Source organism: Catharus ustulatus, chromosome 2 (assembly GCF_009819885.2).
Source record: "Catharus ustulatus isolate bCatUst1 chromosome 2, bCatUst1.pri.v2, whole genome shotgun sequence".
NCBI lineage: Eukaryota > Metazoa > Chordata > Aves > Passeriformes > Turdidae > Catharus > Catharus ustulatus.
Window position 1 is genome coordinate 61,261,379 of NC_046222.1, and position 72,089 is coordinate 61,333,467.

At 41.5% G+C, this 72,089-nt stretch overlaps 1 protein-coding gene across 1 annotated transcript; it reads right to left on the bottom strand.

Annotated features, from left to right (window-relative positions):
• Nucleotides 1–28,110: 28,110 nt before the first annotated feature.
• Nucleotides 28,111–49,388, bottom strand: TNFSF11 (TNF superfamily member 11). The gene is made up of 5 exons (XM_033052434.1): nt 49,170–49,388; nt 40,953–41,120; nt 34,430–34,475; nt 34,249–34,347; nt 28,111–29,293 (listed from the first exon to the last, which is right to left on the bottom strand). Exons 1-5 carry the CDS (start codon nt 49,386–49,388, stop codon nt 28,872–28,874), a joined length of 954 nt encoding a protein of 317 aa, XP_032908325.1. The 3' UTR covers nt 28,111–28,871.
• Between the last annotated feature and the right edge of the window lie 22,701 nt (nt 49,389–72,089).

Consider the following 72,089-nt stretch of genomic DNA (forward strand, 5'->3'; position numbering starts at 1 on the left):
CTCCACAGCTGAGTCATTACAAGGCTACAAGGAGATCCTCTGCAGGTCCCTTCAGGTAGTTTTGTGGCACACAGTCTTTGAGAGAGTTCTTCCATGACAAGGAAAATATTGTCTCTTTGGAACCAACTGTGATCAGCTGCACGACAGAGTTTAGACACTCAGTCACTGATCTGTATTTTGACACTTCGGAGAAATATGACAAGGTGTTTTGCCTTTCATCTGAAGCATCTCATTTCTCATCTAACAAGCAATTTACTGCCAAGTTTTTAATTAGGGATCTATCAGAAAACATTCTTTTTTTGTCAGCAAATCATGCAACATCTGCCTGGTAATCTATCTTCCCCTGTTTCCTCACCCAGACCAACAACTGAAAAAAATCTTTAAAAAATCGTAAATTTCCTGCCTACTCAGAAGAGAGTACAATCCATCCTCAGACCTGTATTGTCTGACTCTCAGATGCATCAATTGTTCCACTGTCCTCTCCCTCTTGTGTTATGCTCCTTCTGGTGAGCAGTGGGTGGCATGGGAGGGAACTTTGTCTTCTTAGGAAAGTAAAGAGAATTCCAGCCACCTCTGGCTGCCAGGTGGAGCAGCCAAACCTGGATGGTGAGCCAGCCCCATAGAGTACAGGGAGTGCAAAGAGGGCAGCATTGCTGCCTCAGTGAGGACACCCACCACCCTCAGTGCAAAGAGCCAATCCGAACGTATTGCTCTCCCCTGCGACCCTAAGAGCCAGACACATCCCGGATCTGTGAGATTTATACGGGCCCCATCATGGGCAAAGAAGATGCCAAAACCGCAGCTGCCCTCTGGTGCGTGCTTGAGGCAGCTGTACTAGCAGGGGGATTCAGGGATTCTGCAATAATCTCATTTTCTCTTCCTAAAAACAGGCTGTTGGGAACATGACTACGGAAATTCCCACACATGAGCCCTTGTTGGCATGTATGGAGATTACAGCATACCCACAGACGGATTTATGCACATTAGGAAGACTTGTAGCAGCTTCTGAAACTGTAATTATTTCCCATCTGTGAGTGTGAGACCTCAGAGAGGAGCAGACTGTTGAGGCAGGCCACCCTGCAGAAGAGGCAGCTCTGCTTTCACACTGTGCTGTGAGGCAGAAGCCTTATCAAAAGGATTTATCAGGAACCTTGCTTCCTAAGCTCTGTTGATTTATTTTGCATGAGAAGTGTGGGTGCTGGGAGGAATTCTTTGGTCCTTCCTTGTTGCTGCCTGCAGAAACAGAGGGCTGCTGTGCATCCATCTTAATTACAGCGTTTGCCTTGAAGTGGTTTGCCTTTCCAAAGCTGTCTTCCTGTGACAAAGGTGACAATCTACACTATTTTCTTCTGATGGAGAGCTGAGTCACTCCATTACAAAGCCCATAGGCCAGATGTGTTACTAATTCAGTTGCCCAAGTCCCTACAGGTTCATGGAAACAGTGAAGATCCAGTTCTGAAAAATAGCTCATTGTTGCATGCTACTAATTAAATTAACTACAAAATCTTAATGATAGCATTGAAAAAATCCAAACTGTTTTCCATCTTTGCTTTCTTTTTGTTGCATTAATGTTGAGCATTTTCTCCCTGTGATTTCAGTGGTCTTCAAATGGCCTGAGGAATTGGGCTACTGAAGCCGTATTCAGACAGTTTCCTTATATCTACCAACTTTAGAAATTGCTACGTCTTTTCTCCCCTTGGAACGATCCTTAAAAACAGGTAGACATTGCTTCCTTGTTTCAGGTGGCATAATATTTGTAGTTAACAATTTACATGTACAGGTCTAGTCCAGAAAAATGAAGGTGATTAGAGTGAATTATGTTCCTACACACATTCAGAAAACTGGATTTCCATCCCTGAAAAGCAGTATTTGTGAAGGAATTTAACATCACAAATGTGTTACCCTTAAGTCAATGGCTTTCAGGCATTAACTTTAGTGGGAATGGGTAGACACAGAAAATGCCTATTTGAAAACTGAATCCCAAATATATAGTTAGTGTTCACTTGTCCAGAGAATTTTGTCTTCTAACTTTGCCTGAAAAATAGCTTGAGATAGAAAATAATGCATGAATTTCTTTTCATTGCATCAATAATTTTCATTTGAGTATTTCTTTTCCCTGGCATCAATCCCAAACACAGTTTAAAAGCAATCTACTCCTTGTTCTGATTTCAGAAAAAAACTGGTTTACTACTGTTTATATAGCACTGAAATCAAGTTTATATCCCAATGCTATCAGTGTTTCTTTTATATAACACACGTACATAGTACAAACTTCCTGGTGAACTATCATTTCTAAAAATTTCATTACTGAAATTTCATTCTCAAACATTACTTCTCTTCACAATCTCCAAGTCCATTCCACTTGGGTAGCATTAATCTGCAAGACAGATGGAGGCAAGACATTCTCTTTATTTGCTAAGATAACTAGTTCCTCCTCAATTTCTGCTGACAAGATTGGTTTTGAGCTATTCTGACACAAAAAGCTGACCAGAGTGTATTAGGAACTCAAAGACACAGCCCTCAGGATTAGTCACTCCATCTATGCAAAAAGTTAAGTCTTTTTATTTTTGTCCTTGTAGACCTGGGAATATGGTAGATGGTAAAACTGCAGTTCCTATATTTTATACTTAATATAAAAAAGCAGTAAGGTCTTACATTGTGTAAGATCAGCTTTCTCCTGCAGGTTGAATGCTCAAAACTCACAGAGCCCAGTGAGTTCTTTGCCTGGGGAAAATGTGCCTTTTACCAAATTTTAAGATAGTCTCTATAATTAGTGGTCTAATTTTGTTGTGCACAAATGACCTGACCCACCCAAGTGGGAACACAAAACTCTTATTTGTGAGCTCAAATTGGTTGAATGTGTGTCCTCAAACAGGTGTACTCTGAGTCTGCTGCATGCATAATATTAACTATGACAGGCTCTGAAACTACAGTCAACAAATGAATATGAAACACTGCAGAACTATTTTTGGTGTAACATAGGTGGGGTTAGGAAAAGGCCAGAATGAAAACTTAGACTTTTCTAAATTGGCTCCAGTTCAGATCCCTAAACATGAGCAAATTCCCCCCAGAGACTTGGAGCACTCAGAAGAATTTGTAGTGTCAATGGACTGCCCTAAATAAGAATATTAATATTTGATATCACAATCTCATCACTGCTTTAATGTATCAGGATCTAGAACTTCACTGCTGGAGTGCCTTGAGGCTCTGCATGAAGGAGGTCTACAAATCCCCATGAACCAGCTACTCTATACCAGACAGAACAGACTACTGAAAAATTCACAGTCCCAAAAATATACTTGCCTCTGCACTGGAATTTATAGCCTTGATTTTCATACTGTGCCTGATTCTGTGTTTATAAGCTGCCTACCAGAACAGCCCAGACACTCTTAGCCTGATCATCCCTTAACAATTGGCAGTTCCTGTTTCAAAACTTCTGTCTCCTGCTCAATTATCCAAACAAGACTAATGGAATGAGGAGTGGCAAAGGTACTAATTAGTTCAGACAGTGATCCAAATCTCCAGGAAAAGCTATGAGAGACATCATGGCAAGTAATGTGTGAACCATCATGGCTTGATTCCTTCTGTGTTTCCTGCAATATTCCAGAGGGAAGCTTAGGGCAATAGGAACAATTTATCTTATTCACCTACCAAATGTGGAGGGGTTATACACCCTTGTGAGTAAATACCCCAATTTCATTCTTGTTTGCACCCTTTAGTCCTATCTTCTCTACATAAGCAGAACTTGTATTAACATCAATTATTGTTATTGCTATAACTAATAGCACATTTCTGAAATTGAGGCTATTTTTCGTTACACAACACAAAACGCTTGCAACAGGTGGAATTATTTACTTTCAAAAGTCACAAAACACAAACTGAATTACTTTTTGTTAAAGTTTTTTGAGCTAAAAACGGAGTTAAGTTTCACCCTAGGGCAAATTTCTAGAAATGAGTTATAAATCTCTAAATAATGAGGTTTTTAATGAAAACAAGGCTAACTCAGTGTGAACTGCAGCAAAACAAATTGTGTCACTATAACTGTAGCTTAATGGAAATCTACAGAATATTGAAATTTTTTTCTGATTATTACTTAATTTATCAAAACTGTATCATTTACAGCACATTCTAAATGAAGCAAAAGCTTAGTCAAGGATGTGGCAGAGATAATGACAAAAAGCACCAAGGAGACACATAATGAGTAGGTAGAGGGATAAGTCATGTGAGAGAAGAAAATATTATTATTACTGCTATTGCTAGTACTATTATTATTATCTAAGTCTGTGATACCAATGACTATATCAGCTGTGGGAGATGGTGGGAAGAACTGAGGACAGGGGCTGAAATGGAGGGAGGGATAGAGAACATGAGTGAAGGCATTGTGGCTGGTGAGTCAGTAACATCATCTCTAATGTTTTCTTCCCAGGGCATGGTATAACTGCTGTATGTGTAGCATTTTTAACTGGAAGGTTGAGATGCAATTAAGCAAATTAACAAATAAAACCAAAGCCTCCCAAAAAAAGAGAAAAGGTGGGCAAATTAGCTTTGAAGTAAATAGCACTCATCATTTGTGCAGCGTTTTATATTTTCAAGGCATTGTACAAACATTGACTAATGACTTTTTTCTCCCTGGAGTTCACATGAATTAAGGACTCTACAAATGAACAGGCCAAGAATGTAGTGCGTTAATGAAAGATAACAGAAGAGGGGATATCAAACAATACTGGCTACTAGGTAAACTCATGGAAGATAAAATCCTAAACCAGCCATGAATGGTGCAGGGCAGATCTGGTGCATTAACATCATGCATTTGTAGCTGCTGGTCCTGAGCAGAGAAGTCATCCCTCCCAACCAGGCACAGCACTGTGCTGGGACCAGCTATTGCTCCATCAGCCTCTGTGCCACACTTCATTGCATGTGAAAGGCATGCCTGAAACATCACAGAGTTCACCAAGGGGATCACAGACCAGGGAATTGCATCCAGCAGCAGCTCACACCAGCTGCAGGGGGAGGCCATAACCACCACACTGACAACATTGATCTTTCTTTTCTGGAAACTTGACCATCATCCAGAAAAGAGTAGGAGATTCATAGAATGGAAAAAAACTTTAAAGCCTAATGTCCACGGACTTCACTTGCTGAGAGAATAGCCATGTTCCTGAGCATTAATTTCATGTCCCACACTCTCACACTAAAAATACATTAACTATTTTGGAAATGAGGGAAGAAGCACCTGCCAGTGAATGCCATTATTATAGGGTGATTTTGCAAGGGATCCCTCCAGCCTCACAATTCTTTTAGTTTCAGTTTTAAAATTATCCAGTTTTCATCTTTCTCCTGTTTTGCTACAAACATTCTCATAGTACCCTGGATTGTGGGAGAAAAATGTACAACCCCTTTTTAGAGGAAGACACCAGAAACATGATTTTACCACTTTGGTCAGCTACAGAAGGTGGATGTCACTTTCCCTTTCTTCTGAACAAAAGCTTTTGATGGCTCACCATCCTACGAGCTCGATAATCAAAGATGCAGCAGTGGTTTCTCTGCTTTAAACAGAAACCAGTCTCCCCAGTGTGAGTTAAGTGTGATAATAACAAATACACCAAACCCAACTGCTTGGGAGTTTAAGCCTAGAAAACCTTTGTGAATCCCACAGGAACTTCAGACTAATGCCACATGCATCTGAAAATGTAGTCACTCTGAAAATGGGTACAAGCAGGACTGCCAAATCCAGGCAAAAGTGCAAGCACTTGATTCTTCCCTTCTGAGGAGAGATTAGGCACATTGCTCATGCCTCAGTTAGACTGTGTGCCATTTGAAGTACCTGAGTGCCTTTTTGGATGTGGGCATGGGTGTTAGAGATAGCATTAAGAACACATCAACAGAAGCCCTACAAATGTCCTGGACTGTCAAACATTGAGTCCTTAGCAGCAAATAGCTTCTGAGCAGTGAAGGCTAGATCACAGAAAGAGATGCTGAGAGTGTACAAGTCATTTTGTGACTGTGTAGTGGCTGCTCATGCAAAGGATACATTTTCAAGTGTTTGCAGTACCTCAGAAGCCTTGCAGCTGGGTCTGAGTCATTCTGAGCACCAGAAAAGGTGATGAACATTATAGGAAATGATCTCCAGTTACTTCAAAATATTATTCTGGAATGGAAATTTCTGTGAATATTTGCTCTAGGAGGTATCTTGTGGTTATTAGGCTCATTTCTGTTGTTTTTGCAAAAAAGCAGTGCCTACTTCTACCCACGACTCTGCAATGATAGGCACAGCTGTATCCATGAAGAATATCCAAAGCATCATTTAAAGAAAGCCAATAAACAAAACAACAAAAAATGGCTTGCTTAGCAGATGCTGAAGATAATGTCTTATGCTGGCACATGCTGGGATCCTTCCTCCTTACATCACTGCAGTGAATATTCACCAAAGCTCTCACAAATCAGAGATTTTATCACCTAAGAGGACCAGACCCAATTATTACAATCTGAGCCAGAGGACCCACTTAGCAGCCTCACTGCCATTCTGCTGACTGCTCTCAGTTCTCCTCTCTATCTCCAGGCTTCCAGGACAATGGTCTGGTCTGTTCCTTCCTGGATAAATTTATCTCAGCTGTTCAGTTAGGAGATGATACAAGATCACATAAGTGCTACTGGAGATGAGGATTGCTTCCAGGTCTAGGAGCAGAACCACACGGGCCAAGCAGCTGGGACTACTTACTGATTGTAAATGCACTGGAGATACAAAACACCAATCTTGCAAATTTTCAGAGAAAATTTTCCTGACAGTGAGCTCCATTCTATTACAGCCCAGTATCTGAAAGGATATTGTAGAAGTTTCTTGACTTAGGCAATTAAGTCTCCCCTGCTGAATAAAGCTTTAAAAAACAGACTGTTGTGAGTAGCTTTGCTTGACAAGTAGACAGCCTCATCATAAGGGCTTGCTCTCTCACATGTCTGTGGTTCCTGACAGATTATAGTTAACCAGGTAATTAAGGCAAAAAAAAAGTAGCTTAAACGGTAACCTAAAACTGTGAGAAAAGGAGAATTATTATAAACAGTGCAGACCATATTAAGGTATTATGGTAAAAAGAAAAAAAAAAGCCTCAGGAGGATTAAAGTGTTAAATAGTAGTAAAATAGTAAAGAGAGAGAGAAAGTGTAATGCCTCTTCTTTTTTCTTCTTCTTTTACTTTATCTTTGTAATCCAGATTTAGCAGCAATTTTTGGATGCCTGATGCCCTGGTGTGTGAAAATTGGATGTATTTTCATGAGATTAATTTCTCAACAGGACTGAGGTCAGGCGAGGGAGTTTTGTAATGTCCTACTGCCAGACAGCCACTAGGATATTGCTGGAGGTCTCAGCCAGGCCTTACACCTTGCTCTCCCCTTCACTGGGAGGCAGTGCTTGCAGGAGGGAATGGTTGCGCCATCCAGCTGGAGTTGGACAGTCCTGTGAGTACAACTGTTAATTTGGAGAGGCTAGATATGACATAAAACAATCATTTTAGTATCTGGTCTCAAAGGAGAAAGACACTGTCAAAAGGAAGAAACAGAGTAGACTTGTCTGAAAATGAAGCATGGATGGGACAGAGGGCACCTCATACACCCCTATGGCGTGGTAACCCGAAAAATGATGGATTTCATTGGGAAGCAGTTTATGACCACAGCTGATTTACAAGGTGAGTCACTGAAGCACATACTCTAAAAGAAGTCAGTGCGCAGTAAAAACTGACTACATGTGGCAAACCACACACCAGCCCTGCCTCAAATTCATCTGTGCTGGCCACATTCCTGTTTCCAGCCTATGTACCTAACACAGCCCAGAGTGAGACAACCCTCCTTTCAGGCTTGGCAATGCCTGTGACAAGATTTTAGCTTAGATTCAGCTGATGTATCAAACTATTTGCACTGTGTGCCTTTGTCACTTGAGTGAAGAAAACTGGCCAGCTGAGAATCTGTGTTTAAATATAATTTAGCATGTCAAGCAACAGTGCTCCTCAGTGGGGGGTGTTTAAACAGGAATCAAGGCCCTTGTCATGAAACAGCAAGGTCAAAGACACACCACTACTGTCCCAACCCTGCTTCCAGCTCCAGGCTCTGGGGTGACAAGAGAGGAAGCTCCAAGAGGACAAGGCAGCAGTAGGGAGAGCTGAGGAAGCCACGTTGCAGGGGCGGGAGTAGGGAGATGCCAGCTCCTGGGGCTTGCATCCTGGGCTGAGGCAAACATCCCTTCTCATTTTTCCTCGGCTGCTACCCACTGCCAGCGAGCCAGTCTGCCTGTGCATGTGTCTAGCTCCAAAATCAGACACCTCCACAAGTTTTCCTCATACTGAGCTCCCAGGTCTGCCTTGGGGAAGCTGCCTCTGGGTAGGGAAATTCAGCCCCTTGCAGGCACAGGGATGGGAGTGATGCCAGAGCCACCTTTGCACATCTTGCTCTGTACACAGTCAGCTCATAGCTGCCTAGCTACCCCAACCCTTGAAACAATCATTCCAAGAAAAACACCTCCTTTAATAACGGCAATTTGGGTGATTATAAAATGCCACCGCGCTGCTGCACAGATCTGCTGTCTGTGGCTGAAGTTTTCAGTGCTGACATTCACTTCCCGTTAGTACCGAATTCTGCAGCTCCAGCCCTTTGCACTACTTTGAAAATTTGCCCTTATGCACCTTCCAAGATCTATCAGCTCGGTTTACCGACACAATCAAATGTTTACCGGTTTCAGTTCTGCAGAGCCTGGATAGTTGAACAGCAAGCTGTATCTACCTCTTGCAGCATCATCAAAATTGCTAGCTAAATTATGAGTTCCAATGCCTTATTATTGCAGTGAAGATATAAGGAGCAAATAAGAAAAGAAAAAATTAAAAAAAAAAAAAAAAGTTTTCAGTTTTATTTGCAGTACCCATGTGGTTCTTGAAACTGTCATTGAAATAAAAAATACCCATCCCCACCACCCCCAAGAAAGGAACATATTTTTCCTGAATGGCAAATGAGCTTCTCAACTCAAGAATAAATTAGGTAAGGAAGAACCAATATATCATTTTTATTGTAACTCTATGTGGAAGTAAATTCTCCAAAACAAGGGTCATTATTTTGAGCACAAATTTTGCCACCCATGATTGCAGACATTTAGTAACTGAACATCCTGATGAAACCCAAACTCCAACTCTTTTGGCATCATCTATGTATTTAATTGAAAGCACAAATAAAAAAGCATCAACTTTGCAAAAGTTTGCATCAACAGTCTGCAAAAGCCAGGCCCCCCCTCAATGGCAGTAAGCATTGTGGGACAGACCAGGAACATCTGGTTAGAAAAACCTGCTTAAAACAAACAAGCAAAACAAAACAGATGCCCAAAAACAAACACATGCAATACAAGGACCCTTGGAACTAAAGCCTGAATAATCAGACTTGTAGCTTCTGTTTGCTGACATGGCTTCTAGAACCGAGCATTTGGTGTTTTGGGGTGCATTGAGCTTATGAGGTGCCATAGTGAGCTCACAGTTCACAGTGGATGAGAGATAAAACCCTGAGGCTTGAATATCTCTTTTTTTTTTAAAGACATTTCAGCAGGGTAGTTGCATCCAGTGCCTTTCTTGATGGATAGGACTCTTCCTGAGGAAGCACAACCTCAAACTTCTTCATGCTGAGGAGGGGCTCAAAAGCAAACTTTACTCTGGCAGCCTCCTTGTCTCAGAGCTGCTCAGAATCCCCTCAGTCAAAAGAGAGGTGGAGTTTAAGATAACCTGCCTCTGTTGCCTGCCTTTAATCTCCTACTTCCCACAGAGCCTGATGGAAAACAGAGCCCATCCAATGCAGCAATCTCCAGAGCACAAACCATCTCTCTGTTCACACACTGCTTCAGAGGAGGCTGGTTTTAAGCAGCCAAGTGTCTTAGTTCTTCACATCTGAGCCCACCACACTTCTTTAAAATCCATATACCCATAGCATTGAGCAAGTGTGGAGTCAGAAGGAAAGGAGAGCAGGAAATATCATGGACAGAAAAGTGTAGAAGAGGACACAGATGAAGAAGAAATGTATTTTGGACAGGGAGGTTGCTCCCCATCGAAACTTCATGGAGCTCTGAGAGATCAGAAAATGTTTGTGCAGCTGTAGCTATGTGAAGCCTTAAGATTTATGTCTGAGGGGTATTTGTTCAGCTGACTCCTAGACTGGTGCTTTGCAGCCTGGAGAGCAGCAGCAAGGCAGATTTTATCTGTCTTTATCTCCATTGACCAGCTACATCCACTGCAGGAGGTACCAGGCCTAAGGGAGGCTCTGGCAAGGGATGGAGCCAATGGAGTTTGTCTTCCCATTGGGCTATCACTGGTTGGCACCCTCTGGTTTCATACAGCAGTAGTTGGATTGGATTGGATTGGATTGGATTGGATTGGATTGGATTGGATTGGATTGGATTGGATTGGGGAAAAGTGGTGTCAAAAGCCATCACAGCCATGTCAGGTATTCTGACACCTGAAGTTTGTTACCTTGAAAACAGTGGGATGTCAGCCCTAGGTGAAGTGATTCCCATGCTGAGATTGCAAAGAGCTTTTAATATTTAATAAAATAAGGCATTATCATAGGTATTAGTAATACTAGTTTTGTTATTACAGCTTGTTTGGCACATCTTCTAGTTTTAAAGGCCTGGAGAAACCTGACAGCTGATATGGGGATTAATGTTGTCATTTGTTATGATTACCAGCAAACCTTTCATTAAATTCATTGCTGCAAGGTAAACTGTATTTCCACATTTACTCTTGTTCTATGGCAGCAGCAAGCTGTTAAGGTAGGACTTGGGATTTAGCTGTTTCAACAGAAATGTGGGCAACTGGTTCACTGCAATTTGGCTGTCATGCTATTTGGCATTTGTAGGTTTTTTTCAGTGCAAATAGATAACAATTACTGCACAGGCAGAGATGTTCAGGCTAACTTTCAGGTACCTTCAAGGCATCACTCTGGTTCTGATCCACCACTTATCAATAATTCTTTCTCTTTTGAAATGACTGAAGCACATTCTTCATTCACCAGGCATTAAATGAAATGTATGAGTTTGAAACATCTATGGTGAAAATGCTAGATGGAAATAAAAGGGCAACTGCTTTTTAGTTATAGTTCTACACAACATCAATGTGCCCATTTCCATTAAAATATTGCACATTAAAGGTTATAGGAAAGGCCATGCTGCAGCAATAGTTTGATTTGTACTGCTTTTCTCTATAGAGTACATAAGCCCTGTCTTAATTTTGTCAGATGATATGCCAGCCTAGAAGAGGGTATGCAATTAAGAATGAAAAAGGCACAAATAAACAGTGCCATCTTTTGGGCACTGCTTAAACTCCACATGTATTAAATTCCAGATACAAGTAGGGTACAAATTTTATACAGGAATGTGTGTGCGTACATTCATGTGGCAGGTGATTTTAGGGTGTCAGCTTTGTTGTCTCTTGAGAGGCAGTGACAGGGACTCAAAGCCTGAAATTCCCCATACAGGTTCCTGCAGCTGATCACTTCTCTGCTTTGGCACCCCAGGCTCCAGCAGCATGAGGTGCAGAACAATGCCTGTTTCTGAGGCTGCCTGTGCCATCTCCCTGCTGGATGTAAATCCTAACAAGACGGATGAATAGCTGAATATTTCTTGTGAACTTTTGTGTTTTGAAACATAAGGAAAGTGAGGAGTAAGGTAGAAATGCAATGTTTTCATTTCTGTGAGGGGGAAGAGCTTCATATTTTACCAACATGAAGTCCAAATGGATTACGTGCAATATCAGACTGCAAACTTCTGGGACAGGTTTTCTAATGGAACCTTCATATACAATCTTCTCCCTGATGGATACAGGCTTTCCCACTGTGATCCACACTTCCACCACTGCTGGGATTAATTATTACAACACATTGCTGTGAGCAGAAGGAGGCCTTAAAACAAGCTCCAGCCCCATCAGAACAAGCCTTTCCAACCATAAACACCACGACCTCTGGGGTCTTAGGCACTGCCTTAACATTTTCTGAATGCCACAACTAATTTCATAGGTTGTCAGGAGTAATTATGTACCCATTTGGGTAAGAGTCAGGTGCTCAAAACCCCTTTGATAATCTGATCCAATTTTGAAAGAAGGTTGGGTGTTCAGCCACATTTTTCAAAAAAGATACCCATAGAAAGAGATATACGAAGTTAAGGGCTAATTACGGGATGACAGAAGAGGGGTGCCCTTACCAGTGATATTTGTGCATTACAGCTATCACCATTATGGCTGCATAATGGCTGTTGTAAGCGAGCCATCAACTCCCTAGATCATAACAAGGGATTAGGCAGTTCTTGAAACATGCAGGAGCACTCTGGCCAAGAAGGGACTGCATAAGGAGATAGAGCACCAGTCAATCTGCTTCCAGGTAAATGTTAAATAATAATTTGTACCTGAATTGGTCAGTGTGATCATTGATCATGGCTGTGTTTAGTCATGATTAATATAACCTCTCCAAGCTCATTATTCAGTAATTCTGCATGACTTCAGTAGACCATGAGATCAGAAGGTCAAGCCCTGGCTCCCTCCCTGACCTCCTTGGAGACAAGGCACTAAATCCTATAGTGTTGTGCAGACACTGCAGTCCTCTCCCTGGATCCACCAGAGTGAGCAAGGACAATAAGGCAGAATATTTGGTGATAGACAAAATGCTGACACTTGAAGCCATTATTGTGGTGCTCAGGAACTGAAAAATGCAGATAGGCAGACAAGACCTGAGCTCAGGCTGAAGGGGGAAGCACAATAATTTCTTTTTTCGCACAGATTTTTAAAGATGTTTACGCTCGTAAAGCTTCACAAATTAGCAGGGGTTTGTTTGTCACTGAGGTTCAGCTCTACAACACCAAGGTTTCTTTGACAGACACATTCCTGTGCATCTCCTGTCTCTGTGCTCTCTCTTTTTCCTGCACAACTGTGTGGTGGGAAGGCAGTTTACTCTGTTACATTTTCAGATAAAGGGACTGCTCCTTAATCTCTCTCCAGGGAAGACCTACACAGCAAGTGATATTTTGGGGAAAGAGGAATTAGACTATAAAGCACAACAGATTGGACAGGGGTCCAAAACAAACCCATTTAATTTGGAGATGTCCAGATTCCCACTGTGCTTCTTTACCTTAGCTGTGTTTTGGGTGATGATTCTCTTTTCAGATTAGCTTTCTCCAGCTAGCATTGTTCTGCTCTACATTTTACTCCTTACCATCACCAGATGCTGAATTTGTTAATATTTTCCCAAGGATACAGAAAGTTTGAGGTCTGATGTGCTCTCTTTATTTCTGTAAATTGATACGCTCCCTTCTCTTACTCAGAGGAGTTTGGCAGCGGTGGCCACAGCCCAGTTGTGCATGGCACACAGCACACATTGCAGAGAGATCAGCACACAGATCTGCCTACTCTGCTTACCAAGCATATCATTTACTGCTTTGCAAACAGTAAAAGGCCTGATTAAATTCAGGGTTTGTGTGTTTGCCAACCTGACTTGAGTTCGTAGTCAATGGAATAAAATTTCATTAGAACTGGTGTACATTCAAGAATAAATCATTATCTTTCTCATCTGCAGACTCCTCAGTGGCTTGCATGTATTGTTTCTGTGTGCAAGGTCTTTTATTTGTATTGGTTCTCACTAATAAAGCTTGTACATAGTTGCTTTCTGGTTTGGCATGGATACAATTTCAAGTTGTTCTTTCCTACATTACTGTAATGTTGAAGGCCCAGGGTCAGCCAAGGTGATGCTACCTTAGGCATATGCTACAGACTGGAAATTACAAAAGAAATGTCAAGAATCAAAGAAGAGGTGATGCCTTCTTTAAACAATCATATGAATTCTCTTGTCTTAAACTCTGGTTCTCAAGGTTGGGTTGACCCACTCCAGCATCTGCTGTGGGGTTCAGGCAAGCCAGGAGATTTCTGGGATGTGTTGAGAGCAATTTTAGCAGGCAGAATGTCTAGGGAAGTGTTCAGCCAGCTCAGCTGCTTGTGGACAATGAAAGAGTAACCAATGATGTGAAAACTGAGAGCACCCTTGGCTGTTGGGGCCATGAGCTGGTAGAACCTATGACCCTTAGGGAAGTGAGGAAGACAAATGGTGCAAAAATGTATTATGAGTGGAAAGAGAGTGGGCATCAAATTTTTTTCAGAGCAGTAGGAGGCAGGATCTTGTGGGAGCTTGTTCAGTGATCTCAGGAGAGCTGGCTGTGGAAAACCACTTTGGAGCACAATAATAGTCCATCCCAGTGGGCAGGACAGGGCACATGGCATCGATACAGCAGGAGGGACCAGCCTGGTTGAACAGGGAAATGCGAAGTTCAAATGTCAAAAGGGGATACAGGAAAGGGGGGAGCAGAGACAGGCCATCAGGAAAGAAGATAAAGACACTGTGAGGACATGACAGAGGGAAATATGGCTGAAACTGGTGTGAAAGGCAAAAAGGAGCACCAGAGCTTGAATAGTCATGACTCTCTGGACTTACACTTCCTCGAGAGATTCACCCCACATAGAGCTCTTGCTTCACAGTTCATTATGTCAGCCTTGCCCCAGTGACACAGAGATGGATGGAATAGTTTCAGTGGGACAATAACATTATCCTCACGAAAAAAAAAAAAAAAAAAAAAGGCAATTTGCATAAGAAAATTTTCAATTTTGTTTACAAATGTTTTGATTTTCTGTCAAGCAAGTTGAGCAGACAGCACTCCAGATGCTGACTTGGAAATCTCTTTCAGCTCTGTTTCATGGTGGCAAAAAGTCAAGTCAAACCAAAGCCTACCAAGGCCACTTCATCTCCTTTGTTTCCAGTTGGCTCTTCTTCCTCATTTACATGGCCAGCAAGGAAAGCTAAGTTCTTCATCCTTCTGCCTTTCTGGATCCTGCTCAGCACGTCTCCAACCACAGGGCAGGAGGGTAGGGTAGGCAGCCCCTGCTACAGCTCTGGAGCAATGGGGACATCTCCTTGCTCCTCCTACCCCCAAACAGCATGGAAATTGCCAGCTGACTTCATCTGGCACCCACTAATAGGAGCCTTCAGATGAGCAGCCAGAAACCATCCCTGTGAGGTTGCTTTGATTCTTGACATTTCTTTTGTAATTTCCACCTCTACTTCATACATTTTGTTGGTTTATGGTTTGAGTTTGTTAATCCAAAGGTTTTCCATCTGAGGAACCACCAGTTTCTAGGTCAGGATGACTACAGGTTGCTTCTACTGACTCCTTCAGGCCACATTGGTAGAGGGAAGAGTTCCAGGGATGAGTGTGAGGCCAAGGCCACAGGTGGGCTCCAGGCCATCCTGCAGACAGCTCTGCCCTGTGCAGAGCAGGGCTGAGGCAGCAAAGAGCAGAGTCACAGCCAGACAGCACACAAAGCACAGGAACCTGTGCTCAAACTTTTGTCCTGCCCCTCTTTTATTTAGGAGCACAGCTGTACCCTTTGGCACAGACCAGGACCTTGCTTCAGACCACTCCAAGACATGTCTACTGACCAGGGGAATTCAGCATCTTATGAGCCCTCCTTACTCCTCCTGACACTAGAAGAGGTGATGTCTCCCTCTGGGCTCTCACCTTCTGGGAGCAGAGCAGTTGCCTGTTTTCCTCTACTCTTGACAAGCTGTGCAGCTGCTCCTGGAAGGCATCTGTGGGATGACCCCAGAAACCTGGGATTTGCCACTGATACTGGAAGATGTACCTAGCAGGAACAGGTCTACCTGGGCCACTCTGGTGGTATAAAGATTTAAAGAAGGATTTAAAAATGTCTTAGAAACCTAATCCTCACATGACTGGCACTTCAAAGGCTAAGAACCATTGTGTCCTACTAGTGGCAGTCCATTTTATCCAGGCAGTTAATAGTAATGTTTCTCTGACACCATAATGTTTAAACATTCGCAAGGGATGTGTTTTATCAGCCAGCACAAGAATTTTCTTGAAGCCATCCATGCTGCTGATGTTCCAGGGAAACAAAATTAACAGTTAGTTCAGAAATGAGAATTTTCATTTCTGAATGTATATCTAGAAAACATTTAAGAACATACATATATGTATGCATTTCTTTCATCATAACCTTGCTGCCTAATTTGCATTGACATTTTGAGAATTTCAGCTCCTAGGTGAAAGTGGCCTTTTGGAGAAATAACCCACAGATAACAAAGTAGAGCAGAGTGTGAATGTCTGTGCCTTTACTAGGAGAAATTCAGTGAATAACAGCTTGACACAATTGAACTGATTTCCAGGACTAGAAGGCAGGCGATGAATTCTAGCATGTGCTGAGGTTATACCAGATAACAGCATCATTTGAAATTTTACCAGATAACCCATTTCCTGCTTCAGATTTTTTTATGATGCATTTCATGTGAAGAGGAAATTCTAGGTATTGCAGCTGCCTTGCTGTGTTATACCACTCCAGTCTGCCAGTGGCTGGTTTCTGGTGCAGTTTCAGTGCTGTGGATGCTGGCTCAGAGTGTGATAAGCAGCATAGATCCTGGTTCATGCAGATACTTCCTTTGGCTCTGCAACTGAGGCCAAATCAGAAACTGCAAGTATCTCAGAATCTACCCCTTGCTTGCTAAGAAGCAGCTGCTAACACAATGTTTCCTAAAGGCCAGTAAATCTGGTCCCTTTATGGTACATTTCATTTGGGGAACTTGGGTGTTTTGGGGTGAGGAGAATACTGATAGGAAATACAAGTCTGCTTTGATCTTAGAGTACTTACATTTTGGACACAAAACAAGAGGAGGAGGAGGAGGAATGATCTTTCCAGAGGCAGACACTGGAGAAGTGAGGGTAACATTTCAAACACAAGAGATAGAAGGACCCTGAGAGGATACAAGTTCTTAGTCATCTTAATCAGTGCACTAATGCTAGGAAGAAAAGAGGAGGAAGAATAACCCCCACCTCGCTTAGAGGGATGTGTGCTGTCCTGTCTGTTCTGTAAAGAGGGAAAGCTTTCCAGTGTGTACAAATAAGGGTCAAAAAAACCCCACTTGTCTCCTTGATGGACCCACTGGGAGAAGTTATTTCAGCTCCATGTAAAACAGGTAGCTTTGATCACAATCATTACACCAAAGCCAACAGATTAACCAAGGAGCTCACCAGACTAGGGGTTACACAGGCACCAGAAAGCAGTCTCTGGGCATTGGTGGAGGCAGGTACAACTCACAGCAGATGCAAACCAAAAAAATAAGTCATTGTGGCAAAGACTTTCAGTGGATGCAGGGCTTCTGAAGGGTGGCAAAGGATGGTTGTGGGACAGCAAGCTAAGAAAGAGGGAGAGGAACAAACTATGAAGGTGAGAAGGGCCTTGAGCTGACCAGAGGTGGGTGGTAGAGATGCCACAAGGAGCAGGATGTGAGCAAGCACTCAACACAGGGAGATAAAATGAAGGCAGCAAAAGTCCCTGGCATGCAATCTCAAGCCTGCTGGCTGCAGGGTTTCCCCTGAGCAGAGGAGAGATGTGTGCAGCAAGGATTTGACTCAAGTGAGGTCTTTCCCCACCAGAGTGGGGCTGGACTAAGGTCCTGTTTGGGCTCTGTTTTATCTCTTCTCGGCAGCCATCCCAGCATTGCACATTCTTCCCTACAGTCCTTATAGTATGGACACTTCTCATTCCACACAGCAAACAGGAAAATTCAGAGGACTGGGTTTTTCTGGGACAGTGAAAGAATTTCAGTGCTCAGCCCTCTGGAAAATTAGTAGCTAAACCTTTGAGTTCAGCTTCAAAAATCTCAGCCAGATCAATCACTGCAGTTGTTATTCTGCATTCAGACACTTTTGGCCAAGTGCATTATTTATGATCCTAAATAATGTCCCAGTTACTGTTTGCTATGACACTGAGTTAGGAATCACTGGGAATGTTAAGAAGAACCTGCAGATATCAACCATTTCTTGCACAGAAATCAATGCTTGCAAGAATCAGCACAGATATGTCAAATTGTCAGAAAAGGTAGTCTTGGTCAATTGATTCCACAGACATGGGGAGCATCTGAGGCTACTTCTCCCACTAGTGAGTCTGAAGAATCCACTGAGTATTCTAGTTTTCATGTATAATTTCCAAGAGCTACCTATTTTGCATGGTATTGTGAGGATTATTAATGTTAAAATGTTTCATTGATGAATTTAGAAAGCTCTAAATTTCTTCTCTGACCCCTGCAAACCCAGGTGATTTTCAAACTTGCTAGAGCAAACCTTCCCCTTACTTAATGCAATTTATAGGAACCAGAAAAGTCTGTGTTGAATGTTCCTGCTCAGAAAACTTTAAATTACTCAGCTAAAACCACAAGCAGCATCAATGTTTGCACCACCAATTATTTTGAAAAGGAAATACATTTTCATTTTCATGAAGCAGAGGAAGATAAATTGATGTTTTATGAACTTCCTCTTGTGTGTCAAGCTGGCTTGGTTGATTTTTGGATAGCACTTCATCGCGTTGGGTCTTTTCCAGGAAATGATAATTTACGAGCTTTTGAAACTCATACTCCCCCTCTTCACTAGTCAGAAAGTATGACCTAGTTTAAGTTACAGCTTGAAGATGTGACCTATTTTCACAGGTACCCTGCACCAACTGAACTCAGCATTGTAAAATATGGGAATCTTTTCTTCATGAAAAGTGAGTTGGATTGTTGCCTTGAATCATTCCTCCTTTTAATCTGCCTCCTGAAAATTTAACAATATTGCCTAATTTAGAAAGCTCAAGACAAAAAAAAAAAAATTAGAGGTAGTTGATATCCTGGATTTAGCCCCAACGATAAAAAAAGGCATGAGGGATCTTGTGTAGATCCCTGCAAAGGCTGGTCAGTTAAAGACCCCTTCACCACTGAAGACACAGCTGGGTAGTCCTGTGGTTGAGAAACTTGAGCACAAAGAGTGACTGGCACTGCTGGCATGGGAACAACCCAGGAGAAGCATGGTGGGGTGTGGGGAGGCACAGATGCCAATTTTTTCCATCTCACACAAACAGTATGCAGTGAAGGAGGAAAATGTTTCCTTGGAATTCTGGTCTCTCTCCTTCATGGTTGAATATTTAAGCCCCTCTAAACAGTGAGTAAATGCACTGTTTTATACAGAGCCTGGGCTTATCTGTGGCTTGATGTTAGCACAGCAGTTGGCCTATTGCCTCTGGGGCAGAGAGCACCCACATGCTTTCTCTTTACATCTCTACCTGGATTAGGAGGAGTTTCTCAGATGGGGGCAGTTCTAACCATGTCCAAAATAGAAAAATACATGCCCTTGAAAGCAAAGACAGATGGTGAGGTTGGGTATTCTACATGGAAATGGTCTGGCAGCTTTTCTGGAAGCAGCTTTTCTCTTAAATGCTGTGATTCTAGCAGAGCACATCGCAGCTCTAGCAGAGGCATCAAAACCTGCATGAGCTTGTCCTAACTGCTGATGACCATTTGCAGAGATCTCCACATGGTTTCCCACTACTTTTCCAATTTTTTCACTGTGTTAAATAAAGATCTTAAACACTCTAAATACCTGAGAGCAGAGCTCACTGTCACATCCAAACAGATGAACCAGAGGAATAATGCTGGAGAGAAAAGTTTGTATTGTTTAACCAAGGGAGGAGCACTGTTGTAATTAAAATGGAGGTTCCTCTAAGTTGAAAGCTACACATGATCACATCCATCACATCAGTGGCTTTGGAGCGATGAGCCAGACTTCCAACAAACATCTCACTTCCTTAGCAGAAGAAACACCAAAACATGCAGCACTGAAATTTAGGAGTGATGCAGAATTTGAGCCTTCAGAGACACATAATGAGTTAATTTGCATGTTAAAAAATTAATGCCCTAAAAACAAGAGTATGAAAGAGCCATAGGGATGGTTACGTGTCATCTACTTTGCACATAAGTAGGAATGAGTTTAGGTGAAAAAGGTATTGCAAGGTTTACTTGTATCACCTAAATCTAGGTCACATCATGAAATTCAAAGAAAACTTCTGAGTTTACCAATACATTTTTAGCAAACACCACATTTCCGAGTACGCGGGAGTTGATAATATGGGAAATACCGGTGTTTCGTTTAGCCTGGTCTTTTCTCACTCTAACGTTAGTACTGTGGTGAACTTTTGATAAAGGTTATATAATGTGAAACAAACACGTAGGAAGGGCTGCCTGTTTCCATGGCTGAAGCAGCAAGACACTCCCTGTCTGTCACCTTCAGTCCTGTTTTACTCTCTGTGAGAAGCCAACCAGCGTGTGCTGGTCTTGATGTTCAACCCAAACTCCTGACTCCAAACAAAAGCCCACGATGAAAGACAGTTCATCGGTAACCATTGGGCAACATCAACTATAATTACTTTGAGAGGAGGAGCTGGTATTAAACCCATGGTACATTCTTGGTGTTGGTCCTTATTTTAGTGGCTCTTATAGTCTGTTATTTTTTCCTCCCTCTAATGGCCAAGAGGGAGAGGAGATCCTGCCCTGGCAGCGGGAACTTGCTCCAGCAGACTCTTTGGTAACCGGCCCATTCCCATTGTTGATTCAGACTGTCTCGTGTTGGGAACAAACCCACATTCGTATACTTTTTCTTTTTCTGTAAGAACTTAAATTACTTTTCATTGAATGTGTCTCCAGCCCATAATGGTCATAAAGGCCATCTGCGCTCCCGGGCATTTGGCTTGCAAGAGGAGCAGCAGATGCTGACTGGAGCCTCCTCTGCTGGCCACCTTTCAGTTTTGTAAGCATCATCAATACCTGGTAAATACAACACAAGTAGAACCAAAAAAACTTCCTTACCACTAGGGCAGAATTTCTACCTGGATCTTAGTTTACACAATGCAATCACCTTAGATATGGATGTGTGAAAATCTCCAGCAAGTCAGCTGTGTCATATTACTTCTCCCTCACTAGATTATAGCCTCAAAACTTGGCATGGAGAAACTAGAAGCCCTTGTGCCTATTCCTGGTCTGTTCCCGGCTGAGATACAGACAAAAGATGGGTCATTCTGGACATTTGGTGAGCAAAGACACTTCCATTACTATTCATTTCTTGTACCTGTTGTCAGAGATATCTGGTATCACCCTTTTAACACAGGCACAAAAATGCCCAAACATGTTAATGATCTTTATTCACGACAGACTTCACAATGGGTACAAAAATAAAGTATGTCACCAATGAGCAAATAATATTCTCAGGGCTGTATTATCTTCAGTTACATGTAGACTCTAGATGCTATGTTTGAAATAGACGTACTAGAAGAAACATTATTCACATTGTTGCTTTGTATTTAAGCAATTTTTACTGCACAGTGACAAATATTAAATACAGTAATTTCACAACTATAAGGCGCACCCTTTTGACTAAAATTTTCCCCCGAACCCGGAAGTGCGCCTTATAGTCCGGTGCGCCTTATCTGGTGGACAAAGTTGCGAAATTCGCAAACCCAGAAGTGTGAGCCGCAATGGGGGGACAGTGCCACGGGAGCGCCGAATCATGAGCGGGGGTGGGAGTGAGCAGCCACGGCCGGCAGGAGCCGCGAGGGGAGGGAGGGAGCTGCCCCGGCCCCGGTTCTGGCACAGGAGGGAACCTGGGGCTGCATTTAAAGGCTACGCCAGTCTGTGAAAAATGTTTGCAAACTGCCAGTAATTCATTACTTTGGTGCATGAGGCTCAGTTCCTCGCTGCAAAAAAAAAGTGTGAGCCGTGAGCCCAGCCATGAGGGGGGGCAGGAGCAGCCAGCCCCCAGCCAGCGGCGGCCGTGCGGGCTTAGAAGGCACCGCCCAGCCCCCCATTCCAGCCCCTGCCGGCCGTGAGGGTTGAGTGGGACCGCCCCTGGCCAGTCGCAGCTGCACAGGGAGAGAGGGAGCGGGCAGCGCCACGCCGCCCCGAGTGGCGAATGGTCCCGAGCCGCCCTGAACCGCAGCAACCCCGAGGTGTGAGCCGTGGCCGCCCTGAACCGCCTTAGCCATGAGCCCCGCCTCACCCACCAGGGGTGAGCGGGAGTGCCCAGCCCCGGGCAGGGGGAGGGTGCTTGGGGCTGCGTTTAAAGGCTACACTAATCTGTTAAAATGTTTCCAATTTGAGGACTTGCTAGTAAACTCCACAATCGCGGGATTCCATTACTAATTCGTTACTTTGTTGCACACAGCATGTGCACCTTATAGTCCAGTGCGCCTTATATGATCTACAAAGTTGCGAAATTTGCCGACTCCCAGGGGGTGTGCCTTTTATTCCGGTGAAATTACTGTATATATATGGCATATATTAAAAGAGTGACCATCTAAAAAAGGCTTAAAAAGAAACTGTCTCGTATAAAACTATTTATGATAATGTTATTGATGTCAGCATGAAAATACCCACTGATTTAAAAGTGGGAAGCTCAGCCCTTTCTTACCAATGCTATATTAACCAGGATTAATAAAACTGAATGAATTGTAACAAGCAATTTATGTATTTTGGAGAAATTTTTCACATTCAGCAAGTCTCACAGCACAGCTGGGCCCATAGAGTTCTCAATTATCTTTTTTATGTGAGCTGCTTTGTTTCACAATCTCACACATCAGCAAAATTCTGCAAGTGTGCAGATGGCATATACCAGAGGACAAGAGCAAAATTGAGAAAATTTGTTTGGATATTTTCAAATAAATCATGGGGCATTTCTATTTGGCTTGTATTTTGGGGGAAAAAATGTTTTTTAAATGTAATTTTAAGCCAAACTGAAAAAAAAATTAGATAACAAAGTAAGAATAGAATAAAGTGCTACAGGAAACAGAATGCTGTACTGCAGTCCAACACATTTGTGAGTGGAAAATAGTAATCATAATACTACTTTTTATATATACAATAAGACTAATTAGATTAAAATAAAATGATCTCTTTTTACACAGTGATATAGTAGGTCTAGTAGATATGAGAGAAAATGCAGATTCACATAAATAGTAATTCAATTACACATTTACAGGTGACTGGTGACAATAGGCAGTAAATTCAACAGTTGCTTTCAGGAAATAGTAAACAAATTAAAAATACTTTGTGCTACCAGAGTATTCTCTAATTTATTATTCTGCATTGACAGTGATAGATTAAAAAAAGAAAAAAAAGGTAGAGGCTCAGTCCTGGAGCTTTGTTGCTCACAGGGGTTTATTTTAGCTCTCACACCAGCCCTGTTTGACCTGCTTGGAGGAGCCCACTCTCTCAAGCCCTGGGCCATGCAGCACATATGCTCAGTTTCATGTGATAAAAACACAACTTAGTGGGTTGCAACTCGGTAGGATCTTCTGCTTAAGAAGGAAGCTGGCTTAAGCTGCAAGGCTGTCTGCCACTCAGTGCCTCGTAACTCCAGCCCTCTTCCAGTTAGCAGGACAGAAATAACCTAACTATCCATTTCCAGAACTGCAGATGTTTTCCCAGAGCAAAGATCTGGAGCCATGATGAGAGATAAAACATTAAACCAGATGGACCTTGTTTTGTTTTAGATGTGTCACTGCATGTGATACTGCACTGCAGAAAAAAAACAATACTTAGTGACATTAACATTGCAAAAAGCTACGGGTCAGGCAGGGAGCTGGTCAAACTTCTATGTAACACAGAAAACATTATATCTGGGAGATGTTTACACAGGGAAAGAGTAGTCAATGTGCAAATGATTGCTAACTAAAGCAGTGTCATCATTACTAGTTCCCAGAGGGCAGAATAAGCACGTGCAGGTTACATTTGCTGTACATCAGTTCCCCAGGACTCCAGCAGGGTGGAAAGCCCACGCCGGGGTCAGAGCAGGCACAGCAGTAAACTGTGGACAAGCAAGGAAGGTCTGCTCCACTCTGCATTCACAGCCAACATCTGTGGTGAACTGATTTTTTCTATGATGTCTATGGAAAGTTGTGATTGTGGCATCCGGTGCTCTTTTGTGACACAGTAAGGACCCATCGCAATTAACAGTGAAGAGTAGGTTAAAAATACGTCAGACTGGTGGGATGTGAAATAAAAATAAAATTATGTACAAGAGAGTAGCTGAAGTTCCCAAAAAGTTATCTGCCATGTGATCATGTTTCAGTGCCTCCAAAATACATCACCTGTGATGGAGAGGACGATGGGAGAAGATCCTATTTGTGAATCTTCCCCTTAAGGAGCTGGGGTCCCCAAAGCCACCCACCAGGCATCCTTGCTCACCCCGATAGTACAGACAGGGACCAAGGGAGTTTGGAACCTACAGGATGAGGAAGTAGCCACATCATGATCCCATCCAGAAGGCTGGGAAAATGAATCTATCATTTTGTGACTTGCAGCATGTAGGGAGCTGAAAGTAATTGGAGCTCCTGCTTGTCTTCTGTCACAGCCAAGCATAAATTGATTGGCATTTGGTGATGTGCAGTCTGGGGAAAAGCAGCGTGGCACAAGGGAGCAGGCGGTAAAACAGCACATGGCTCGAGCACTGAACAAATGGAAGGAAAATATACCCTCCCTAAAGTGCATAAAATGGATTGTGAACAGACAGCACTAAATCAAAGACACCCAAGCCCTCACCTCCACACCAGCACAAATATTTCCTTGGAAACACAGCTAGAAATCTCAGCACATCCAGACTTAAGACTAAAAAAAAGCAGAAAAAAAATCTGAAACTGCCAAGAAGTTTTTGAAATCTGATTCAAACAACCTCAAGCTGACACAGGTTTCTCAGCTTTCCATGACTGAGCTTTGCTTTGGAGCCTGTCACAAATGGAGACATTAGGCAAAGGTATGGGATCTACAGTGTCAGACCCCAGTGAGCTAAAAAAAAATAAACAGTTGGCAAAGGCTACAGGTTGTGATCCCAAATACAGAAAGCAGGAAATACTGGACAAGACACCAATACAGAGAGGAAGAAAGAACAAGAAACTGCCTGTGTATATATGCGAGAGCATTTTCTGGTTTAGGTGTAATTTTTTTCTCCAATCACCACAGAGAAAATGCTGCATACAGTCATCTATATTAAGTTCTTCTGCAGACTAATTTTTAACAGCAGAATACAAACATGTGGTTATTGTCTGGAGCCCTGCTGGTACATCAAACCAAAGGGCAGCACGGACTGCTTCATGTCCAACCTGCTGGTTCCTTATTCCCCAAATACTTTTCCTAATTCCTATCCAGCTCAGTCCTTGCACCAATGGTTCAAAAATCTTTTTGAAAAACAAAATTGTTCTTTTCCATGCAAAGGCACAGCAAAGGTACCTGAAAGTGGGCCAAAAAAGGGGGAGTATGCCTAGATCTGAAGCAAGGCTGTTGCTACCACCAGGAAAAGGAGCTGTAAGTCAGTAAGAGTGGGGTGGGCAGAACACAGTGGCAGCTGGAAGGAGGCAGAGAAAAGGAAGTGGGATAGACAGAAAAAGAAACAGCCACTGGCTGGAGTAAGCTTGGGAAGGAGGGGGGAGGAGTACCCAGGTGCCAAAATATGCAATCATAACCCCATGTATAAAAATTAACTTAGCAAGAACCATGTAGTACGAATATACAGATGTTTACATGCACACAAATACCCTGAATTGCAAATAAACTATTCCCAAGTAAGAGTATTTTAAACTTCAATTTTCAGCAAATAATCACCCTCTATCCACAGACCAAAATTATATTTTGAAAATTATATTTTGAAAATTATAAAATAACAAGTCACACAGATACTTTTCTTGGCCTAGAGCACATCCCCTTCTTCTCAAGGTAATTCTCCCCATTAATTGATTAGTCCACTCTTTTCATTAATTGTGTTCTGATGAAGCAATCAAATAAATGAAGCAGACACGGAGGAAGGGACATTTCTGGGAGAAGTCTTGGTTTTAGGAAGGTCAGTGGTAATGCAGGCAGGTTTCATCATCTTGGAATACGTGCCCAGGTTGCCTCAAATGACACCACTGAAGCTTTTCAATCTGAGGTTGCTCTGACATAAAAAGCAAAGTCAAACTGTACCCAGAGCTTCGCATGGAGCCTCCTGCTTTCTTTTGAATGCATAAAGGCTAAGAAGGGACCAAGGCATGACAGGTAGAATGATGAGACCTCTTACTTGATTTGATTTCTATTTTGTAGAGAGCAAAGAAAGGGCTTGACTTCTAATTGTTACTCTCACAGTAGCCTATAAAGCCCCACCAGGACTTCATCACAACTCTCCACCTAGTTCATGCCACAACTGAACAACTTGCCGCCAGAAGATGCTAAGGAAGAAAGAAAACAAAAACCACCATAGCCCTCAAACCATTTAGCCTTCAAAGTTGTCACACAAGGGAAATTTAAAGCCTCATACTGTATTGTGAAATTTAGATGCTTACACAGCCCACCTATTGAGAACATGCATGCTAAGCTGAGCCTCAGGAGCCCTTTTCTCAGCTCTGGTGGCTTAGGATGCACAGGCAACCAACAAGTCTGTGCTCAGGGGTTCAACACATGCTACAGGTCCTGTGACCTCCTCCAGAACACACTCACAGCCCACAGCCACTCTCATTGCAGTGACCTTTACTGCTGATGGCTCCCCTCCTTCATATCACACCATCTGTGGGCATTTGCTAAGGTCAGCTACTAAGTCTAACTTCACTTTCAAATCACTTGAACCCCCATGTCTACCACCTCAGAGCATGGCTTAAATCCCCAGAATAGACATTTTTCCTCCCAGCCTGCCACTGGAGATCTCTGTAGTGGAAAAAATGATTGTGACCTGTAGCTGCTGAAAATAAAAAAAAAACAAGAGCCCCAGATTCCCTGGTCATTTCTGGGTTTGAACTGACAACTGTTTGATGTGAAACATAAATGGAAAGTCCTCATTTTCAGCTGAATTTCCAACCTCTAAAGGCCTAATCTGACTTGAAAGTGGTGTATATAGATTTGAAGCTAAATCAAAACTCCATAAAATTCATTGTAATTGTCTCAAAAAAATTGATTTATGCTTCAGTTTTCTTGAGTGAGTTGTACTATACCCAGCCTGCACATTCTGAAATCTGGATAAAATTATCAAAGCTGCACAAGAAAATAAAGAAATCACAAAGTTGGTTTTTTTCTTAGAAATATATTTTGTAAGAAAACAATATTAACATTAAAAAGAAATGTTTATTATACAGTATAAAATAATTGCTTGAATTCAACTCAGTTCCTTTAACAAAAACAAAAAAAAATTAAAAGCCTGAGGATTTGTATGAAGCCCCAATTCCTACAGATTTGATTCCTACTGCAATAAATAGCGGGCTTTCCCCACATCATCTGTAGAGCACACAAACACTTCAAAAGCCTCCCTCATCCCTTACCCAACAAGCTGCTGTCCCCTGCCCAGATGTGCTCTAAATATCACCTCAACATTTGCAGCCCTCCCCCGTGTACCCACCCTCAGATTCCATCCACCCACCTCTCTTGGCCAAGCACTGTACAAGCGACAGCTCACGCTGCAGGAGTCTCCCCAGTTAATCTCTTGGCTAAAATGAACAGTGGCCAGCCACTGACAAATAATGTATAAATGGCTGAGTTGTTCTCAGCTGTCTGTCCTCATAAAACCTGCAAGAATATCTCTTAACTCTGCCATTCATCTGCCAAAGCTGGCAGAAGGGTGCAGAGCTTTAAAAGCTACAGTGGGAGACAAGAACAGGCAATGCAATGATATAAGCTTCACTTTTCAGGAAACTAAGCTAAAAATATTACTGTTCAATTGCATAATTTAACACTGGCAGATTTTGTTGTAGGAAAATATGCCTGTTCAGTAACTATAAATACCCCTAAAACATTTCTGGGGCTTATTGTGTATTAATTTTTTTTAAACTTCATTTTTACATAATGCCAGCTTAATTACCCTCCAGGTTTGAAAGGCACCCAGTGACCAGCATTCTGGTGTAATTACTCATGGCATTGGTGTGATTTTGCCTCCCCTAAAACTGACAAGTTTAAAAGAAATCTATTAAGTTAAGAAGAACAAAGATATATATTACATTTGCTAACTGCAAACAACCTCTTATAGCTGCATTTTTTCCCATTGGGATTAAAAAGTGCACCAGTTTAACATGTCTGTACATAAAAACAGTTTAAAACATTAAATATACAAACAGCAAGAGATTTTAAATATTTTGTATCAAACATTTGTATAGGACAATATAATTTACATTTTTTTACACAAAACATTACACCTGAAATATAACTTTAGATATTACAGAATATAAAAATACATACTTTTTGTTTAAAAAATGTATTTGCAGGTTCTGGCACAAAGTAATACTTTAAAGGCACGCCATATTTTGGCAATCTATATTTGCAATTAACTGTGCAACAATAATAACATGACCTGTAATTAACTTTTTAGAACTGCAAGGCCAGATGATCTCCCTTCTTCTTGGAATGGCTGTATTAATCAGGTAACAATTAGGTTGTTCAGGTGCTCCCCAACCCATTCCTGCCATGGTCTGAGCTCTCCAACTCTAACCCAGCAAAGCAAAATCAGAGTTAACTCAGCATCTAAAAAGCCACATCAAATGCAATGGGATTAGTCACACTTTCACCATCTTTGCTGTCTCAGGGTCAGAACACTCAACCCCAAGCAAAATGGAGCCCTAAATGCAAGTTGGGAGCCAGGTTCTTTCCTGCCTTATGTTTGCACCAAAACTAATACGAGTAGTCAGGGCAGAACTTGGAAACAGAAGCTCAGTAATGTTAATTTTGATTTCAACTACACCAATGCAAAAAGCACAATGACTCCAGTGAGGCCAGTGGAGACAAATGAACTGCTTTAAGAAAAATCTGCTTTAAGACTGAATCAAGAGAACTGTGTAATTTTTCCCTTCCATGTATTTGCAGGACTCCAGCTGGAGTCTGCATGGGACAAAAACGTGTCTTTAGAGATGTATGGCTTACACAGATGTAATTGGGTTGCAGAAGATTTTCTGTTCAAGTTGTTTCTGGCAACTAAAAACTCAAACAATTTCCAGCATGCTAAAGAAAGATTCAATCTAAATCTCTAACTTTAAACGCTCCAAAGTAAGTTGCTTCTTGTGAAGAATCCAGTAGCAACGGGTTTGATACCTGGATACTTATCATTTCACCAGATTTTAATTTAAAAAAACCCCCTACATTTACAGAATAAAAATGAAATTCTGAATTCCCTGACCAGTATTTGGTGCTTCCTCCCTTCATCAACACATCAAAGCGCCTTATTTTAAGGTTTGTCTTAATCACATACACCATCAGCTGAAGCCCTCTTTTAGTCAAGTTCCCTGAAGTTTCATGATGTCTAAAACAAATATTGGCATAAAGGTAGTAAAATCCATCTTGATTAACAATTAGTTTTCCATCATTGAATGTCATATTTGATAAGTTTGCCTGGCCTTTGTCATGATGCCAGGATGTGAGGTTCACTTTGCGAGTTCCTAGAGATAAAAAAAAAAAGAAGATTATAAATAAACGTTTGACAAACCTCAACATTCAGAAAGCAATCTCTATGTTTTTAGAATCAATAGCAGCTAAAGTTCTATAGGCTAAAGTGAATATGAAACAATTATGATAAAAATTCCTAACAAAACCTTCTCTTTTCATCATACACTCCCATATTTTGCTTAGAGTTTGTAATTGGCCTCCCAGCAAACACCTACTGGACTGTGGTATGAGACACTTGCTTAGCCTATAGTTTGATTATGCCAAAAAAACATGCAACAAGCTCTACATAGACATTGCATTCCACCTAAAACTTTATTCAAGTTATAAACAGTTGAGAGAAACCTGAAAAACTTGGGTTTGGTCTTTAAGTTAACAAGGAATAACCAAAATTCTGCAAAAAACCCCACTGAACTGACAGTTCCCAGCAGAGAAGGTTTATGAAATCTTCCACATTTTATATTTGCATGACTGTAATGGTAGAAAGGTAAACATATTTTCATTTGACAACACCAAAAAATGGGGAAGAGTACAATTGTGCATCTTTAGTACTACACATTAAGTTGCCTAAACTTCACACTTCAGCACTTCAAGTATTTGTTATATAAACTTCCTGATAGGCACAGCCACTAGCATTCTATTATTCAGGACAATATGCAGGGCATAACCAAACAGATGGGAGGTGGCCAACTAGTCCTTCTAACCATTAGCAATTTTCAGTACCTTATCCTCCCAACATCAAACCAGAACAGTCCATCCTCAGCAAACTTTCCATAGCACACAGCAGGGCACAGTGCCCTCTCCTCCAAGCACATACAAAGGCATGCCTTACAACCACCCCCAGGTCTGTGCAGAAAGGGAGGGGAAGAAGGAAGAGGGGAATTTGAGAGATGAGTCTTCCCTAACTGCCAAGGGCAAGCAACTTTTCCATGTCAGATGAATAATTTCACAGCAGCCCAGAACAAAAACCTTCTGGCACTCTTCCACAAAGACTTAAGCAAAAGCACTGTTAAAGGCAAATCACAATTAGCTGCTCCTCTATGGATCTAGTACAGCCAGGCAGAAATTATGAAAGCAAAACCAGGCAGAGAAGCCATCTTCTCTGCAGTGCCTCAAAAAAAAAAATCTGAAACTCATCAATTAACTAGAAGAGACACAGAGATCTTAAGTCTCTTAGCCTGCAATTATTCACCTGCAAGATTTGCTGAGCTAGGGGCACCAGAGTGCACCTCTGAAGCACCAGGAACAGCTGAAGAAATCACAGAACTTCATTTGCACAGCATTAAGTCTCAGAGAAATATTGCCCCATGGAGCATGGGCTACCTCCAAGATGAGGAGGACACGCAAGAAATCACTGCCTGGATCAGAGGACAGGCACATTAGATACAGGACAGGAATGCACACCTATGATGGAACAGAAAGGCATGCCGTGATTGCCCAGTGGCACACAGGGTAGTTGCTAGGCAAATTTTGTTTACCCGACAAGTCAACTTTTTAGTTGCCAGTCAAGCTGTAATTTTCAGCTTGAAGAAAATTGAAGAAATCCTCAGTGGGAAGATTTTCTGCTGAAGAAGGGAAAAGAGAGCAAATAGGTTCCACAGTCACTTGCAGTTGAGAGAAGGGCTCTGGGTGAATTTCATTTACACTATTTGGATGTTCAGGGGAACAGGCCAAGAGATGATGGGAGATGACCCTCCCTGTTTTGAGCAATGGATTTGCACAGATTTCTGGAGGCCTCTTCCAAGCTAGATTATAATGCTATGAATGCGTGTGCTGAGGTAGACAGGCATTTTGCCCCAATTCAGAGCTCCAGAGGAGGCGTGCCACAGCCAGCAGCACAGCCCAAAGATGTCTGGAGATATTCCAGGCAACCTGCAATGGAAGGAGTGAGCAGGTTCTCAGCACTTCTGGTGTTATCACACCCAAATTTGAGACATCAAAACAATCAGTGCCCTGAAGCACAGGAAGTGTAGGAAACTGGAGCATGTTAAGTGCTGGATCTGCTGTCCATGGATGTTATATATCAAACTCTGACACATAACCCAAGCTATGGGACAGTCAAAAGTGCTGCAATATAGTATCTTCTATGAAATAATTTACTTTGGAACCATGAAAAAAAACAGCGCGAGGTAAGTCCTGTTGATAGAGAAGGAAGTGTCTGGGGGAAAATGAGCAAAATAGCCTTCCAGACAGGACAAAAAGCATTATTTAAGAATTCAAGATAATGCATGCTCTTTCTCAAAACTGAAGATAAATAAAAAACAATGTACTGTTTTTTTGTGAGCTTGAACTAATACAAATGATTTATATAAAATTAAAGAGCAAGAAGAATGATGTGAAGGGAACAGAGGAGAAAGGAGTCCTGTTTTGATAATTTGTTTGCATCCTAGTAGCTTCCAGGTATAAATAAAGCCTGAAAAAAAGGACCAAAGTACTGTTTGCTCTGAAAAGTCTTTTGGAGGCAAAGGGCAGCTAAGTCAAACCTGCAGCTGTAAATAGCACAGAATACTGCAGCATTTCCTTAGACAGCTAAAGGTATCAATTCACACCCCAAATGATATATTTAACATTTATATTTATTTCTGTTTGCAATTTTCCCCTTTAAACTGTGACTAATTTCTGTAATCAATTTTTAAACCAAAATTCACTGTTTTTGTTTAAAACCTAGGTAGCATTTATAGTGAGCTCTGGTAAAAACCAACCAACAAGCATCCAGCTCTAACCTAAGGCAGTAAACTTAAAAAATACACACAGCAAGCCAAACCACTACAGCTTCTGTGCCAAATGGTGGGTGGGGATACCAAGATCTGGGAAGGGTTATTTTCCCCTGTCCCTTGCACTATCCCCCCAGCTGCAAAAGTCCACTTGAGGCCTGACACTATTGTGAACCAGGTCAAAGCAAAATGTTCTATCACAAGTACTGCTTAGTGCCCCTTCATGACGGGCGTTCAGTAGAAAGCTGCTTAAAATCCTGTTTCACAGTGGTGAAGACTTTTTTTTTTCTGACACTGTTTATTCTGGATGAGTGTGATGACAGCAGAGAACCTTAAAATACTAAGAACAGATCTGTCCACTCAGGGATGGCAGAAAACAATTTAGATGTATTTCAGACATGCAGGGTAAAGAATCAGAGGAAGAAAGTAGAAATTGCCATTTGCAGTCAGAGAAAACGAGATGGGAGAGGAAAACCTCCTGGTGACCCCTCAGGCAAATTTTTCTTTCCTTATGGTTGTCACTAATCTCTATGCTACCCAGCCAAGTGGGCATGCATCATGCCAGTGAGCATGACATTAAAGGGGCTCACAACCAGCAGGTTCAGGGCTCCCACTGTCCCTAAGGATGCAGCCCCTCACTGCTGCAATGCCCACAAGGGCTGCAGAAGCTGTGCTCATGGATTAACTCCTGGCAATGCTCTTCCAAGAGAGGCAGAAACGAGATCAGAAGGGAGCATATGTGCAGCTCATCACATTGGTAAGGAGTTGATCTGGAGCAAAAAAGAACACTGTCTCTCTGGTCATTACCCATAGATGTGCTGATCCACACCCTTGAAGGTTAATGCAGCAATGCACAACTGTAAAAATTGTCAGTTGCTGTAAATTACAGTTATAAAATTACAGTTCACAGCAACATCCAGATAAGCAGCAAATAAATTCCACACAGAAAATGTGGATTTCACAGACTGCAACACTGACAATCCACTACAGTTCTACAAATAAGTGATCTGTTTCTATGACTAACAAATTAATTGAAACCCTCCAAAGATAAAATGCTAAGGCAGGTTTACTGACAGCAAATCTTCTGCTATTGACCTATTGTAAAAGTAGGTCAAAGCCAAAATCTGACTAAAATAAAAGCTTGTCAGGAGGCATTTGAGCTAACAAGAAAGCTTGTGGAAATTCTGACTGCCATCTGACAAGCTGTTTAAGCTCTCTGCTATAAAGCTCTGGCTTGTGGCAATGCCAATGCACTTGAAAGAATCCTATCCCTCCAGGCAAGAAGCTGTACAGAAGTGCTTTGTCTTTAAATAGAGCAAGAGCAAGGTAGTTCTATGCAGGCTGCTAAACTCTCAGATTTCAAGTCTCAACACACCATTCCCCTTTGGTTTGGTTATATAAAACAGAAAAGCAATGTGCACAGCTCAATTAACAATGAGTTCAGCCCTGCAGAATGTACAAATCTTCAGAGAAAGAAGACAGTGGTGATCAATACACCCCTTAAGATCCTCCACCTAACAGATTCAGAAAAAACTGGTTTACTTCTACCACACCAACTGAGAATATAACACTGAGAATACAGCAAAAAAATCTCAACTGACAGTGCCCCAGGGCAAAAACTAAAACTGTTCTAACATTATCTTGAAATTTCAGGAATGAATCTTTTCCTCTGGAGAGTGTTCCAAGGCAGACTCATGTCTTCTTCCCTGATATTGTACTAGCAAGGATATTCCCAAAGCCATATGAATACTTGTGTGTAGAAAATAAGAGCTCTAGTGAGATAAAAGAATGCCATCCTCTTACCACAAGGGCAGATAAAAGCCACAAGAACAACTTTCCCCCCCTACTCAGTAGCTCAGGCAATGTTTGTGCTGGTAGATGCTTGTGTGTATGCATGCATCCTCTAGGCTGGTGTCCAGTGGGAGTAAAAAACCCCTGATGGGCCCTACAGGCCAAAGGAAAATGGGAAACTTCAGAGGAGAGCATTCAACATAGATCTTCCTTCCTCACTGAAGACAGCACAAAGGGGCAGGGCATGCCTCTCAAGAGGTTGATCATGAAATTTAGCAACACCCCTGCTGCCTCTGAAATCCTTTAATCCATCCAATTTATTCTCATTATCAAAAGCCATTTCTGAAGTCCCAGCCTGTTGCTGTTTTGCTGAACTATCTTAATATACTTCACTTTTAATACATTTATATTAGTATTGGAAGCATTCACTTAAAAATTAAACTTACCAGATGGAATATTCTTATCATCAATAATGAGATGGGCAAATGGCTGCTTCTCAGGTTTGTTCCTCTTGTACAGTTCAAGTCCTAATGCTTCCATTGCAGCTAGAGATAAAAGAACTGCATTATCTCAAACAGACAATTTTAGTGGAACTAAAATATTTCTAATTCATAAACCAATACCTACCTTTCTCTGGTCTTGGTGGCGTTCTTCCCATAGCACGTTGGACTTCCTAAAATGAGAAGGAAACATTGCTTTGATGCTTTCTTGGTTTTGTAACAATGTTTAGTTTGCACGTTTACAATACTCTATAAATGTATCTGGGGACATTTCCACCTCCAGCACATCCTGATGTCTGGGATATAAATCATGTAAATGATAATATATGTAACAGGCACACACAATCAAATTACTTCTAGCAATTTGGTAATTCTAATAAAGGTGGACAGAAATGATAGTATGTATGATCACTGCATTATTTACTGAAGTAGTGGTGATAGCACATTTAAAACCTTTTCTACTCACTGGACCTGGAGTATTTCTCTAAGTCTAATGGAACAATGATGTGATGCCTTCTTATCAATCAAACAGTGGAATTTATGAACTGATTTAATTACTTGGAGTCTAAAGGCAAAGAAAGAGATATTTCTATACAAGAAACACTGTGTAATCTAACAACTAAGGATAGCTAAACTCTAAATATCATTTGTGTTGAGGTGAATGAAAACCTCCATGCCTCACACTTGGCCACCAACAGGGAAGGCTACAAGGCTTTACAATCAAGGCTCACTCCTAACAAGGTACACACAGGAACTGAAGGATTAAGTATCATCCATACTGGATCCAAAGGGACTGGGAAGTACGGGAAGTATGTAATTCTTTAAAGCTGCGGGTAATTTTCATTCATGTTAAAATTTATGCTACCCAAACCCAAGAACAGCACAAAATGCAGGCATCAGGTACCATAAAAAGTTTTGCTTTGAATCATTCACACCTGTATGCCTCTTGAGAAAAAGATACAAATAGCCGATTTAAAAAATCTAAGCAGCCTATTCTTGTTACAAGCCTAGACTGAGTCTCAGTATTAAGCTCAGCCCTCAGTTCTGTCTCCCTTTTCCCCATGACTCTCCATCTGTTTTCTAAAAATGAGGGGTGATATGTTTGTTATTCTGAATTCCTCATACCATGGAGCTGGCAAGAAGATGTTTAGTAAAAGGGAACATCTTGCTGAAGATAGCAAGTCATGTCCTCTGAAACCTAAGAGTGGTCCTTTTGTTTCATCTTTATGCCATGCACACTGCTGTTTTCCTAATTCAATCCATGTATATGAAATACAGTTCAGATTTGGCCAGATCAGCAAAGTCCCACTGTGCTCTCAATCACTGGGGTGTTTCAGAATTTGAAATCCTGCTCTGAAAACACCTGAACTCCTGCTTTTATGTAGTTTTGCAACCACAGTGAAATATGTAGTACCTCGGTTGGTGCATTTATTACTCTCACTTTCCTCTTTCAGTAGGTGTTTAAATGCTAAACCAAAATGAAAAGCCACAGCAGTATAGAAGCTGTAGTATGACTATCAAAGCACAATACTTCAGCTGAGATATGCTGATTTCATAGATAAGAATCATGAAGATGCTTTTTACTGTAGAGACGAGAAGAAAAGCAGAAGAATCACAACTTCAAAAGCAGAAAAACTCGCATCTACTTCCCGTATTTACATTCACTGTGCCTCTCTGATCTTCCTACTTCATTGTCAGTTCTAGGAGCATGAAAATGAAGTTCAGTTCTAGGAGCTCCACGTCAGCATCAGCCACTAGCCACACTTGAGTAGGAAATAGGAAGATGGCAAGAGAATGCAAGTACTAGGTGCTGTGAAAAACAGCAAAAGCCTCTGAAGAAAACAGGATGTAAGGCAAGAATGGCTTGGGAGATGGATCACACTCTCAGAGATTATTGCAGCACACCTATCCTAACCCTTTCTCCCTTAAAGGAGAGACATGATTGTTTTCTTGCTTCCTTAGTGGAAACTTCTCAGATATGGAATTTGTTTTAATATCCTTTCTTTTGGGAGTATGTGATAATGTCCTTGCCTGGAAAGCCTACCGAGCAGACCCAAAAAGAACCATGTATATTTTCGTCTCCTACTAGCTAGATTTAGTACTTTCAAAAAAAAAAAACCAAATCCCATGGTTGATAATTAAATAGCAAGTGACCACTTTGGGGCTTCCAAGGGCTGAGCCACTTTTAACTTCCATTTTTCTTAGGAGCATTCAGTTCTGCTTCTGCACATTTCCAAAGATGCTCTAGCTTAAGCAGCTGAACACCTCACCTTCTGAGTCTCAGCAGCCTGACCCAGCTCATCTTCCACACAGAATGGCTCTAGTCCTCATGAAATCAGTCTGAGCTGCTCTCCTTCTAACTGGTGGTGGTGCTGTTCATCTGCAGCTTGACCACACAGTAAGCAGGACAGCTACCCAGGAAGACTTGGGCCCACAACTCTCCTGGTCTGGAGTTAGCCCAGCTGATTAGATGATGGCACTAATAATATCAAGGTTGACGGTTTCAGCCAATTGTTCATTGACTCTTCCGTGAGCTTATCACTGGATCAGAAGCAAACAAAATCTGTGGCCAGAAAACAAAATCCTCCAGCAGTTCTCTAAGCTCTGGGCTAGTGTCAAGTTATTTACTTGATTCTGACCTGCTTCATGAAAGTTTGATATTCTTTCTGTTATGTTTCCCCAGCTTCCCAAACGAAGACAGAACACATTGACTAGTCCCTAGAAAACAGATATGGACTTGTAGGTTTCCTCTGAAAGAATATGTAGTTAAACTTAAACGTCTTTTTTTTTTTTTACTTCATGTTCATACACTTCCAAGGTGCTGATACACAACCTACCTTAGAAAAGCATTTAACTGTGTATTTGCTTCTGACCCTGAAGGACATTTTTCAGTGGATGTTTGAAGGTAGCCTCTTAATAAGATCATAAAATCCCCTGGTATTCTTAATGCAAGGAATTAAGAGCTGTGATTTCTCAAGTCACCAAAGTATCAACTGTGGTTTTTAGCTCCTGAATGTTCTTAGGTGTCTCATACTTACTCACAGAGGCTCATTAAAGAGGCAGAAACAGCTCAACAGAACCTGTGACTAAGACACTGCTATAATGGCATGAAAACTGCTGACAAAACATTACCAGCAACTTAATCTTAAGACTGCCATCCACAGAACTGTGTGTGATACCAAGCTGTTCAGTTATTTTTAGCAGAACTGTACACAAAAGTCACCCCACTCTTAATCTTATGACAAGCTGCACTTGTACACCTTTGTCATTTGCTCACTGCCCACCAAGTCAACTCTGCTGGCCTGCTTCCCACATTCCATCCTCCTCCATGCACACACTGTTTAAACATCAGACAAGGAGTTAGTCACAAAATGAAAAACATGTCTTCCCTTCATAAAAAAAAAATAAAATTAAGAGGCCACTAAGAAGCTCCAAAACTTTCTCATTTTATAGCTAAAAATTATGTTTTAAGTACCTGGAATGTTGGGAACTACTCTTTACCTCATCCACAGCAGGCTGCAAAAATAACTGCTGCTCTTGAAGTTATGTCCAATGCTGAGGATGCAGAGACAAGGCTACACCAGAAGACATGACATTTGTGAAAGGTTTTTAGTCTCCTTTAGCTTTTATCTAAATATCTCAGTATCTACTTTGAGCAGCTCCAAGTAGTCTTTTGAGACCAATGAGAAGAGAACTCTTGGACATTCACTTATTGCTTCAGATGTGGTCTTAAACCTTCTTTATGCACTTGATTCTTTTATCACCAAGTGCTTTAAGTACAGCTGATACCAGCAAGAAGTATCTGATTATCTTGCCGGAAATTCAGCAATTTGAAGAATGCTGATCAGGAAGGAAGTGAAACAGAAAGTACATGAACCTATATTCATCAGACTATAGTTTAGACGCCAGCAATAAAGCCTCTCTCCAAATGAATAGCCTACTGCTTGCAGAAAAAAAAAAAAAAAAAAAAAGGCATGTAAGACTGTGAGATGGAAACCTACAAAATTGTAGGTGACATTTTAACAACTTACAGCAATCACTTGTGAAACCTTTACTTGGTCTAGAACTATGTGCTCTTCAAATGTCTGCTAAGTATATAGATCTCTTTATAAATGCTGCCCTAGAGGTCTAGCAAAGCACTCTGTTGCCATGTGGAAGAACAGCTTACGCCTGAACTCCACAAGCAGCTAGAAGCTGGGAGCATTGCCAAGCTAAGTTACTTATGGATTGACCTAAGATATGTTTGTAGTCCTTTCTACTTCAGGCTCATAACAGACTTCATAAGGACTGTGGTTACAGCATCTGGACTGCCAAAAGTTTTTTAGGGTTACATGGAAAAAAATTAAGCAAACAGACCAGCTAAGAAAGTATATTATTTGTCTGCTTGAAAGTTTATATGCAATATTGAAAATATGCTCTCTACTTAGTAAGCTGCTTCTTTAGCAGAATTTTTATTGTGGAATATGTTAAGGAATCAATCATTAGATTCTGATTAAAACAAAAAAAAAACTTTCTCATTTTTTCAGGAGACAAGTACCTCTAGACTGGATTTTGCAGCCCTACTACACTGGTTTTTGCAAGAGCACTTTCATTTTCAACATCAATCTCTGCTTTACATTTAAGCAGGCTGTCCACAGGTGTGCAAAGAAAAAACGATGAAAACTGGTGCAGGAAGCTTGAAGCTGTAACCAGACCATAAACCTGAGCAAAAGAAATTTGCCTATTTTCATTTCCTGAGCAGTTCAAATTGCAAAAGACTATATATTGAAAAATCAAAAAACATAAATGGTATTTTGAAGTGTTCCATTTTGGTCAGTGAGCATACTGCCAGTTCAAATAAGGATACTGGTTCTTAAAACACACAAAAGTTAGATTCTTTAGATTCTCCTTAAGGAAAGTGAAGAAAGCACAGACAACAGGAAACCTCCTTTAAGTCACATTAACTGGATCCACACACAAAGGAGTAGCACAACTGCAACTAAATTACAGCTGCGTCTCCACTCTGCTGTTGCAGGGTGAATGAAAGGCAGAATTTACAGATGATGATAAAGTATAATTCTGCCTTGACACTGTTACTTTCACTTCTGTGATCTACCGAAAAGATGTAAAAAGCCTCAGGTCACCACCTTCTTACCTATTTTTTTCCTCTGTCATTGAGGCAAGATGACAAAGCATCCAGACCGCTAGTGCAGCTGCTCAATAAACTCCATTGCATTGAGAATCCAGCTACTTTGGCAAGGGAAATTTTATTGTTCTCAAACTGATGGTCATCAGCCAAAAAAAGTTATCCCTACTCACTATTTATCCTGGCCACGGACATTGCAGCATTTAACCTCCATCCAGACTGGCAGGATATAAAGCCTCAGCTAAAGCCAGTGCCTTTGTTGAGTAACCAGCTGCAAATGACCAGAACGAAGGGCTCCCCATTGACTTACTGTAACAAGCTCCTGACTCTGTCATGAGTGAATGAGCAGCCCAGCACACAGCACATACAGCTGAGAGCTCAATAAAATGCAGGAGGAAAGAACTAATCCTACAGACGTATGCCTTTGTTTCTCCTTTAAGCTCTTGAAGGAGGTGGCTAGCAAAAGGGACAAGACATGGACTCCTGTTTCTCTCTGTATTTTGTTCACAAAAAGATCTGTCACTCAGAGTTCTCAGGTAAAAGCAAACATGACATTAGCACAATTCAAATGCTGTAAATTCAACTTAAGTACAGCTCATGCTAAAGCATATTCGAGTTCAACTCAAATCTAATGTAGGACCCTCAATGAAAAGCTGCCAATCCTATGCAGATGTAAGGCAGTAAAGTTGTAATGGGCCTGATAAGCCAAGAAAACCAAATACCATAGCAGACATCCATCTATTACACAGCCCATAATTAGCACTAAACACTACCATGAACACAAAAAGAGATCAAAGGCAGTAACTGCAGCAAAAGGGGATGGTGGCATATTTCCAGTTTGCTTAGGCTTCTTCATTAGGGCTGACTTCTTTTGTCATTTGTGTTTGAGAACAAGCAGTCATTCTCAATTCCTGGGCAAAGACCACCCAGTTATCAGGCTATGGTAAAGTAGGTCTTTTGCCAGTGTAAGAATGGTCTGCAAAGAACACAATTGGCAAAGAGAGCAAAACCAAAGCAGGAACTGATGCTCATTTCCAGACAGAGTAAAAAACAAGAGCAAATGAGAACAAATGCTATCTCCTTCAGGCAAAATTTTGCTTACTGACGACCTCGACTTAAGAGAATCTTGTCTGGAAGATTCCTTTGAAAAGAATGTGGAACTGACACTTGTTGTGAACATCCAAAGGGTGGAAAACCTATAAAATATTAGCATAAATGGCTACCATTCAGGCCCATCCAAACGTCAGAATGGTTAATCACCTAACTTCAATGAGTTTTTGTAGTACATCTTCAAGTCTTCCCTTCTTAAAAAAAATAAATAAATAAAATTTGCTTGAATACAGACTTGGTTAGCCACTACCAGATTCATCAGAAAATAGAATTCAATACCAGATAAAATGTCAGGTGTTAGTCAAGCACCAGAAAATAATTTCTAGAACTTACCTCTGAATACAGATTTGGGAAAAATTGTTTTAATTTCAACAGGACCATGGAATAAAGAAACACATTGTCTGTTGCCGCTTACCCTCTGCACAGCCCTTTGGAGAGCCTGTTTCACACTTCTACAGGATTCCGGAATTAACTTCGCTTCTTGACTTTCAAAGGAGGCATCATGCAAATCTGTACTTTCTTGGTGTCCAAAAAGTGTTCTGACACAGTGTGCATGTTCTTTTGAAATTCTAGTAGGGTCCATCTGAAACAAGAACATAAGCACAACCACAGTTCTAAGTGTAAGAGACACTTTTCAACCATCTAAAATTCAGCCCCTGGCTAAGTTTATTCTCTAAATTCTCATTATAAACAATGTAGAGAGAAGAAGTTCCCAACATCAGGGTTTATTTCATTCAAAAAAAAAAAAAGTGAGACAGGAGAATGAATTATCTTCTGGTGCTGCCTATTTCATTAGCTTAGACTAGACTTCTGACTTTCAAAAGTTAAAGATAAATCCCATTCTTATGGTAAAGTCAATAATATTGGCTTCTGTATTTCAACCACTCAGGGCAATATCAGTTATTTTAGCAGGAAACATACACAATTATCCTACCCCTAAAGCTATTGTTTGTAAGACGACATGTGAATGTCAAGCAAAGAAACTTGGGGAGAGAAGAAACAGGAGTTATCTCTGAAACTGTTTTATCACTGAAATTATATCACTGAAACTGTTTTATGGATGTGCTCATTGTGGATAGAGTATATTTTCTTTACAGCAGCTGGTATGGGGCTGTGTTTTGGACTGTGACCAAAACAGCATTGACACCACAGGGATGTGTTTGTTACAGTTGAGTCAGGGCCCTTTCTGCCTCTCACCCCACCCCACCAGAGAGAGGGCTGGGAGTGCACAAGGAGCTGGGTGGGGACACAGCCTGGACCTGAACTGGCCAAAGAGATATCCCAGACCATATGGCATCATGCTCAGTACATAAAGGTGGGGGAAGAAGGAGAAAAGGGGAGACATTTGGAATGATGGCATTTGTCTTCCCAAGTCACTTTATGTGTGGGGGAGTCCTGCTGTCCTAGGGATGGTTGAACACCTGGCTTCATATTCTGCTTAGTTTGTGTGTGCAGCTTTTTCTTTACCTTTCAAACATTCTTTATATCCCAACCCTCAAGTTCTCACTTTTCCAATTCTCTCCATGATCCCATCAGGGAATGAGCAGCCATCTGAGACTTAGTTGCCAGCTGGGATTAAGTCATGACAGTGGCAAGAGATATTGCTGTGTGATAGTCACCAAGACAGCAAAAGTCAAAGACCAAAAGATGGTTAGATTGCACCACAAGACACCTCTGCATCATTGGACAAGGAGTGGTAAGTTTAGATGATCTGCAAGACACTTTTAGCAATCAGTCTTTGTGACTGAATCAAGTATACTTTTAAATCCTACATTTTATTGCTTAGATAAATTGGAAGACAATCCAGGGATTAGGATTGTACCTTGAAAGAATTTTATTGCACAAAAGCTATTTAAACCATTTCAACATTTTTTTTTTCACATATTCCGAATGCTTTACACTGAAGAGATTAGCAACTATTTTTTGGAGATTGCCTAGGACTCTCAGAAATTGTTCTCAAATCACATCAATTCTGTTTTTACTTCAGGCTTAAAGAAGGGTTTATGCACCCAAACTCTTGTCTATGTTCTCTAACTGTTGGCCTATTAGAGAACATTTACTTCTATCTTTCTTTACTTGGAAGAAACGTTTCTACCTGAGAATTACAAAAGGTTATTTTAAATTGCAATGCAAGAATACCAAGACATTATGCACAGTGCCTAGCATTCAGTTTCCTTTAACATAGAGCTGAACAAAACAGCATATCAGAAGGAAGTTTTTCACAATACACAACAGCCAAGTGAATCAAACACAACATTTGTTCACAGGAACATAAATTAACGTCCCTAACCACCCCTCAAAAAAAAATTAGTTAACTTTTAAGTGTAAGGTTAGGATTACAGAGTTGAATTAAAGTCTACACCACCCAGGCAGCCTCCCAATAGTAACACAGCAGAGAGACACTTGTTGCACAGACAGCAGTACCAAATGCTGCCTCCTCCATCATCATCATCCTTCAAGTCTCCAGATGGAAAACTCTTTGCCCAATTCATTCAGACCAGTGTCAGATCCTGTAGCCTGGTTTAGCTGTCTCAGTCATCCCTTGCAGATTTGGAATGAAACAGGTCATAAAAGGTTCACCCGAAGATCATAAGATGCCACAGCTTTGAGTAGAGTGGTAGTGATGAGTTACAGAATGGCTTGGAGGCAGTAACATCTTCTTGTGATGGCCTGACACAGCTGAATCCCAAAGAAAATCTGTGTATAGCCCTTGCAGCTCTATGAATTAAGTGCTAAAAACCTACTTTAATGCCTTCTGAAGTTAGCTAGTGCAGTGCAGCCTCATTAACTGCATAGGAGATCTAAAGCAGCACCTCTCTGCTCTCACCCCCTTCACCACAGAATTTAATTCCTGGATTTCAGTCTCCTCTTCTAAATCAGTAACAAGGGAGGAATTTCTGCTGGCCTAATTCTCTCTAAGATTAGTTTTCCAGAATCAAGTCACCCCAGATATCAGGCAAGTGTCGGAGTCAGTACAGGGATGGGCATAAGAACAAAATATAAGGAAGTCAGCACTAGCTTTAACTGACTGTAAAACTGCACTCTTAAAGCATCTCTCACACTATGTCCCACTGTATTCAGAACACAGAATTTTTTTTTTTTTTTAAAGCAGCACAAAGTGTTTACCAACAGTTGCTAAAAGGCAGTCAATGCAGAATGACTTGGCTTGGAAGGTACCTTTGGACATCTCTAGTCCAGCCCCCTGCTTGAAACAGGGCCCACTTGTAACTTAGGTCAGGTGGGTTAAGGCCTTTTCTAGACAAGCTTTGGGGAACGTCCATCAATGAAGACTTTCAGCTTCTCTGGGCAAACTTTCCTAAAAATTCACTACTTCTAGTGTGTAAAAAAACCCTTGGTTTTTATATCCAGCTACAGGTCCCCTTGCTGCAATTTATAACTGTGCCTCCTTTTATTTTTTTTTTTCTGTGTGCTTCTGAAGAGCCTGTCTTCAGATAGCTAAAACCAGTGATTATCTTCCCTCACCTTAGTCTGTTCTTTGTCAAAGAATCCAGTTCTCCATTGTTTTGTGGTTCCTACCTGTCACAGTGGTTTTCTGCTGGACACCTTCCAGTTTGTTGATACACTTCTGGTACCGAGGAACCCAAAATAGGACCCATTATTTCAAATGTAACCTCTTACGCTGGGATGGTTTGAGACCTCACAGAACTGATGTCTCTAACAGGATCTGGATCTGAGTCTTCTCCCCTCTACACAAATCACAGAATACAACATAGAAAGCTACAGCAAATAACTGCCAATAAATACTAATTTTTATCAATAATTCTATTAGACAGACACTACCATCCCACTTTTGGATTTATTAAGGCACATTTTCTGAGTAACAGGCAAGAAAACTAGGTTTCACAGCACAAAGATGATGACATTTGCAAAGGCCAGAGTATCCAGCATGATAAATCATGCCAGCATATGCTCACTGCTACCAGCAATCATTCGGATGTGTCACACAATACTGTATCACAACAGTGATTGCACAGAATCACTTGCCCAGATTACAGTTTATCTGCTCAAGGCTTAAGACAGAAAACCAGCATCTCTGCACCTACAGGTAAAAGACTGAAGGCTTAATGGAAACATTGCAGCTGATGGTTTCAATAACTAGGAACTGTGCAGCCCACTCTGACAAGAACTGCAAGTCTCCAGAGTTACTGATAAGGGGAAACTTTGATTTCAAGACTAGCTAACCCACCTGTTGCCCCCACCTTTTCAAAGAATGTCTTCAAGAATAGTCTTCACCACATTTAACTATGAAAATCAGCTCACTTGCCTGAAAAGGCATTCTCAGAAACCCTGCATCCTACCTCTTTACACAGAACACACACACGAACTGCCATGGCTGTAAACAAGCACTACCAAGCACTGAGATCAAAACTGTGGGGAAGTACTGATGCACAGAAAAAATTCCAAGGACATGTTTTGAGAAGAACTGCTAAAGAACGAGAAAATTATGATGAAATATCAGAAGCAGCTTGCTAACTTGTAGGGCAGGACACCTTCTGCAAAAACTCCTAAAGATTTACTATCTGGAAGGAACATCAAGATGCAAACAAAAATAAATAAGAAAGCTTTATAAAGTGTGAAGTAACATAAATAACCTAGAGGAATTAAACTAAAGAGAGGAGTGTCTAGCTTATCTTTTAATGTCTGTTTTGCCTGACCTTGAAATCAGAGCAGACTGTTCAGTGCCCCTGGTTATCAGCATCTCTCATCATTCTAGTTGCATTTTTGAACACTATTCACCCACTTCAGGGCAGCCAAAATGAACTCCAGCATCATGAGTGAGACTAAATGAACTTACAGAATTATGAATCAATTTTATGATGTAAAAAGACTTGGTTTGGTTTTAAAAGACACAATACATTCCCCCCACCTTTACTACTAAATTCTGCAACAACTGTGCACTGTTACAATACTGCATTAAACACTTACTCATTACAATGTTTAACATCTCTACTTGTACTTATTTTCTAACTTAAACCACTTTCCAGACTATCGAATATCACTTTGAACTCCATGACCTTTCTTAAGCACCAGGAAGGGGTTCTTCCAGGCTTCTGAAAGATAATGACTCTAGCAAGCTGTTTTTCCTGTTAGCCACAATGCTCACAAAACTTCATATGAAGTCTGAAAGGTAATTGTTTGAAAACATACCATAACAAAAGTCAGAATTCCACACAAGCATGAAATTACAATAAAAACTGGGCTTCTAGGTCACCATTTATCCAAATGTGAACTCTTCAATCTGGTAGAATACTTAGAATTTGTACAGACTTTTTCTTAATGGGAAAACTGCACACTCTTGGAGGTCTAGCCAAAACTGTGGGCATTGGACACCCAGACACCACATTTCAATTCGAGCACTTTCAATTTGCTTCACTGCCCTCCAGCTCAGTCAGTGTTAGACCAGATTCCTACTCTTTTGAGATCTAAGTGAACTAAGGAAATGGGCCAGAAAGAAAAGCTTAAAACCAAAACTTTTGGAGACTATACCTCAGCATTTATCAGTCAAAATTAAATATTTTTCTCACCTTGTACCATGCATGAGTCTCTATTGAGTGATGACCTCCAGATGCTTTGAGTATCTTAACTAAGTTTTCATGGCATTTTTACAAATAATGAGAAAATATGCCTCAAAGTATAGGCCAAATAAATGCTTAAGATCAATACTTTTTTTATTGTTTAATTTCTTGGATTCAGTTCACTGCACAGGACCAAAAAGGACAAAACAGGCTACTGTTTTCACATTTCAGTACTCTAGGATGAGAATACCGTTAAAATTCAAACTTGTTGCTTTTTCGACATACCAGCTCATTGTCTCACTTGCATGGCACTGCACTATTTGTTGGCCACAAACATGTGTTTACTTGTGAAAACCTAGTGTCAGTCTTAGTTATGTGTCTTGTGAAATTCCAAATGCTCAAGCCACAAAATAAACAAAATTAAGGAAAAACCAAAACCTCAACTATTGTCTCAGCTTATAGTGTGCCATGATCCAGCCCAAATGATTTTATGCAAATACAGACAAAATGTGAGCGGTAAAACTGAGTCAGAGTTTACTCAGACTCTTAGATAAGGTTTTAAAGATCTTCTATGATACATAACTTCTTAGTATCAGCCTATGCAGTCAAATATTTCTAATTCACATTTGCTTAATTTACCAAGCAAACAATTCAAATCTTTTCATGCATTGCTTCTACTACTAATGCCTCATTATTTTAACAAAATTAATTAAAATAATTTGGTTCTGCTGTTAAAGTACAAACTTAGCTGACATTTACACTGAAAAGGCCAAATTGAAGTAGCTTAATAAAATCAAACTTCACAGAAATACTTTCTGTGAAAAGAAAGAGGTGTGATCTTGTCCCATTTAAATAAAATCTCTAAGAGTGTGAAATTAACTGCTGCAGGGCCTACTATGTTTTTCCATCTATCTTATTTTACAACTAGAAATTATGAACAAATATGAATTATCTTATCCTCCTATAGTGAATTATTTACTTAGTTCAAGAGTATACTTATTGTTCTATTTTCCATTGATGACATTTTCTCCATTAAACTTTCTTTAAGCAATTACTTCAGTCAAGCTTACATTGAGTTATATCACCTCTTCTAGATGTTTTGGGAATTCAAATTTACAAAAGACTCCATTCGATAACACTACTCCAAACCTACAGGAAGAAGAAACTAGTAAGAGAATTAAGCTGTCAAATGCAGTTACACCTGAACCATGCCATTTTTTAAATCAAGGAAGCAGAAGAAAGATAGCCATTATGGTTCTTTTTACTCTTTGTTGGCACACGTGATACCCTGACATGTACCTACCAGAAAAAAATCTTTTATTAGGGGGTATACTTTGATTAGTTGCTTTGATTGCAATGGCTCTCAAGCCCCCTAATGAATGTGTAGCTGTGCATCTCTGAGCTATGTTTTGACAAGAATGTCTTTTCAGGTTCATGAACATCTGGAGTGAAAAACATGCCCCTGTCACAAGCTGAAGCAGGCATTCATTTATTTCACTGTCAAGCAAACAAGTAGCTTTAAGCTACTTTACTATGAGCCCCAGAAATTAGATGTCACTCTTCTGAAACATGCAAGTTATGACTAAGTGTTGTATTGCTGTTACATTTTACTTTTGGAAAAATAGAAAACACAAAGCCATTGTCAGTAAGATAACACGAATTAGTCTGCATAATAAATTATCAGCAGTGCTGGTGTATATTTGACAGTCATTCATCTCGGATATAAGTGGGTATACACTTGTGCAACACCGGCTTTCAGAGTGCACCTAGTTAAGAAATCCAACCTGCTACCTCAAGATCAAGTGCCTCTACCTAGAAAGTAAACCGAAAGAAACAGGTTTCCAGTCTCTGCCGACTTCAAATGAAAAGCACACACAACAGAAGCACCACTTCCATGACAGCAGTCAGACCCACATTAACAGAACTAACTCGCATCCGACAAAAAAGCCAAGCAGAAATCTAACCCTTAGCCCTGAGAACCAACTAGCTGGCAGTTCCCCACTTCCTCCGAGCGGGCTCAGCCTTGCAGGGTAAGAGATGCAGCAGCGAGGCAATCCAGGCAGCCGGGCCGTTTCCAAGAAGCAGGCTCCTCTTCTCCCCGAAAGCCCAACCGCTCATCACCTTATCTGCCCCCGCAGCGACACCTCCCCGCTCCTCTCGCCACGCACCCTGACTCTTCTGACGCATCCCGGCACACTTGAGGCCTGCCAGGTGAGGGGCGGCTCTCTCCCAGAAATCCCCAGAATCCCAAAACACCTCCAGAGCCGCGGCAGGCACCTCTGGCCGGTGCCCACGAGCACAGACCCCGCGCCTCTGCAGCGTCCCTGCGCAGCCTGGGTGACGCACCATCACGAATGGTGTTGCATGATGACCTCTTTTGTCCTCAAATGCATTTCTCCTGCTGGTGACACACTCACGGCAGCCAAAGAGCTCAGCCGTATCACAGAATCACAGGTTATGCGGAGTTGGAAGGGACCCTCAAGAATCATCGAGTCCAACACCTGACCCCGCAGAGCACCATCTCCAAAAACCCCACCATGTCCCTGAGAGCATTGTCCAAACACTTCTAGAACTCTGTCAGGCTTGGTGTTGTAACCACTTCCCTGGGGAACCTGTTCCACTGCCCAACCACCTTCTGGGTGAAGAAACTTTTTCTAATACCCAATGTCAAAATTCCCTCCAGTGGAAAATCGAAAGCCGATCATTAAAAAAAACCAAAGCCTGCATAACTTCAGGTGAAGGATCATGACCAAACTGTTTCGAGTGTCAGGGAATCCGTCCAACCAATGCTGTCCAACCTCGGGGCGAAGCCCTGTACCCCAGAACGCGCCCGATGCTCGGAGCGCTGTCTGGAACCCCCCGTCCTGAGCAGCTCCAGCGATCAGGGGACAAAGCTGCGCAGGGCACTGGGAGCGCATTGGCCCGACCCCTCTCAGAACTGCATCAACTTCAGAGACAGATCTAAAATTGTTCTAAAACTTTTTGCTTTGTTTTTTCTTTAATTAATCACCTCGATCGCACCTACGCGAGGGCCTTCCCCTCCTCCTGCAGGGCACTCGCCACAGCGGGAAGCGCCCGCGCCAGCGCCCGCTTACCTGAGCTCGGAAGTAGAGGAAGAGGGCGACGCTGCAGACCACCTGCCCCAGCCCCAGGAGGACGAGGGCGGCCAGGAGGGAGCGGGACGCGGGCGGCGGGTGCGGGTGCGCGGGCGGCGGGGGCGGCGGCGGGGCCGGGGCGCTCTCGTGGGCGGCGCCGCTGCCCAGCTCCTCCGAGCCGCGCAAGTACTTGGTGTAGTCTCGGCTGGCGCGACGCATCGCAGCTCCGCTCCGCTCCGACGGCTCCACACGCGGCTCCGCCGAGCTCCCCAGCGCCGGCAAACAACCTCGCCGGCCCGGCCGGGCACCTCTTATAAACTGGGCGGCCAATCAGCCCCGGGCGGCGCGGCCCTGCCGCCCTCCTCCTCCTCCCTCCCGCCCGCCGCCGCCGCGCACATCACCGCCGCCCCCTCCTCGCCTCGCCTCCCCGGGCACAGACCGGCCCCCGCCGGCCCGGGTCGGGCCCGCCCCCGGTGCCCGCCGCCGGGCAGCGGCCCGGGGATGGCGGTGGGCGCTGCTCCGCCCCGCGCCGCTCCTCGGGGCGAGCACCGCTCGGGCAGCCCTGCCCCGCCGCCTCCTGCCCCCTCCTCCCCCTTGCCCCGCTCCGGTCTGCGCTCCATCGTCAGCCCAGGCTTCCCTGAGACCCTGGTTGCATCTGGTGGGTCCCCTTGCCCTAAATTCCCTGCATCTGAAATAAACATGCACCTCGGGTGCGCATCCCCTGGTCCCTTTGGTGGGTCCACGCCCTCGGGGCCAAAGGCTGTCAACTCCTCCCTGTCTCGTTCGCTCCTCACTCAAGCCAGGCTAAAATGAGCACAAGTGCTGTTGACTTGCACTGTCCCAAGAAGCAACGCAGCTCACAATCTTGTTAAAGGAATGGGTTAAAGACATGGCAGAGGTGTGCTGGCACCCGGCTGCCCATTAAACCATCTCAGAACCTCTCATCTCCCACATGCTGCCAGCCTGCTACAGTTACCTTTCTGAACCCTTGGTTAGGAACATCTGGTGTTCTTCACGTTTCAGCTTATCAATACTCAAACCTTTCCTTCATAGAGCCTGCCACAGTTTGTGGGTATTTTCTTTCTCAAGGTCCTCTCAGGGTCCTGTTTAGGCCAGATATAAAAGTGAGTTGAAGTCCAACTCAGGCTTTGAGAACATGGGAGAATGACACAGATCCATCTTGCAGGTCACCTTCAACTCAAATACATAGCACAATATCCTGTTTAGGTCTCTCTAATCTAAGAAACTGAGAAAACTTTACCTTCCAGAGAGGTTGACAGAGCCAGACATAATTATGAGCTCAAACAAAGTAGAGAAGAAAACTGGAACTCACCAAACCACAATGCAACAAATCGCTATCAAAAGAAACTGATGCTTAGCACTGAAATAGTGTAAACGGCAATTTCTTCACCAACAAGAAAATGCCTGAGAAATGATGGGAGGACCTGCATCTCAACATCACCCACCACAAAGTCATTGGGAGGAATACCCCAACTATGTCTCCTTTTTAAATGCTTTCTTTTATTCTCAGAAACGTTGGGAGCATTGTGGTCTGTAGTCCAATTGGAGGAAGTGTTCCCGTAAATATGTCTCAACTTTTCTGGAAAAAAAAAAAAAAAGACAAAATAGCCACCATCACCTGTAAAATAACCACGAAAATAATCTCACATTAGAGTTGGCTGCACCCTCCTAAATCAATGTTACATTGGTCTACAAAAACAATTCTTTCAGAAAGAATTTTTTTAAAGGTACGAATGGGTTTTTTTAAGGGTCTACATAGCTTTTAAAATCCAGTCACCAATTAGCTATGGAACAATTGATAAAGGAGAAGTTAGGATAGTATCAGTGATGCTAGCACATGATTTTCTGTTTTCCTGTGAGAAGGAACTCAAGAAAGACCCCTGTTTTCACACTCTAGAATTCAAATTTCTTTCTAATGAAGAGGGAAAACTTTTATGTCAGCTCTTGCCACCTTAAGTTGCTCTTCTAGATTCTTGCAGAGGGAAATGGAAGGAGACTTTCAGTGAAGACCTATGAGGATCTGCAGACATCATCTTTAAATACTTTGTCACTTTCTCTGGACAAACATGCTTCCTCCAGGATCACTGCTTCATTAACCATCTTCTCTACTGGCACCATCTTTAGTATTGCCATCGTATGCTACACCAGGGAACCATTACCTCTGACCCTATGCCTAAGTGTCTTATATGTGCCGGTCTCTTGACACTGAATAACCAAACCCATCTGTTTCGTGTTCATCCACAACCATTTCATCCTCACAAAATCTCAGATGCAACTACAAGCACCCAGGTACTTGTATCCAAGCACCAGGGCATCAGGCTCATCAGGGGTCACCCTGCGTAAAACACAAACCTTTCCACCAAACCAACATGGGTTCCTGGGGTATGCTAGGGGTACATAAATCTGTACTGAAAACTTAGATTCCCTCGTTGATTTCCACCACAAATTCAGCAACCAGAGTTGCGCATCAAACTCTTTGGAAAACTTACATCAGCATCAACTTTCTAGACACCAAGGTCAACATAAAAAATAGCAACCGTCAAAATACCATATGCAGAAAATCCACAGACCAACACACCTCCTTCCACAAACCATCAGCTATCCAAAACACACTAGACAAACTGATATAGCCCACAGACATCACCTCATTTGCTCTGAGGAAGGCACTCATGACACGCCCTCACAAAGCTACAGATGATGCTCATCCAACACTGACACTCCACTGGGATCACATATTTGAAAAAGCCAACTAAGCCTTTTCCAAACTTACTATAATACAGAGAGGAAATCCCCTACTGGGTATCATATACCACAATATGCAAGAAATGTATACTGGAAAATGTTAACAAGCTGTAGCTTATATTGGAAGAAAATCATAACTTAAAATTATTTTTCCTAGAAACACCCATCCTTCCCTTCAAACCACACTCATTATCATTAGCTCCATCACTGAAAGCAAATTTTGGCAGACCAGTATATGCTGGCTAGAACCAGATAGCTCGGGAAAATCATACCCAAATATTTCCACAGCTCTCGTGGTAAACACCTGCTCCAGCAGTACCACCAAAATATACAGATCCTACACATGGACATTCTGAAACTCCATAGGCAGCACAAAATGTGTTCACTGCTCTTAGGGAGCTCTGTGGGTGAAAATCCACATCCAACATCTATCACAGGACACCGAATTAGGAAAGAACAGTGATACCCCATTATCAGTTGGAAAATTACATTCCCAAAACAACTACTCCATCTCTAACCTTGCAGTCCTGGCACTGCAGGACCAAAGATGGGCCAGAGAACCAAAATGTGCAACTCCATTAGATACTGGATTTCATATCAGATGAATTTGACACAGGCTTCTGAGTTTCCCTATTTCTCAAGCCTTGCTGGTCTTTGATTACTGTTTGCTCTGATCATTCCACTTCTGTCATCACTTACGCTCTTAATAGGGTCAGGATCACTCTTTGCTTCCAAAATAGAAAACACTTTTCTCTCAAATGTTCGACTGATTAAGATAATCAAATGGAATTCAAAGCAACAATCTACAATTACTTTCATATGTTCTCTATAGTTTGGACTCAAAGAGTAGTTCATCTGCATGGAAATTAATCTGCTTTATCTAATCATTTACACAACTATCTCTGTGGCCCTAATAAAAGTTCTTTTTTCTTAAAATGTGTGTCATTCTTTGGGCTGTGTGAGGTCTAATGACGTACACAAAAGTTCCCAAAAACCAAGTCCTGGCTCTGTAATGTGAACTCTTGGCCCCTGAGCAGAACACAGCTCTTTCCTATTGTCTACAAAACACTTGTGTTGCAAGACATGATCAACAAATATTGTACCTGTTGTGATAAGACTGCATAGCTGCTAGGATTTTTTTTCATCATTTTGCTATGAAGCAAAACAGGAAGCTGTGTTTACATAAAAAGGTTGTGTTGAAAGTAGTTCTCATTGCGAGACTGATTCTCATTGCAAAGTTGAAAGTCTTGAAAAATCTGAAAATGTTAAAGAGCAACAAACCTGCAGGTCAGAGCAAAACATTAGGGGGAAAAAAATTAGGCTTTTAAATTTTAGTTTGCTCTCTTTCAAAACAGAGAATCACAAAAAGTTTTTGTCCTGACCTACAGTTCAAATAATACAGTGTTTTTTACCTCAAGAGAGATTATGCAGCTGAAATACTCCATTTTGGTAAAGCAGTTAAACAGGTATTATATTCTTACACCAGAAAGATTTTTTTTTCCTGTGGATATATGTTTGTAGCTAAAGTTTCTGGTATTATTGTTGGTTGGAATATTGTCAGTGAAATTATTTCATCAGCCAAAGGTTACTTTTGACCTGACAGAAATGCTTAGTTGAGTTGTATCAAGTTTGAGCATGTTTTGGACAGTAAGGGTTCCGAGGCACAGCACAGACTCTTTAGGGAATGTAAAGAGAATCCTGTACTAAAACTCTGATTTACTCAGTGTGAATGGGGATATTATGATGAAAGTAGTGAAAATAGGCAGAAATTCCATGTACGTTAGGAGGAAATGAAAATCTACAGCTTCCAAAGTTGTCATGAAATGAGCTTTACGGGTTTTTTTTTCCACTTCTCAACATGCTACGCAGTGGTTAATATAAGTAAATATGTAAGTGTAAAAAGAAGGATGGCAAAATATGACCAATAACAGAGAATGGCTTAGTGAAAACATAGGCTTTCAGTTAAAATACTATTCTAGAAAAGTCTGGGAAACAGCAATTGATACACTGGGAAATAATTACTATATTTTAAAAGAACGGAAAAATGCATTAAAATGTCATTTATGTTTTCCAGCAAATTGCCATTCTGTTTCTTTCTGGTCTAGTGAGGATGACAAAGGTCAAACCAATGAAACTGATTTTGAAATATCAACAGAAATAATTAGTGTATCAGTCTTTTATGTTTATGTAAAAACACTTAAATTAAGGTAATAGAAGCAACTTTGTCCCTGATCAGGAAAAATTTTTGAAAGGAAATTGTAGGAACATTCTTACATTATTTTAGAACTAAAGACAGCAATAGGGTGTAGGGGAAAATACTGTGAGAAGATTTCATATCATTCTAGGTTTGGTAAAACCAAAAAAACCCATACCACTTGTCAGTAGTTAAAGTTCTCAGAGTCTGTTTAAAAGCTCAGAGAAATTGGTGAATATATTTTTCAAGACTTCAATATGTTTTGGATCATTTTTCTTCAGTAAGAAGGCTTGAGCTCACCTTACATGGATTTGCACAATTTATTTCTGCATTGTACAAATTTCACACATTAGGATTGCAGCGCCTCAAGGCCTCTTTTGCAGAAGAGAGACTTTCTGGATGTTTTTTGAGACAGATATGCTGAAACATTTCTGAATATAAAAGATTTATTTAGTATCCCTTGACTGTCATGGCATTTTTTTGTCTGAGTTGCAAGTATCCTAGTCTGTGTCCTAGTTACACGTGACATGCAGAGCTGTGAAACTCCTGAGATAGAGTCAAAAGAAAGTGAGAGTTTATCCCAGTGATTATAATCCATACCAGGAGCACAAGCAGTGAAGCACTTTGGTCAGAAGAATCTGATATTGGACAAGGTGTCTCTGGTCAAACTACACATTAAAAGTGTTTCAATTTTATTTTCCAAATAAAACAATTCAAAACATCATACAATGCAATAAGCTGACTATATTAAAGTATTGCAGAAATAGTATTTTTCATTAAATGATACTGTGAAAATTAGTTGAACACTTTCTTTCTTGTTTCACTGAGCAGCATTTCCTTCTCCACTATTTTATGTTGAAATACACACAGCCCTAAGTTTTTATTAAGACCATCTGCCCAAATTTAGATATTTCGATATACATTGCAGCTAGGAACTGTATAACTTTATAACTATATAACTTTACCTTCTTATGGCTGTCTTCCAAGCTGCTACTAAACACCCACTGCTTTCAGCACTACCTAGAAATGGTGGTATTGCTCTGATGCCAAGGAAGAACCTATTGCTGAAGGTATATGCAAGTGAAAACAAATCGTTTGTGGACAGCAGCTGTGCCGCAGGACAGCTTTCTCACACGGGAGGGTAAGAGCAGTACTGAGTCAGACGGGGATCCATCGACTCACACTGGCCTGTGTGGGTGGCAGCTGCTGTAGATTTGGAATAGCCATGTCCAGCTGTGGAGAGCAGTGTGGCTAGCCCAAGCCATGCTCTTTGGAAACCAGACTGCAGTTGCCTGGAGCCTGTCCTTCACAGGGACGGTTTTGTTAATCAAGTGGAGTCTGGAGCTCCAGCCATGCTGGAATTTCTGGATCTGAGACTCTTGAACTGCCTGGTTCATGCAAAAAAAAAAAAACAAAAGTACTCCTAACCCAGGATTATGCACTAACACCAGCTGTTCTGCACCCACAGTGACAGGGAGCAGAACAACTTCATGCTCATTCAATATCCAGACTCTTGCTGCCCAAGAAACCAATGGCCGCAAAATCAATAGTGAGTAAATCCAGCTAAGACAGGAGACTAATGTTCTGATTTCAGAAGGAGGAGTGGCCAACAGTTCATGCCCAGGAAAGAAATAAAAGCACAGGGCAACCATGTAATTTGACTTCCCAGTACACTCCAGCAGCCTGTGGCTCAGAGCTGCCCTAAGTCAGTGGTGGTATTTTTTTGTTTTTAGGTTTATGCCTCAGGCTGTCTGAAGATTCTGATGGTGTGTGGATATGTGATAGAGCCTTGGTGAGAGCTGAGTCTTGGATGGGGCAGGGACAAGAAGATGTGACACAAAAAGAAAAGGCATAGCACAGCAGTGATCACAACAAGGAATATGAGTCAGAAGCTGTCAGACATGCCCAGCAGTGCTTGTGGCTCACAAGAGGGAACAGAGAGTACTAGATAATGTAGCAAAGATCCCTTAGAGAGGATATTGAACAAAGGATACCTGGAAACATGAAGTACTGTATGAAGACTCACGGTAAAAGAGCAAGAGGAAACATCTGGAGTTCAACAGAAAAAAACCCAAAAACCTCCTTCTTAAAATTTAACATCTCTAAATCATAGAAAGCCTTGGGTTGAAAGGGCCCTTTAAGATTATCTATTACAAAGTGATGCTGGAAAGGAAGTTGTCTGAGATAAAATAAGCGTCCACTTCATGTAGACAAATCTTCATCTTACAAAAGGGATATGCTATTCCAGGCCATATGGGAGGACAAAAGAGGATCTCCTTTTGGAAGAGGAAAGGCAGTGCCTCTACCCTTCCCATTAAAGTTTTGACAGTGCTCTCATCAAATCCCATCAAATTTCACAAACTACTTTATTCCCACTCATCTCATTGGCAGTAGGTGCTCCCTTGGCTTGGCACAGAGCAGCCATTGAGGAGGAGATGCTGGGCACTCCCACAGTCACAGGATGTGGGAGACTTGCCTTTACATTTCTTTTTTTCCAGTGGGATTCAAGCCCACAAATATTCCAGGATTCCTAGGAAGAAATCCTAACCACATATCTGTGTGTTGGCTGAAGGATTCACTCTCCCAGTTTGCACAGTTTTAGGGATTTTGAAGAGAAAGGAAATGGGAAGAAGAATAATATGGGGAACGGAGGAGGTGTATAGGTGTGTTCCCATAGAAAGCAATGTTTACCTTAGAGATAATATCTGTCTATCTGGAACATCTGTCTTCATCTCACACTTCCTCTTTTCTCCACGTATTTCAGTGGTTAAAGCATGGGGCAAGAGCATCTGGTTTCAATTCTGCCTCCATGAAGGCACAGAAGCATGTCCCACGTCCCCAAAAAGGAGCACAATCATCCGTTGTTCTGACACGGGAGCAAATGCATTTTTGTAAGCCCACCTGCCAGAAGTGTTCCACATTATCATTCACACTCAGCACTGGGCCTTGTGAGTTTCATTGCAAGTACCTGCCATGGAGAGCTGACTGCAGACCCAGCTCAGGACATGTTCCAGTGCTTTGATAAGGACAACATGAAGTCCGGTGTCACAGTGCCCAACATGCCAGCCCCAGTGCGCTGCAGATGGTCAAAGCCTGCACAGCAGCTGAAGTAACCTGCTGAAACATACATTCACTGATTTTTTCCTCCTTTGTCACCTCATTTGATCCTGCAGCCAGTAGCACTTAACAGTTCAAATAAAGAGTGTAGTAAAAGCTGCCCAAGAGCATTATAAAGCAGAGGCAGGTCTGACAGTCTGAGGCCACCTATAGCATAGGCACTGTAGCATAGTCTGTAGCAAAGAAATGCACTGGTAGTTTTTTTGTATTAATCACTTATCAGTAGGGCTGTAGTGCTAAAACTTGCATAAACCCTTCAACAAATGCATCAGAACTGCACAGAATCAACTGTGGTTTCAGGAAATATTCAAGTAGAAAGCAGCAACTGCTTCAGCATCACTTGGAGCCTGAAGAAACAGGATAGTTTCTGCGTTTATAACTACTTGCAGAGGATTACACTGTATTCTGCTTCATCATACAAAAGCACAATAAAATAATTAAATGAAACAGGGAACAATGCTGTTTATTCTGCCACATTTTTGAAGATCTCAGTCCTAATTACATATCATAAAATACTTTGATGTCTCATATAAAAGCAAAGTGTGAAAATAATACTTTGCTTGTTGAGAACTTCCTACTAATTATAGTTTGAAATGTTTGCATTTGCTTTATTTCCTCAAAGGCGATTACCAGCAAACTGGTGAAGTTGGGTGAGACTCCAAATACAATGCTCTTGTTCCAGATCTATTTACACATGGGGATAGGGTTAAAGCCCTGGTGAAAGCTCACAATCTGTCCCAATCTGGTACCCACACTGAAGAAAAATTTTAAACTGGAAGCAGAACAAAGAAGTGCTATAAGAATATCAGAGGAGCGAAAAGTTTTCAGTCAAGGCTAAAGGGGTATAATTATTTGTCCCAAATACATTCGGTATATGAAAGTGGAAAAAGATCTTCTTTAAAGTAAAGGTATACAGACAGGTGAATCAGTCTAAATTGTCAATGGTTATTTAAGCAGGAAATCAAAAGAAGGCTTTCACAGAATCATAGAATACAGTAATTTCACGACTATAATGTGCACCCTTTTGACTAAAATTTTCCCCGGAACCCGGAAGTGCGCCTTATACTCTGGTGCGCCTTATCTGATGGACAAAGTTCAAAACATTTGCCTACCCGGAAGTGAGGGCTGCGAGCCACAAGGGCAGCCGGCAGGGCCATGGCTGCCAGGTGGAGGCGGGGCGGAGCAGTGGCGGGCACGCCCCGGCCCCGTGGAGGTGGAGCCGCCCATCCAGAGGCACGCCCTGGCCCCGTGGAGGCGGGACGGCCCCTCCAGAGGCACCCCCCGGCCCCGTGCAGGCGGGACGGCCCCTCCAGAGGCACCCCCCAGCCCCGTGCAGGCGGCACGGAGGGGCGGCGGCCATAGCCCGGCCCCGGAGAGGCAGCACGGAGGGGTGGCGGCCATGCCCTGGCCCCGCCGGATGCAGGCGGGCCTGGGGCCCCGCGGCACCGCCCCTGCCGGGTACAGGCGAGCCCGGGGGCCAATGACTGCCGGCTTGAGGCGGAGGGAGCTGGGGGTGGAGCCTCGCTGCAAAAAAAAAGTGCACCTTATAGTCCGGTGCGCCTTATGGTTGTGAAATTACTGTACTTCAGGTTTGAAAAGACCATTAAGATTATCAAGTCCAAGCAATAACCTAACACTGCCAATTCCACCCCTTAGCCTTGTCCCTAAGCACTACACTTGACTTGTTGTTTAATACCTACAGGAATGGTGACTAAGCACTTTCCTGGGCAGCCTGTTCTAACACTTGACAATCCTTTTCTTGAAGAATTATTTCCTAATATCTAATCTAAAACTGTCCTCTTGCAATTTGAGGCCATTTCCTCTTGTCCTATTGCTAATTGCTTGGGAGAAGAGCCCATTCCCCAACTCACTACACTTTCAGGCAGTTGTAGACGGTAATAAAGTCCCCTCTGAAGCCCCTTTTCTCCAGGTTAAACAACCTCAGTTCCCCCAGCTGCTCCTCATAAGACTTGTGTTCCAGATCCTTCACCAGTTTCACAGCTCTTTTTTTACCCATTTAAGGAGAAATGTTCTAGAATAACCTATCAGGGTAAATGGAGCAAGGAGTTTCTCCAGAAACCTCACTAGAAAAACGTTATCTGTGAAAGGACTTATTTAAGTGTTTTGTAAGTCTTGCAATAGAAGGTATCTATCTTGAAAAGTCTTTTCCAGTTCTCCTGTGATGACTTCTGCTTCTGGATATCAAGAACTTTTGAATACAAAGGAGAAGGTGATCCTCTGTTTGTGCAAGGTGCGTGTACCTTGAAGCTCAGAGGAATTAAGTGGCTTCTACCTTAGATCTATGAAATAAGGCTGTTTCTCATGGAGTTTTAAAATTATTATAGTGAATAGTTTAATGGGAGTGAGGCTCAATATCTAGTTATTGTTATCAACATGAATAGTGAGGTTTAGAGAATCAAACTGCAATACAAGATTTCAGATTTTAAGTTCTGTGCAGCTTTTTCTCTCGGACACCACACCTATTGTGCCTGTAATTAGCAGAAAACCGAATCCCAGAAAGAAAAAAGAAAAAAAAAAGAAAAAAGAAAAAGAAAAAAGAAAAAGAAAAAAGGAAAAAATAAAAAAAGAAAAAAGAAAAAAAAGGAAAAAGAAAAGGAAAAAGAAAAAAGAAAAAAAAAAGAAAAAATAAATAAGAAAAAAAAAAAGAAAAAAAAGAAAAAAAAAAGAAAAAAGAAAAAAGAAAAAAAGAAAAAAGGAAAGTTTCAAACTCTTGCCGTAAAATAGATGCTCCTGGTAGAAAGACCTCCATGGTAACAATTCTGAAAATTGAGAAGTGAATCTGGAAAGGAGCACATATTCTGCTCCATATTAATGCTCTGGCATTGCAGCCAACATGCACTGCAAGTCCTTGAACTGTTTATGCTGGTGATGGTTTTATCTTCCTGTTTTATGGAGTAATGCCTTTCCCTGGCAACAAGTCAATGGATTTTACTTATTTTTTGCTCTCCAGACATCTTGCATTTAAAAAAAAAACAAAGACAAAAACAAAAACAAAAAAATGAACAACACTTGTCCTGAGGTTCATCTCTACCTACAAGACTCATCATTAATTAAATGGCAGCTTTTCTATCCTGTCACCACACTTATGGACAGCAGAGTTCAAGAAGTTCATGAACTGGTTCCCCACAGTTATCTTGAACATGAACTCACTGTTTAGTCAATGGCTTAGAAAAACAAGGCTGGACAGCTGGTCTCTGTGCTACTTACCACAGTCTCAGGGCAGGGACAGAGGAAATTTAGAGAATATTTCCAAATACACTCTGCCAGATTATTCAAATCTACAATGCATCCACATAGATGTTAAGTATTATTTGCTCTGGAATTTAATGTACACTGTAACATGCTCCCTGTTTTATGGAGTGTGAAGTCTGACATTTGAAATTAGTGCTGTTTCATAGCCTGGTATCTGGTTGCTACATCTGGCTGTGTCATGTATTCTGGGGAAGTGCTGTACCACAAGGACTTGAGCCGCAGAGGATGGTCAGACAGATGAAGCTAGATAATCTTTTTTATGTCCATGAGGGTCAGTGTTTCAACACCAAGAAGAACTAAAACAAATAAACAGAAACAGGACTCACTGTAATTAATGGCTCCAGAACACAATAAATCCAAACAGCTTCTTATTTTCTATTCGTGGCTTGCTTCAGACTAATATGAAAATTTAGAGGGTAAAAAAGATCTTTCCTCTTGACTGTTGAATTGGAACTTTCTTACAGAACCACTTTCAAACTAAATATGCAGACAGACAGAGCACTCCCCCTACCCAAGGTCTCTGTCTGTATGTATGCATGTCTGTGCCAGTATGTCATTTGAGAGGGTGCTTCCTTTCCCAGTGTTTCCTAATCCTAAGAAAACACCATGTCCTCACGTTTTAACTGTGCAAAAGCATTTCAAAAATGTTGCCACGTGGACTTAGATATCAAATACAATTTGTTCCTTCTCAGATTTTCATGTATTTTCTGGTGATCCAAACCAATTTTCACTTTAAGGTCCTTAAGCATTAGGCTTGAAGTGGGATGGCTGCAAAGATTTTTTCAGCACAGATTACCAGATTTACACACACTTCACTGTTGATCAGTAATATGACAAGATTTACCTTATGAAAACTGAAGATTCATCCAATGGGTTTATAAACATGATTTATTAGTACTGTCGTCGGCCCCAAACACGTGCACACACACACAAACAGACATATGAAAACTGCAGTCTGGACTCAGCAATCACTTTAATCTTCACACAGAAATCAGTGAAATATTTCCATTTTGAATCAGAGACTGCCTCTTTCTCTTTTACATCCCACCTTCAGCATCCCAAGGCATCATCTCTCCTCATCTTTGGCTTTGTCACTGGAGAACAAAAGGAGGAAAAGCTACGACGGGGTAGGAGGGACAAAGTGAAATTCCTGACAAAGGCTGTGTTTCTTGTGCAAACTTCATGTTCTGATGCCTGTTCAAATCAAGCCTGCAATTCTGCACATTATCTACTAAACATACACTGTGTGATTTGAAGAAAAACGTCTGGTTAAACATCATTCCTTGAGGCTGGTTCTTTGGTAGTGTCTTCTTTACAACTGATTTTGAAGCAGCTTATCTCCTTTTATTACGGAAGCTCAGGCAGTATCTCTTTATGAGATGTGTTAAATCCCCACACACGCAAGTTTTGAGGTTTTAAAAATTTATTTTGAATAGCTGCACTCATGCGGATTGTCACTGTGCCAGCCCTTGTTGCAAATAGCATGCTGTCCTTCTGTGCCCTGGGCCTCCTGGTTGGTCTGGGAAATGCAGTGTGCTAGGAGTTTCTGGCCTCCTTTGGGGTTAGGTATGATGGTCTCCGTTGTGCGTAAGCAAGTGGTTTCAATCCTTAATTGCAATGGGGAAGTGGTCAGACAACATACAGTCCTAGCAGGATAATGGCAAAATGTCTTGGAAGAAGACCAGAAAATAGCAAATACATTACATATGAAGTGAATATGTATTTCTAACATAACCCGGAAAATGTGTAACACATAGGAAGGCAAAATGCAGATATGTTTTTGATGTTTTTTCTTTAAAACTGGTGCATTATCTCATGCTATTCCCTTATTCCTCTTTACAGAAATTAAAGAAGTGGTCTAAAGATTTTCTTCTTACATCACAATTACACAAATTCAAACATTTATTTTGAAGACATGGATGTGGGTTTTGACTATAATTATGAATTGAAAGTGAGCTGTCAGTCATCAGCAGCGAAGCACCAAATTACAGGATTTTGCCTTGTTTTAGCTAGGAGAGAGATTGCTTCACCACAGATGAACACTAATACCTTACAGTAGACAGCTCACCTCTTCCAAAGAGACAGGAAATCTTTCACAATATCATTTCGGTAACTTACTACATCCTTCTGAGATATGTTTTACTTTGCTCACTTTACAGAGGATTAAACAGAGACATAGAAAATTTAGCAGCTCTAAGTCTCTCTATAATTCAACATGACAGTTGGGAATTGCTTCCAGGAATTGTGTTTCCAGTGCTTTCTTACAATCACTTTAGTGATTTTCTCAAAAGTGTTCTAGCCAGGATGAAAATCCAGCTTATGTTCCCAATCTTGTCTGTGAAGCTGATTATCTGAGTAAACATCAATTATCATGTACATCCCTGAAGGAAAAAAAAAAGCCAACCAGCCAACCCAACCAAAATCAAAACAAAACCTAAACCAAACCCAAACAACAAATAAGGGACAACCTCTCATCTGAGAGTTTCAAAGTGAGCTATTTGGCCTTCCAGCTCTCACTGCTACTTTCAGACAAGGCTACACATCACTTACATGTGGATACTTCTGTGCCTTACCTGGGTTTTTTTTTGGAGGTGTGGATGGATTCTCCCACCTGCCGTCCCACCTGTCTGTGTATCCATACCAACATGAAGGTGGCAGGACATTATATGTATGAGGTAGCAACAGCACTGAAGATACTGATGCCCATTCCTCAGCTTCACCATCTGAAGTAATACACAGAAGATTTGTGCTCTTCCCATTCCTCTTGCAGCTGCATTTCTGCTCTTTACAGAGTGCAGCTCATACATATATGTAAAAAAATCATACATCTATGAACAGCATCTCTGGTTTTATGTCATAGACTTTCCTCTCTATGTAATAAATCTTCCCTCTTGTTCATTAAAGTGGAAGCCTATCTCTGATTTTATGAGAGAAATACAGAAATAAAAGTAACTCCTACTTGATCCCGGTCCAAAATAAAATATTGCTTAATATCACTTCTTAATTTAAGACTTTTTTTACAAGTCAGTAATTTCTATTTTCTTAGTATATATGCACAAAAGCGAGCATAAGGGTTGCAGCTTAATTCAACAAGAAGTGTTTTAACTTACATTACCTTAGAGGCAGTGATGACAATTCTTATAGAGCAGGTTATGGTCTCATTTTAAATAATTTCTATCTTCAGAAATAGCAGAGTTGGCACCAGATGCTCATGAGACTGTGGAGTCATCTTACTCTACCAGAAGAGGAGCATGTAAGCATTCAGCTTTTCCAGGGCATGTTTTGCTCTAAATCCACCTTGAATCTGAGGGATATGTGTGGATCTTTATAGCTAAAAATATTTATAGCACCCTGTGTTGCCTGCTCAGCTATGGCAACATGAACAGCATGTCTTGGTATACCCAGCATTACTCCAGGTACTCCAAGAGAAGCTAAAACCTGAAAATTACCTTTCCTTAGTCTGGTGCTGGGTAAAACATTCTTCCAGGCAAGGCAACACCCCAAGACACTATAAAACCTGGTATGTGTGTAAATGACTACTCCAGGGCTGGTTTGGAGCAATTTCACAGTTTCTATATGCACCTAAAGTTTATAGTTCACCTGAAGTTCACTGGCTTATCTGAAACTCAGTCGCCATCATGTTGGGAGAAGGGAAATATCCATTTAATTACGCCCTTTGTCTGCCAGCACAAATGCCTTTGCTGGTATTGAGGAGGTAGGACTCAGAGGCTATGTTCAGTCTGACCAGAGAATGGCAAATGAATGAATTGCAACTGCAGCTGTTTTGTCTACATAAAAGGGAAAAAATATAGAGGAGGGGAAAAAAAACCCTAAAACAACATCTATATATTGGGGGGGGGGGGGGGGTGGGGAGAAAGAGCTGTTCTACTGTGGACACTGTTTTGGTTTTTTGTAACACTTCTCACATGGGATTGACCAAGTATTGCACATAAAAATATCTTGGGGAAATATCACTGCTGTTTTTCAATATATTAAAATGGCTTCAGATGGCTAGAGAAAACTGCTAAGACATTTTCAACCCACGATGACATTCAGAGCTCTGAAGCATAAGTGAAAAGTGCAAATTGTTTTATGCAGTTTCCATTTGCTCTTTTCAGTTGCTTGCAATACACCACTTTCAGTATTAGACCTCATTACCTGGGGAGTTAATTATCACAAAACAAGCATATCTCTCCATTCTGGTAAGAGTCTCCTGAAGGTTGAGAGTTGTTCACTCTAAAAATGTGTTAAAATTTAATTTTCGGGTATGGTTTATAGAAGTTGGATTGTACATTCTGTGTGGGAGTCCCTATTGGTTGAATATGGGGGGAAAAGAGGTGGATTAGCCTTAAAATTAACCTGAAAGTAGTTCAACACACTAAAATAAAAAAACCAAAAACCAACAAACAAGATGGAGTGGGCAATTCATTTTCTCTGATTCATTTAATATTAGTGGAATTTATCAAAGAAATTAACTAGATCTGTTTCTTACCAGCATAGAATATCTACCTGCCAATATGAAGAATATCCATTTGCCAAAATGAGGAAATATTACTTTCCCAAGTAGTAACCAAATTCAAAATGCTGAAAATAAACCCAGAAGGAACCAAGTAAAGACAGCAGCACCGCTGCTTTATTTTTGTAGCTCTTTGTAACTCAGTTTCCTGTTCTGTAATAAATTGCTTAACCTCTTACAAGATTAAGCTTATTTTCATCATTAACCTTGTCCAGTAAAAGCGAAAGCAGATTGGCAGATGCAGGTTAGTCTGTTCCCACAGTAACAGGTAATCTACTTACAGGGTGAATTTGCATAGTATCGATGAGCCTGCAGCCCAGCACGTCCTGCCTCGCAGTACAGCTGCAGGAGCCAGCTCAAAGACAGCTGACAGCAGGGAGGAATTCCGTGCAGGAAAGCTCCCATTCTCCAAGCACAAGCCAGAAGGCAAGGAAGGGGCGGTGGGAAGACAACTGATTGCCTAAAATGCCCAAACACAGCTTGCTTTCTAGATGTCACCCTGAGCTTGCTGGTTTAAAGGGCTGCATGGAGAAATCAGCTATGTCTAAAGCACCACAAAGATGCAAGTATTTGATGTCTAGGCTGCAATTTTCTGGCTCTCAGTGTGAAGTCAATGCCAAGTCTGTAGCAGGGGTCTGTTAACACCTTTCTGTTTTTTGAATATGAAGTCATAGTTTGGCCATCTTAAGTAGCAGCCTAAATCCTACCTCTTGAGCTCATAAACGATGGTCGCTGCTACACCAAAATAAGGCAGCTATACCAAGAAGTCTGAATGTGATCCAGACTCACCAGCACCAGCTTTGTTATCTAGTTTTAGATATGTTGCAATTATTATCAAAGAATTCAAGAGAACAGAAGTAAGAGAGGTCAAGAGAAAACAAGTAAACAGGATCATTGAGATTCTTGCACAAAGCAGCATCCTTGTGACTTAATAACAAATTTGGAAGTACATTTGGGCTTGTTTCCTCACCTAGGTAGATGCCAAAGGTGGTTCTGCCTATCTCTAGTCTCACTCAATACTCTTTGTTGCAACATTCAGATCTAATTTGACTTTTTATCAGTCAGTAGATCTTTGATTGTCCAGCTTGCAATTGTTAATGTTGGATATGAGAAGGGTAAGTTAAAAAGAAAAAAAAGTCAAAACCATTTATTTTGGACATGGTTAGTGAGATATCAGCTGGCATACAACAAGTCATTTTGCGCTACAGATGTTTCAGTATCTGGCTTTAAAGGTTTTTTCCCTGCAATTATGTTACACTACCCACAAACACAGTTTTTTTTTCCTTAGTTCAAATGGCAGAAGCCCATGTACCGGATTGAAATGTTCCAGTCCTTCAAATGCACATTGCACAATGCTTTTGAGCACTGAGACTTCTATCCTTTCATTTTCTGTCTTTAAAGATCTAGGAGAGGGACACACAAATCGGTTAAGAACACAAAAAAAAACAGCAAAGGAAGTTAAGGAACATGGTGGGCATATATACACTATAGTATGTTTTGTATATATCAGAATCATACACGAATGTCATGTCTAGAGTATTTTGTTATTGTTTATTTTCTGGCAAGCCTTATTTGGACATATAAATATTTTGGTCAAGGCATCAAAAGACAGTGTTGTACAGAACTGGCCAAACTCCCTCTCTAGAGTTTCAAGCAATTCCAGACCAGCTCCCACAATGAAAATGTGCTGTGTGACCCCATGGAAGTGAGCAGAAATGGACCCCTACAATTTTTTTTAGTCTTCTGAGCCTCAGCTGTGCACCAAGGCTAAATCAAAGTGAGAGGGGAGATCTCTTCATATGTCCTAGCTATGGCTCCTGGAGGTCCTTTCCCTTTCCTTTTCCTTGCCTTGCCTTCTCTTGCCACCAGACTTGCATTCTTTTAGTGTTTTTCTACTACATTATGCTTAAAACCAAATAGAAAGATAGGCTATTTACCTAAAGTGTAATTTTTGTCTCAGTGTATATTGTCCCCTAATGTTTCAAGATCTCAGGAAAAGGGATTAATGGCAAAAGAGAATATGTTTTCCCATGGCTAGAGGCATAGGGATAAAAGATGGAGCAGGGAAAGAAAGACAAGGTTGAGAATGAGAAACAGTGATGACATTTGTTTTCTCAGATGAAAAGCTGTTGCCCTTTGAGAATACTTAGCATATTTATCTTTTAAGGGAGGAAAAAGAATTCCCACTAGATCGACTGAAAATTTGACAAAGGTCTGAGAAATAGGATCTTCTCAGAAGATCTTTGTCTGTAGGTGGGTAAAATCATAATAGCTCTGTTTTTCTTGGTTTTCTTTACATGAGAAAAACTGACTAAGAATGCCTTACTATGCATAATTGTAAGGATATTTATTTCTCGGAGTTCTTTTTTACCCTGCATCTCTGTCAATTGAAAGGTCAATTTAGTTATTTTTCCCTCCCTCACATCCTATACTGAGGGAAAAAAACCAACACCAAAACATGCAGACAGGTCTTTCAGCTTTCAATGAAAATAACAGCTGTTACCCATACAAGCAGCTTCCACCCAGAGCAAGGATGACATCGCCACAGTGACTGAGATTTTCCTCCCAGCAGGCAGAGCTTTATCTCAGGCAGAGCCAGGCGCTGCTTCGCTTAGCAGAAACAACTGTCATGATTTCACTGTGGAACATCCTCTGCTTTGGGACTGGAAGGAAACCTTTGATATGACTGCATCTCCCAAGTTATCATGTAAATGATGGAGCATATTGACTGCAAAAATTGCTAGGCTCAGCATTTGTTTGTTTGGTGTGGCACATGCAGAAACTTTGGTTTCATATTGTTTTGGTCAGATGTAGGTTTTGCATTCCCTTCTTATTGCCTGATAAGTGCACTGGGAAGACCACCAATCTTTTGGGTGGGCTCTACAAGAGTCTCTGATTTCCCAATTTATTTAAATTCAGGGTATGAAATCATTGCAACAAAACCACAAAAGCCATGGCGTTTACAGACAAACTAAAGCCTCTTCTCTAGTTACTGAGATGCAATTATAGTATAATACTAAGCAAGCAAATATTGTTTAGCAAGGAGTTAGTTTTTCCCTTAAACCAGTGAACAGCTAGGACAACCGACATTTCACATGTGTGCCTAATGGCAGGCCAAGCATGGATGCAGTACCACAGTGAGCCAAATTCAGCAGATAAGCTGGAAATACTCATGGACTTCCGTACTGATATTAGTCCATCAACGTGTGTCTCATAGGCCAGATGTGAAGGGCATAAAACATTGTCAGGCAGAGAAGTAGGCACTGTGCTCATCAGTAGCATGGGACTGTGGAATAGATGGGACTCCTTGAGCATGCATGGAACCTGGGGTACTTTTGACAGCTCTAGCACCCCTTACACTAAGCCACCCATGCTGGAAAATATGTTTGATAAGAACATTTCAGCTAGAAGTTGGAAGGGACACGTGTTGTGTTTCCCAGCAATGCTCAGAAAAAGAGTTTGTAGGTTGAGAGTAATGAATTGCATAGGAGCCATAAGAAATACAGAATTTCAACAACTAACAAGGGGTAGACCAATCTATAAAAAACATCTAGCTCTAGTTGGAGGTACATGACATGCTTGAAACTGTGTTCAAGATTGTTAGAACCAAAGTGTTGCTACATCAGGTGTGATGGGTGGCAATAGACAACCCAAGGCCAGTCAAGATTAAGGACATTTATCTGTGTAAAAAAGCAGCAGCACCTTTAATTTTTTCTCCAGCTGCTGTCTTTCAGACAGCCTTCAGCAGTGTCCCAGTCTGGCAGTGCACATTTGGGTCCTGGGGTGCACAGTGCTGTTACTTCTGCTCACAGGCAAGGCATCTCCCAGCAGAACAAACATTTCAGTTCCTGAACAGCTTTCGCTAATTGAGCTCTGCACATTAAGTGCGTGGCATTAAGGGATAATGTTGTGGCTTTTTACATTGTCTGCAAGTATGCAGAGCTGCTGTGCATTACCAGGGCTTCTCAAGAGACCTGTTAACTGCTTTTTAATATTTCAACCTCTGACATGGGTGTTAATGTGGTGTTATAATTGGAAAAGTCTTTCTCCCTTACTCAGCAGTTTCACTCCATGTGTGTGTTCCAAGACTTACTTGCTGACTTTATTGACACACATAATAAGTTTATTGCTTCTCCTCTTGCTCTATACTGTTATTGCCAAGTCCCAGGCATGCAATCTTCAGTCTTGATGGAAATGCATAAGCTAGAAAAGCATAAAGTCTGACTTCTTTTATCCAGACCTGGGGTTGCAAAGTTGTTAGGTAGCAAAATGAGAGGAGAGGGGGTGAATGCATCATTTCAATACCAAAATGAGTTGATCCAGTCCAGAAGTCCTGTCAATACAGTTTGACAGTGTACTGTTTCTGGGTCTGTCTCTGGCCATGGAGACCATATGTTTCCCATCAGCCCATACATCCATCAGGCTACCCCTTAGTTATTTAAAATTAGATTTTTCTGGTATTTTGTACTTTCCAGGTTTGTCCACAAAACCCTGAACCAGAGTTCATAGAAATAGAATCACAGAATACCTTGAGTTAGATCCCTAAGGATCATCAAACCCAGCTCCCTACTGGTAGTTAGGACTACCTAAAACTAAACTATGTCACTCAGAGCATCATCCAGACACTCCCTGAACTCTGACAGGCTCAGTGTTGTGGCCACTTCCCCGGAGAGCCTGTTCCAGGGGCTGACCACCCTCTCAGTGAAGAGTTATTCCTTGCCCTGCAATTTGGCCATACTGATTTCTGCTGAAGCATGGCCAAAAGTAGCAAAAGGGGCATTTGATGATGATGCTCTGAACATTTAGGTTTAGGAGGAGCAGTGTTGCCTTGAACAAAATGACTTTTTAAGAAGGGAAAGAATAGAAGAGTGGCTGTGAATAGTTAGGATCAGTGTGAGATGTGGAGATTTCCTACCACCGTACAGAGAGCAATAACTTGAAAAGGATGGGTTCAATAAAAAGAAACTCATTTGATATAAAAATGTTAACACATGCCTAGACAAGTAACTTCCTACTGAAGCACATTCCCCTGCATTCATTAAGATCTTCTTTATTTCCTTCTTTTTATGCTCCTTTTTAGGATTTCCACAAATTGGCTTCAACATCAGCTTAAGTCTTTCAACAGAGTAAGGAAATTTGAGTTTGGGGATTTGGAAGATGATAGTAAGGCTAAACTAGGATCTGGCCAGTGTCATGACAGTTCAGCCATCCCAAGGCAAAGGAAGGACTGACACAGAAGGGGCAGAGGAGGGGAAATTCTTCCAAAGCCGCGTTTGTGGCTTGTGCTGATGCTTAGGAGAAATAGCTGTAAAATAATGACTTGTAGGGAGTTTCTCACCAGCAGTAGTTGCCACACAACCATGCCAGGTTGGATTTTAGTTATATCAGCTTTCTGAACTGACATGCCACTGCTCACACTAAGTGGTAGCAGCACTGGAAGTGGGTGGGAAAGGACATTCAAGGGCAGGGCAAGGGGAGCTGGTCCACATCATCTTCAGCTCATGTGAGCTTCAGCTATTTCACAGCCGTAGTATAAGAACTGTGACTGTGGGAGAGGGCTTAAAGCAAGACACACACCTGCATCACCGTCTCAAGCATATCATCTGGCCATGAATCTTGTCTGATGAATGTCATGCCTGAATAGCCACTCTTAGGGCAAGGTGCAATTTTTAAACAATTACACTGGTAAGAACCACAACTTACTCTCTAGATTTCATTTCCTCTGTGTGGTCATGGGTTTTCCAGATAAGCTCAGCACCCTTCCATGCAGCCCAATCAAGCAGTACTGAAATCCCACAACAGACATTGACATTGTGTGCTCCCTCAAATTCAGCTTCCATTTTTCCCAACAGTGATTTGCTGTGATGTTTCTAAGCAGTGGGTGGGTCCTCAGGTTCACTTTGTCCATGCAAAAATGGGTCTCATATGAGCAGACCAGTACTGCAGCATGAGCCATCATGGCACGGCCTCTCATGTTAAAACACTGCCAACATCGCCGAGCAGCCTGCGGCACACAGCCACATTCCCTTCCCACTGTACAGTTTTGACAAGGATAAAAGGAAATACTCAGATTTCCCATGGGAATGTGGGTGATCTCAGATGTGAAGGAGTGAAGTGTTAATCAGTTATTGCATTTCTTAATGAGGAACAACATTAACTGTGTCATTTGGTATTATTGTTTGGAGGGCTGGTTAACTGTGTTACATTCATTCAGCTCTGATCCTGCACATAGCGAACATTCTGTGCAACTGCACACCTTGCCATAAGGAATAAATCTGCTGGAAAAATGCTGTGATTGACTAAGAGTGGTCTTGTTAACTGGAGACCTTCCCAAATGGCTACATCTGCTTCGACAAACCATGAGAAATAGAAGTACCAGCAAAAACAATAATACCAAACTCACAGCAGCAGGTGCTGACTTTGGAACAATTGTCTTTTCATTTTTAAGATCTGTTACTACTTTGCCAATGTTCTATTAGTATGCCAGGTGACTCAATTCTCAGTTTTTTATTATTTGTTTTGGCAAACTGAAATAACATGATAATTTTGAATAAATCTGAATCAACCAAGAAATATGCTGTGAGGAAACTGTATTTAACAGAACTTAAGAAAAAGTTGAAGGTCTGGTAGGAGTTTTAAACAATATATTTTTGTTACAGGAGTTATTTTTATTTTAACCATTTTTGTTAGCACAGTAAAAATAAAAAGGACAAACAAATATTGTCATGTTATTCCAGATGCACCATTTGTCTGCTCCAGCATAAAAAAGAATTATTTTAATCACTCAAAGATGCAAGGTTTTTGATCTTGATGCAGGTCTCAGGGTATCTGTCTACTCCTGGTTCCAAACCATTGTGCAGCAAAGGGAACAGCAATTTCCTGGCCTCTTTCTGCTCTCTGCAAAGCCAGGTAGCACAGAAGTTAAATAATTGGGTGAAATCCTCTGAGAGGTTGCTGGCTCAACATCTGCCCAAAGCCTGCTCTGGCACTGAGAGGAGGCTGCTACAGTCAGAGGGAGCATTTCCACCCTGCAAGGATGGGGCTGAGGGCAGCAGAC

Excerpts from the sequence above, each read along its gene's own strand:
- TNFSF11 (XM_033052434.1), bottom strand. The coding sequence starts at position 49,388 with ATGCGTCGCGCCAGCCGAGACTACACCAAGTACTTGCGCGGCTCGGAG. Across the intron at positions 34,476-40,952 it reads TCCAAAGGGCTGTGCAGAGG|GAAGTCCAACGTGCTATGGG; the intron begins GTAAGCGGCAAC and ends TTCTCATTTTAG. Across the intron at positions 34,348-34,429 it reads GCCACCAAGACCAGAGAAAG|CTGCAATGGAAGCATTAGGA; the intron begins GTAGGTATTGGT and ends TTTTATCTCTAG.